At 40.9% G+C, this 60948-nt stretch overlaps 1 protein-coding gene across 1 annotated transcript; it reads right to left on the reverse strand.

Moving 5' to 3' along the window:
* Positions 1-13859: 13859 nt before the first annotated feature.
* LOC311496749 (neurexophilin-1-like) lies at positions 13860-60468 on the reverse strand. The gene is made up of 2 exons (XM_084556713.1): positions 60289-60468; positions 13860-14983 (listed from the first exon to the last, which is right to left on the reverse strand). The coding sequence occupies exons 1-2, from the start codon at positions 60340-60342 to the stop codon at positions 14216-14218; spliced, it is 822 nt and encodes a 273-aa protein (XP_084412839.1). The 5' UTR covers positions 60343-60468; the 3' UTR covers positions 13860-14215.
* Positions 60469-60948: the final 480 nt, after the last annotated feature.

A 60948-nucleotide genomic window follows, 5' to 3' on the forward strand; every position in this document is an offset into this window, starting at 1 on the left:
AATTTCTGGCTCAGTAAGATCAGAAAGCAGACAGACTGTTAAACTGCCAAAGCTGGTGATAGAAGTAAGCCAGTGGTAAGAATTCTGGTCCCAGTATGAAACGGCTATTCATGAGAATGACGCACTGTGTAAGAGAGAGAAGTTCACCTACCTGAGATCCTATCTGACTGGAACAGCAGCAAGAGCTGTAGCAGGATTAAGCATGACTGATAGGAATTATGATGCAGCAGTGGAATTACTTCAGAACAGAACGGAAGAAAAGACATTGTAATTAGTGCACATATGTCCCAACTGTTGAACCTTGCCCCTGTTAAAATATCATCAAATGTTGCAGTACTCAGACAACTGTATGATGAATGTGAAATTCAGATCCGCAGCCTAAAATCCATGGGGGTTCACAGTGACACATATGGCTGCCTGTTATGCCCAGTATTATTACAGCTGATACCAGAGGACATAGCACTAGCTTACACATGCAAGTCAGACCCAAATGGTGAATGGAAAGTGCCTGAGCTCATTCATTTCCTTCAGAATGAGGTCCAAAGTAGAGAAAGAGCACTTCAGCTGACCAGACCAGGTAACACACAAAGGGACATTCTGCCAAATAATAGACCTGTCTGTAAGCCTACAACCTCTTATGAAAGAAACACTAAAAGTTGGAGTATGCCCTCAGCTACTGCACTGCATACAGCAAGCATAGCACCACAGACCTGCCTATATTGTGATAGTCCCTACCACGAACCAGAACATTGCCCTGACAGTTCTGTGCCAGCTCGCAAAGAAAAATTAAGGAAGCTGGGAAGATGCTACGTGTGCCTTGATCCAAAACACAGCGAAATTCTGTAGAGTTAAAAGTGTTTGCTCTTTATGTGGACGCAGACATCACCAGTCAGTGTGTGACCAAAATAACCCCCAGACAAGTGTGAACAATGGTGGTACGGAGTCTGTTGTATGTTCTGCGTCCAGCACAGCAAAACCAAAGGCTAATACACAGAATACAGTGCTGCTCCAGACAGTGAAAGCATGGACAGAGGGCCCAGCAGGGAGAAAAATCGTACGCTGTCTGTTGGATGGAGGCAGCCAAAGAAGCTTCATTCATGAAAGTGTGGTGAAAGCCCTGGGATTACCAGTGCCAGGGAAAGAGACACTGCATCTGCACACCTTTGGATCTGCTGCTCCTGTGACAATACAGCGCAACATTGTGAAAGTATCACTGCAAAATGTGTGGAATACAGAACAGAAAATTGAGACTGAGGCAGTGGAAACACCTCAAGTGTGTTCAGCAGTGATAAAGGTCCCCAGCGAACCCATCCAAGAGGAGCTAAAGAGAAGGGGTCTGCAGCTGGCTGATTTTCCACTGGATGGTCCTGATGATCGAGAACTGTCACTGCTAATAGGAGCTGACTATTACTGGCAAGTGGTATCTGGCAAGGTCCAGAGAATCTCAGAATCACTTGTAGCCATAGAAAGCAGCTTTGGGTGAGCTCTGCAGGAGCCTATTCGTCATTCCATATATTCAAAGTTTCATTCAATATATTCAAAGGTTCATTCCATATATTCAAAGTTTCATTCAATATATTCAAAGGTTCATTCCATATATTCGAGTTTCATTCAATATATTCAAAGGTTCATTCCATATATTCGAGTTTCATTCAATGTATTCAAGTTTCATTCCATATATTCAGAGTTTCATTCAATGTATTCAAAGATTAATTGAACGGCATGCCATAATATGTGTGTGTGTTTCTGTGTATATATAAATATATATATATATATATATATATTGCATTAGTTTTGGAGACTGAAACAGGGACCAAAGGCCAAAGGTGGTTGTAGTGCTCAGGTGTAGTGCCCCCCCCCCCCCCCCCCCCCGCCCACACAAACACACACACACACACACACACACACACACACACACACACACACACACACTTTTAAAATTGCTGCTTCACCCCTGCAGGCTGCTGTCTCTGTCTTGCTCCATGGACAGGTTGAGGAGGTCATTTTTACCTCAGGTCATAAGACTATACAACGCTTCCGAACTGGACTTTGGTCATTGCTGCCAATACTGTATATTTTTTACACAGCATTATATAATCATATTATTTTTTACACAGCATTATATATTCATATTATTATAACTTAAATATCTTTACATCTCTTTCTAGGGCAACACAGTGGCGTGGTGGTTAGCACTGATGCCTCACAGCAAGAAGACCCCTCCCCCCCCGACCCCACACAAGACAAGAGGTTACAGAATATGAGTGAATGAATATCTGTTTCAATGTGATGAAGCTACTGGACACTGAATTTCCCACGGGATAAACAAAGTATCTGTCTAGTACTTGTACTTCAAGATTGTGCTGAAGTGCTTCAATTCAGTACATTAGTAGTTTGTATAGGAATGCAGGTTCCAAGGAAGATATTTTCTCCATAATGAATAAAAATTAAGAAAATGAAGGGACATGATCTTTCTGCACTTAGAGACTCTGAATATTAGAAACGTGTAATGTTGGCAGGTTTAATGGCTGCTAAGAAAATGATTGCAGTACGCTGGAAGCCCCCTCACACTTTGACTATCAGACAATGGGTCTTAACTTTTCTTGATATTATTTATATGGCGTTATCAACATCCTGTATAAATGGGGCTCATTAAAGCTGATACATTGAAAAGTGTATCTGACCTACCTCATTTGACATCTTTAATCAGTCAGTATGTCTATAATAGCTATCCCACAAGTCCCCTTTCTAGTTTTGTTTTTCTCTTTTGTTTATTGTTGTTTGTTTTAGCCGCCTTGTCTTGATTCTATTTTTTTTTTTTTTTTTTTTTGTTACAGGTGATTATTTTTCATCCTATGTATGGGGGAAAACAAATCAGTCCTGCATATGAATAAGAGCAAAATCACAGTGAAAGAAATCAAACTGTTATAAGATGTGCTTTATAAAATGTCTTGAAAGTGTTTAAAATAATTGCTAATGATCTAATATTGACATGTTGTGGGGTTTACAGTGTATGGCACATGAAATAAAAATGCTCCAGTGAAGTACTAGTACTTCAAAACTGTACTTATTTCAGTAAAATAGATAATATAGTGGGCAACTTTCAATGCAGATATGTTCTCCATAATTAACTTATGAATAACAGCAAAAACACAGTAAAAGAAATCAAACTGTTTTTACATATATGCCTTTGTCTTCAAAGAGCTGCTAATGATCAAATATTCACATTAATCATTTTAAATTTTAACCTGCCTCTCATGTCTCTCCTGTCTTGTCCAAACCACAGCCATAAAATATCTTCACATAAAATATCTTTGTTTAGACTTTTAGCTCTGTTTGCATCCAAGGGATGGCAATGTAGCCTAAAGGAAAGTCAATAGTCTCCTCTCTCTCTCCTGTTTGCAGACCATGAGCTTTCATCTGTTGGCTTCAAGTAATTACATCACCGTACACTGCAGCTGATCTAACAGCATGTACATTTTGTTATCAAATTTCTTGTCATTGCTCCAAATTGATGTACCTGTTTGTACCTTTGGACAGTATTTGTACTGCATGGTCGGTGTGAGCTGAATGCAAACTCAGAGGATTTTACTGATCAGGCACCGTGAGGTACATTTAAACATTGGGTTATGGCTTTATATTTGGAACGTTAATTCTTTATGTAGATCTGATTATCACAGCACGTCAAATCCTTTGATCCTTGAACATCCTGAGGTCACTTTCTCTGCAGTGTTTCATGCAAAAATGGAAACATACATGTTGTGTTTGTATGGGATGTTTTAGAATCAGAATACCTTTTGATTTCATCAAGTTAAATTCCTGAATACCTTTGCATCCTTCAAAGCTTGACCTCTGGCATAATGTAATTACTACAAAGACGCTATCTCTCTCCTCCTCCTCCTCTTCCTCTTCCAATTAGCATTATCTTCAGGTCCAAGATGATCTTAAAGCAGTATGAGTTCCCTTACGTAAAATCGGAAAATGATCAGACCGCTTAAATTAAGTGATACTGGAGGTCTAATTTAATTAATCAGGTTGCGGTTGGAGAAATTCCTTCGTGAAACTGATCAGCAATGTGCGTCACTGTATATTATTCTCAAACTTTTCCTAATTCCAATTCGTTCATGACATTTTTTTTCATTGTTAATGAGTGTTTTTTTTTTTTTTAATATTGTTCTATAATCAGCTGATAATTAGAATAGCCACAACACTAAGTCCATTTTTCATGGCATGGTTTAAAGGTTTGCAACCTGACCCCAAAAATTGCTCAATTTACTTTTTCTATCCTATTATGTGTGGCGATGGGAAACCATGACATTTATGTTTGTGCCGAGCCAATATGACCCCTTACTCGGCGCGAGTTTCCGACGCAGACTGCAGCTCAAATGGGTCACAGGATGAAAAGTGTCTGCTGCCTGAAGGAACCACCGAGTCGATCTTTTCCACTTCTGCTCCAAATGGTGTTTTTGCTCCCTCTTGCCAATAACTTGCTGGAACACATTTAGATCCTGAGTAGAACTCCTCAGTGCCCGTTCATCACTGCGTGCTGTTTGAAGATTACTAGGCTCAGAAACATCCTCACTGGGCATGCAGGCAGCTTAGAGGCCAAAATCCATAATCCCTTACCCTTCATGGGAATTTTCCATGCACTTCAACATGCTGAAATACAGCCCCACCATAGCAGCCACTCATGGCCAAGGAACTGCTGTCACCGAGGGCCGAGATAGATAGACAATGTGTCTCAATAAAGTAAATTCGATTTAAAAACAAGTTATATGCTGCATATAGCTTCTTCATACAGAAAGTAAAGGTTTGTTGCAAGCTTTTTACTCCTAATGTATGTGCACTCTACTAAAGTCAGTCTACATGCGTAATGCATATCAAAACTGCCTGGAAGACATTATTTATTGTGGGTGAGCTGCTGCTGTGAGCTTCCTACCCGTCGTCTCAATAAAGAATTTCCTCGGAGGCTTTGGTGCCTCATTTATAAGTGTAAATAAGTGTAGTTCTTCGATTTAGTAATCTGCATGAACATGTAATATGTAAAGTTCAGCTGTTGTAGCTGAAGCACCGGTGGGGTTTAGTTCCTTCCTCCTACAGGCTACAGTCTAATGCTTCATTAGTCTGCTGTGCTAAAACCCATTTATTTGCTCGGGGAGGTGGTCTTGCAGTAAACAAGAATAATATAAGCAATTGTACATTTGTGGTTGTTTTTCTTTTTCCCGTTATGACAGTGTTATTCTGACACGTAAGAATGAGAAGGTAAACAAAGAGAAAATATCTGAGCAGGTTTTAGTCGCCAGGGTTAGTATGTTGCTCTGGTTGTTTCTCGCCCTACACTGTCTGTGAACAACATTTTCTGAATAGCACTAAGTCCGAGTGATTAATTGCATATGATGAGAGCATGGATTCCTCACAGCTGTTGATTTTTTATATGGGGGTTGACCATAACTTACTTTGCATCACAGAAAAGTGGACTCAGAGCTAGAATGAACAATAGCAGTCTCTGTGATGTCCTTCGCATCTCAGCCACCAAACTACTCCTGGCCTATCAACCATCCTTTAGTGACTAAAGGATGGTTGATAGGGCATGCTGTGATGCTTTGGACTAAACTTTAGTCCAGGGCCTTGACTAAAGTTTAGTGCTGGTCGCGGCCAGGGGCGATTCTAAACCTAGAGCTTTGCTGGGGCACAGGCCCCCAACTCCCAATACATTAAAAAAAAATAATAATAATAATAATTAAATGTGTGCGCAATATGAAATAAATGGCTAGCCTAACAGTATAGGCTACTTTTACAGGGCTCTCTCTACAGTATACGTATAAATCATTATTAATTGTCCGCATGTGTGCATGCAGCCTACGCATGGTGTGAGTGTGTGTGTGAATGAGAGAGCACAAGCTGGTAAACTGTTGCTAAATTTAGGCTACAATGACGCTAAGCATTGAAAAACAGATGCTAATTATGTGGGCAACATTCTCTAACAGCGATCAACTTGTCATTTTTTCTGTCAAACAAGTTGTGAATTTGTGTAACATTAAAACAGGGGACGACTTACTCTGTGCTCAAAGTGATGTGACGAGCTCCAGCGGTTTCCACTGTGTACTGTATGTGTGTGTGTGTGTGTGTACAATGAAAAACTCGGAAGAATCATGTGAACGATTTTCATTGGTTGTTGCGTTCAATCTTACCCAGCTACAGAGGTGCTATTTCCTGATTGGTTATTATGGCCCCTTTCTTTTTTCCTTGTTTTTTTTTACTGGCTGGTAAGTGACAGGCTCGAGTCATGACTAAAGCAGGCACGGGGATGCGCTCATGAATGCCGTTTCCAGCGACAGCAGCGCTAGAATTTTACTGGGGCACTGGAGACTTTTACTAAGGCACGTGCCCCAGTGAATAAGGTCTAGTAACGCCCCTGGTCGCGGCAGTAATCCCTGAACCTCCTGGTGCACTCCGGAGGTGAGAGGAGCCATCAGGTTGACGAAGGAGGCCTATAGGGCTGGTCTGTGGGTCTACTGAAGCAGCTGACCAGTACTGGATAGCTAGGCGGTCTGCAGGGAGGGCAGTCACTAAAGCAAAAACCTGGGCATGGGAGGAGTTCAGTGAGGCTGTGAAAGAAGACTATCGATCGAGCTCCTGGCAAACCATCCGGCGCCTCAGGAGGGGTAGCTGGCAACTCGCTCATACTGTTTTCAGTGGGGGTGGGGAGCTGCTGACGTCAACTGGGGATATCATCAGGCGGTGGAAGGAATACTTTGAGGAGCTACTCAATCCCACCAACACGTATTCCATAAAGGAAACAGAGCAGGAGAGCCTGGGGTTGGATCGTTGAGTATCTCAAGGCTCTGGATGTTGTAGGGCTGTCCTGGCTGACACGCCTCTGCAACATTGTGTCGACATCGGGGGCAGTGCCTCTGGAGTGGCCGACCGGGGTGGTGGTCCCCATCTTTAAAGGGGACCAGAGGGTGTGTTCCAACTACAGGGGGATCACACTCCTCAGCCTCCCCGGCAAGGTCTATGTCAGGGTGCTGGAAAAGAGGGTCCGGTCGATGGTTGAACCTCAGATCGAGGAAGAACAATGCGGTTTTCATCCTGGACATGGAACCATGGACCAACTTTTTACCCTCGCTCGGGTGCTGGAGGGGAGATCGGAGATGGGAATTTGCCCAGCTTGGTCCATATGTGCTTTGTGGATTTGGAGAAGGCTTATGACCTTGTCCCCAGAGGCATCCAGGAGTATGGGGTGGATGGGCCCTTGCTAAGGGCCATTCAGTCCCTGTACAAAACGAGTGCGGGTTTGGTCCGTGTAGCCGGTAGTAAGTCGCACCTTTTCCCAGTGAGGGTTGGACTCCGCCATGGCTGCCCTTTGTCACTGGTTGCCTTCATAACTTTTACGGACAGAATTTCTAGGCGCAGCCGGCTGGGGGAGAGTGTCGGGTTCAGTGATTGGAAGATCTCGTCCCTGCTTTTTGTGGATGATGTGGTCCTCCTAGCTTTATCGTACAACGACCTCCAGCTCTTGCTGGCGCGGTTCGCAATCGAGTGTGAAGAGCAGCACCTCCAAGTCTGAGGCCATGGTCCTCAGTTGGAGAAGGGTGGATTGCCCACTCTAGGTTGGGTAGGATGTCCTGCCTCAAGTGAAGGAGTTCAAGTATCTTGGGGTCTTGTTCACGAGAGAGGGTAGGATGGCGGATCGATGCGTCGTCTGCAGTGATGGGGATGCTTAACTGGTCTGTCGTGGTAAAGAGAGAGCTAAGCCGAAAGGCAAAGCTCTACGTTCCAACCCTCACCTATGGTTATGAACTTTGGGTAATGACAGAAGAACGACATCGCGAATACAAATGGCCAAAATGAGTTTCCTTCGCAGGGTGGCCGGGCTTGGGTTAGGAGCTTGGACATACGGGAGGAGCTCAGAGTAGAACCGCTGCTCCTCCACATCGAGAGGAGTCAGTTGAGGTGGCTAGGGCATCTGGTAAGGATGCCTCCCTGAAGCCTCCCAGGGTAGGTGTTTCGGGCATGCCCCACCGGAAGGACACCTCAGGGTCTACCCAGGACATGATGGAGGGATTATATCTCTCGTCTGGCCTGGGAACGCCTGGGGGTTCCCCCGGAGGAGCTCGTGGAAGTGGCTGGGGAGAGGGCTGTCTGGACTTCCCTGCTGAAGCAGCTGCCCCCGTGACCCGGACCCGGATAAGCAGGAGAAGATGAAGACAAAGACAAAGACGAAGACGAAGAAAGTAGTTTCTAATGACCACTGTAAACTAGAAGCTAGCTCCAAAAGTGAGTCAATACCCAAAGACCTCCATGTTAAAGATTTCAGAGCAGAAATAATCACATTTACACCCTGATACCAAAAACTGGTCTCTATATGGTTCATTTCTAGATTCATTAACTATAAACCACTAAGGTCGTGGCTACTGCTTTCTTATGTCGATATAGGGACACAATTAGGCATTACTGAGTAGAAAACCATTGAAACCACAAAACCAATAAAAACCCAAACAATGGATTGTTTTTTTCAGTCTTAGCCTAACTTAAATTCTTGACTCATTGTTAGTGACAACTAGCTCAAGTTGTACCTTACAACTGTCACAAATCTTCTGTAACATATTTAAAAATAAAGTAAAATACGACAGATCATGACCAAGTGGAAAAGTGGTTGCAAAACGATGCTGCAGTTCCTCCAGTGGCCGCTAGATGCTGTGAGTCACTCCTGGTGAATCCCCATAGACATCCATGTTAAAAACTTTAAATAAACATGTTTATAGTCTATTAGTCTATAGTCAGTTTTAGTCTATAGGGAGGCAGTCACTGCCAAGATGGCAATGGTCACAGATGCCATGCTGAGCTTCAAAACAACTCAGGAATTCTCTGACTGATCTCTCAGAGAATTCATCCATCTTTACAGATGATCAGGCATGACATTATGATCACCTGCCTAATATTGGTATATAGGTCTCCTTTGTGCCTCCAAAACAGTTTTGACTTATCAGGGAATGTACATAGGCCTTCTGAGGGTTTCATGTGGTCCCAGCAACAGAATGTTGTGAGTGGGGACCTTTGGGTCCTATGGGTTGAGGGGTGGGCTTCTGTGGATCAGGCTTGTTCCAGTGACTCCCACAGATATTTGATCAGTTTTTGATCTACAGAATTTGGAGGAAGATGTCAACATCTTGTGCTTAAATTGTTCCTGAGCCGTTTTTTGTGTGTCATCATCTATGTGGTGGGGGTGCCTGGTCTGGTCTAGGGGTTGGTACATGTTTAAATAGCATCCACACGTGCTAGAGAGACATCTGGTGTTGAAAACCGACACTGAGCAGATTCATGATGAGCTGAGTCGCATTCAATCATAGACGTGCACAGCAAAATGGGAGAATAAGGTGGTCCCTGCTGTCAGCCATTATCCAGTGTAGTAAGAAACAGAACTGACATGATGCTAACATCCTTTAGAGCAATTAACTGGAACATTGGTGCATTTTAGTCTGTGAGATGTTGTATTAAAAGCCTTAAAATGTTCCTAATTTTTACGCCCTTCCAAAATGTGAAAGGTAATATAAGCAGTGGTATCGAATCAAATAGAGCGCAAAAACTTAATTTTATGTTGCAATTCATTCATATGGGCATAATATTATTTTTCATTTTCCTGCATCTTTAGGAGTGAAGTGCTCATACCTGGTTATGTCTGCGGGGCATTAGGCTGACTAATGAAATGTCTCTATCCTCCGTGGCATTTTTAATCTATTCACCAGGAAAGTAATTGACAAGCCCACGGTATGTGCATTAGGATAGCTCCAGCACCAAAGGACAGCTGTCACTGAAGCAATTAAAATGACAAAGGTTAATTAATTCTCTCCAGTTTTTTACCTGATACGAAACATTCACAATGAGTGAGTTTTTATTTTTAGAGAAGTAATAGTGTTTTGAGGAGAGTAATTTATTTGTAATAAAAAAAAAAAAACAACCCCAACAGCCATTGTCTGATCAAACCTTTAATATGACAATGCCTCAAACAAAACTGTGCCCCAGGGGACAGCTTCAGCCCCAGATTTAAAATTAATATTGCAGCAGGACAGGATGTGAAATGATAGTCAGTTGTTGTTGTTGAGTATTTCAGTAGAGTGTGATTTGTTTGAAAATGAGGTGCACTGAAGATGTTTTACACTTGAAAAAAAAAAAAAAAAACCTCAAAGCAGAAAAAACAAGATGCAAATAATTACTATGCCAACCATCTTTGACAGCACGAGAGCAGAACCCAAGAACTTTCTAATCCACCTAAATGTCAAAGCAGCGTTCGCAGCCCTCCTTCTGCGTGAATCTCCACAGGCTGCCAAAAGGCCAGTGGTTAGTCATCTGTTTACTCCTCCAGCTGCTGGGTGTCACTGGGACTCTGAAGGAGCAATCCCATGATTCTCTCTGCCATTTCTGACATCTCCCGCACAGACCACATTAATCAGGTAGTGTGGGTGAGCTAGGGGATAGATGGCAGGCATGGATGGCTCCGGCCCAGGACAACTGAGCCGATTGAGATGATCTGGGCCCAAAGATAACTTAGATGTCCAAACTTGCCACTGGCTTCATTCACCCACAGAGCTCATAAAAGAAGTGTTTTTTTTATTCTTGTAGTTGCCTGGTAAAAAAAAAATAATTGAGCCTTGAGATGAGCATATTAAGTCTGTGAAGGTTCTCAGTCATCCAGGTCATGGTATATCCAACAAAGGTTCAAAAAAGTTACTTTTTTCACCACTCATCCGAGTAGCTTCTTCAGAACTGAAGCCTTTTTTGAACCTTTGTTGGATATGAGCATATTAAGAAAAAGAGAAGTCCAACCTCTCCCAGCTGTTTAATATTGTCTCCAGGACTGAGAAATTTGCTGCTGCACATTGAGGTTTTTAAATGTTTGAGATTAATTTTAACAATACAACTTGAGTTCAACATTCCTTCTTTTTTTTCTTATATCAAAGGTACGATCAGTGTTCTGAAAGTTGACAAAAAGATTAGCCCCAACGCCTCCTCTCACCTCCAAAATGGCTCTTTTAATATTGGGAATATAACAAGACTTGACAACACATGTGGTTAATATTTCTACATGCTCAGCAATGTTCAACACAATAATTACACTCAGATAATCATACTCTAACACTCTTAAACTTACATTAATAAGTTTGACTTTGTGCCAGAAAAATAACCTGTGGGCAGAAAATCAATAAAAGTATTTGCTTACGAAGTTAATTGCTAATTATGTAAGTTTGTTTCTATTTGTATTGTTGATATTGTTGACGGTTGCTGTCTTGAGGTCCTGAACAAAACAAACCAACATTGAAGAACTAATGGCAATGAAGGCCAGTTAGTTGGCAGTGTCTGGACCAAGATTACAGCCAGTGACCAGCTGGCACATACACTTTACACCTACCTGAAAGGAAAAACTCCTTATACCTCCATGTGGCAGTAGTACTGTATTTGTCATTCAAATAGAAAACAGGAAGTGATGCTATTAGCTGAGAGGCTAAAAGGCTAAGAAGAACTACAAACCATTGTACAGAGATGGGTGCTGTGAAATATTTATGTGCCCTCTTAACATTGCCTACTTTTGTTACATCAGTTTTTCCTCTAAAATTAAGAGAGTGGCTGCTTTCTGTATCAGTTGGCTCCACCTCTTTGACTCCTTATGAATTAGCAGGCACCCTGACATTTTGATCTTTTGTTAATGATACAGTATTGACAAGTGCAGGCTTAAGTTATATTATTGGTACACAAAAGCAATTTGTGCAGTATAACACATAAAGTAAGTGATGCAAAATTTGAAACACGTGCTCTCACTTTTAAAATAACTTACAAGTGGCCCTTTAAACATAAAATATCTAAATACACCACTTTGTACAAGTGCCAGTTGCAAAGATGAGACCAGTGAGCATCAATTAAAAACTTGTTTCACATCACACATTTTGGCCTATTGTAAAGGATAAAATATTGAGCTTTAAGTTGTATTAACAAATATATTTGCAATTAAAGTGTCTGTCATTATCTGGCACGTGAACAGAAGCTAAGTATTTTCGTGTAGCCATCTGTGACAGGGAAACATCTCTCGTCTCCCAGCAGCTCTCGCATCCAATACTTTTGTGCCGTAGAGTTTACACTTGCAAGATCGTGTGCATAATGAGGCTGTTTTGTCTTGGAAAGGGCAGTTTTAACTCTGTTTGAACAAACTGTCCCTGACACATTTGGTAGGGGTGGAGTGATATCAAAGACACTTCATAGAGATAAAAGAACCCAACACGCAATCTAAGACATTAGTCATACTTTCTTCTCAGTGACAGAAACACACTCTCAATTTATGAGTCAGGTACTTCCAGTGGTTTCTGCCAGCCCTTTTCCCTCCACATCATAAATTCCTCTTTATACTTGCTTATCCCACAGGCAGACTCCTATTCTTCATCCCACCTTGTCAGAAAATTCACCCCATGTTGGCACACTGGATGTCGTCCAGGTTGCCATTAGCAGTTACTGTGCTGCGTATACTGTGAAAGAGCACAAAATTTAAATAGACAGCAGAGATTGTGCCCCTTGGGTGCACATTTAGACTTTTTTTTTTCTCAAACATTTTTTTCATCTGCACTTTAATTCATTCTTTCTGCAGAGCACCCACTTACTCCGTGTTCATTTTCTCTAAATACTTCATGTGGAGATACTGGCTCCCACTCCATGTAACAAAGGTTCAATAGCCAATTGGAACAACCAATATCATTAGCAGCAACAATTAGTCTCATCCCCCAATTTTTATTTATTTATTTATTTATTTGTGATAAGTTGTGAGTGTTTGATTGGTGTGATATGTCATTGTCACACCTATCAAGTAGGTGGAGCGGGTTGTCCACGAACCAGAGGGTTAATGGTTCGATCCCCGTAATGTGCCACGTGCCAAAGTGTCCTTGAGTAAGACACATGGTCTGTCTTCTCTAGAGCAGGAAATCACATTTTATCATTTCGCAGTGTTTGTTTTGATTCAGCATTGGTTAAAACTACTGAAGAGTTATCCTCTCTCCCTCTCTCTCTCTCTCTCTCTCTCTCTCTATTTTCTATTTACTTTAGAACTTCTGTCTTTTTAGTATAAATGATTATTTTTTTGGTTTCTGCTTGTCACATCTGTGATGCAGCAAATGTATTAACCTGGACTTGTTAAGTCACATAAATAAAAGCTGTGTTTAAGTGTCTAAACATGGAAAGAATTGGGGCACAGAGCAGCTCCGTAAATTATATTCTGAACCTCTGTCATCGTACTGCTTATGTGTGATCTGATGGGAGCCCTACACTGTTGTTGATGGTCTTAACCCCTTAACGCCTGAATTGATTTTTCAATTATATAAAGAAATTAATTACTTATGTTTTTGCTTACCACTTCGACCGGTCCTACGAGAAACTAGTGCTTGCCAAAGGTTCCTAGGAATGTTTTGAATGTGCACAAACCAACATTGGAGCATTACATGCGTTATTTCGGCTTCAGTCTGAGCGGAAACAGTGCGTCGCGAATTTGGACACTAACACATCAACACAGAGTTAAAATAGAAGCTCTTTTGTTTTTCTCCAATAACAATCGTGATGAAGATTACTTTTGACAGTTGCAATAACATGAAAATATAAGTAGTTTACCATGTTCGGTTAGCGCATGTACACGCATAGACGCACAGGCGCATAGACAACAGTATCAGGATGGTATACTCACTCTTACAACCACAGAGAGTAAACAACACCACTCAAAATATTTTCAGTTACGCACCTTAAAGCACACTGACAGGTTCTTCTTATTTGCATTGACATTTACGCAGTGATTACCAGGGACTGATTGGAGAAGACAGAAAACATGATTGAGACGGATGCTGCACTATCAACATATACAATTAAATTAGCAGGAGGAAGCATTAATAAAGTTGTTTCTGGTCTTTGTGTGGAATCTGCAGTATTTACATAAATACAATCAGCATATTCTTCCGGTTGGCTTGAGAGTTTCCTTTCAATGTAAGCAGCTATGCATATAATACTGTGTACTGCAAGCCTATAAATGCTCTCACAGTGACCTTAGGATCAGTCTGCTCATTAGAGCAACATGTTAGTTGTAATAAAGCCTCTCAAACTGGAAATGTCTTGATGTTTCTCAGGATATTAACGCCTGTCTTTTCTTTTTTTTCTTCATTTTTTTCAGTCCTGTCAGTCGGTCATGTGATCACCCGGTGGGAAGGTAAGGGGTGTCACTGTGGTAGTTGTAGTCAGGACACACCTTCTGCACAAGCTTGTAGTCGGTGCTGTAGAATGTGATGAAGATGCAGATGACTTTGAAAGGTTTGGAGCACAGCCAGGACACGTGGCTCTGGGTCTGCTCCTGTGGGCAGCTCTGTGTTGGGTCGTGGACACATAGCGAGTTCCTAGTACCCTTCTCCACTTTTTCGTACTCCACCCTGCAGTTGAAGAGCTTGATGTCTTTGGTCTCCAGGGCTGTCTGCTGCTGCTGTCGGTGGTGGTGGTAGTGGTGCTGCTGTTGGTGGACCTGGAACTCCACAGCTTTGGTTGGGGGAACAAGTCCCACGGAAACATTACCCTGGCCGGTAGAGTTGTGTCGGAAGTACACGCTGAAGGTGCCGTTACCGTGATCCACAATTTTACCAGTGATGAGAAGGTTCAGCTTCACTGTCTTGATGTTGGAATGGAAATCGCCCCAACCAAACATCTTCTTAAACTTCCCAGTCTTGACAATAGGCCTTCTTTTCATCCTCGACCGAGGTTCCCGGTAGTTTGAAATGTTGTAAAGCCAGTTCCACTGCTCCTGTTTGGAGTAAGAGTTCACCTCATCATAGTTCAGGTCCAGAGAGGTGAAGTTCTCTTTCCTGTAGAGGGTTTGTGACAGCAGGCGACTGATGGAAAAGGCCTTGTTGTTTTCAGTCCAGTAGGTCTTTACTTTGGATTTTGAGCTCTCCCTCAAGTCTGAACTAGTCACCTTGAAGAACAAACAAATATAATAAACATCAGTTAAAAGGTTCAACTGGAAAGAACTCAGATCCAGCTGCACAATCTAGAACTGCATCAGTGTAGCTGGTCTAAATCTTTGGAAGCATGCTACATTATGTCTTTGAATATCAAAGAATCCAAGCTGCCAGAAATTCCAGAACAAGAACATTCTAAACATGGTGGTAGATTAGAGGTGTAGTAGAGGTGGTAGTAGATTGTCATTCCATATTACCAACTTGATTCGTCACAAAAAGTACATAAAAACCATAAACACAATAAAACACTGGACACTGTGTTTAAAAGAAGGGAAATGTTTTACAAAGAGGGTGACAGAGTTTATGCCGTTGGATGACCAGCCCATTTTTGGAGTAGTGAACACAGGTTTTCTCGAGACAGTGTACGAGCTACCCTCTCCACACAACATTAATTTAACAGCCCTATTTACTACTTAACACAGCTGCACAGTGCATGATTTAGGAGAATACAAGTAATAAAAGAAAAGCTTATGAATCTCCAGGGCAGGACATTTTGTTCATACAAGATCAGATCTTTAAAAGACAGAAACATCCGATCAGAGGACACAATTGTTGATTTGAATCTGTAATTCAGATTCAGCACCATCCAAGGGTAAAATGCCAACAGATTTTGGCCGAATTGCCAAAAAGTCGATTTTTGTTGACATGTCATCAAAATCAAGGTGCAATCAGAAATAAAAAGAATTGGCAATACACAGAACACATTTTCAGGGTTTAGTTTTAGTAAAAAAAAATTCTGAGAGGAATTAAAAGATAAATGGGTTTTCAATATGTCAAAATACTTCTTTGTAATTAAAACATATTAACAGCATAAACTGTGCAGCCATATTGGACTGCTATCCCAAACTGTACCAACTACATCCATTAGTAACTTTCAGTTGGAATGCAGGACTCACATGTATTCTGAGTAATCACAGTAGTTGCTAAATCTTCCCCTTATGGTAGCAGCGGTGAACGTTTATTGTATAAAATATGAAATTTAAAAAGGTCTTTATAGAATAAAATCCAAGTTTTTGTACAAAGTCAACATGAGTAGACATGTCCATGATAATTGCTATGTGGTTGTTGACGTGTAAGGGTCAACAACCACTGTAACTAAGTCTCACACTGTGTGAAATGTCCTAATCAAGATTAAGGGCATTGGTGTCAAACAGGGAGACGAATGAAGCACTTCTTGGTTGCGTGATGCCACAGCAGACTACTGCCTGCTAAACGTGCCCTGAATAGATGATTGATGATTCATTCTGTGTCTCTCCTCCAACTATCACATAGACTTCCCATGCACCCCACAGAGGCTTGTGACAGTGATGTCCAAACCCTGGCCGAGGAATGTGACAGCACATTTATCTAGAGGAAGCGTTTACATCACCCCAGCAATCGATACTCTGAAAACAAGGTCTCCATTCATTCAGTAAGTTCACTGAATGACATTGTTTTACTACAGAGCAGTTTGCAAGGAGCCCTCTCACTAAGAGGAAACTGTCGCAGGGATCTATTCTCTGCAGTTCGTTTTCAGAGTGCAGGAGTTTGAAGGGATGGCCTCCAGTTGTTTTGAAGAGGCCTCAATGATGAATGACCTGATGCGAAGCGTTTGTGGCATCCCAATCTTTTTGCCTCTCCGAATAGAAAAACAACGTCTGAGTGCTTTTTAAATGCAACATGAAACATTCCACATCCAGTTTGGACATGACAGAGAATACAATATGTATGCATAAACTGGATAATCCACCAACCAATCAGTGACATTTTGGTGTAAGCATTAAACGTTGTGGCGCTAAGATGACATGTATGACTACATCACTGTTACTTTTTTGTCCATCACCACATAAAGCCTGCCTAAATTATTTGATTGGCAGATTTACAGGAGCATAATCAGTTCACAAAGAATTAGTCAATAAATGCATTATATTTTCAGGGTTATTCAACAACTTTCAATGTTTTCCTCTACAGAGCAGATTTTGTGCGGAGTCAGTTTTCATTTTTAAAATGTTCGCATCTTTTGTGGTTATTTGTTCTAGGTCTGCCATATACCAAAACCACATCGCTGTAGCATGAAAACTTTTTCTTCTTCTGCTTTATGAAGGTTGGCTAGTGTCAGTTCCCAACAAAGCAACTTCAGACAAACATGGCACCACTAAATAATTTGTGTGCAGGGAGAAGTTCATCTTGCTTCCATGATGCAGCCAGGATGAAATGGAAGTTGCTAGACCCTCAGAGTAACAATAAATGTACTGACAAGGGTGAATGTAACTTTTAAGCAGTTTCCCTGCACAGTGGGGAAGTTAAAGTGTATTAATGAAAACCTTTTGTCGTCTGATGAAAAGTGAAAAAGAAAAAATTTAGGATTTATTATAGTCCAACATTAAGCTCAAGATGTAAAAGTTCATCTTAGGACTTCCGGTTATGGAGCGCAGCTGACAAGTCACAGTACTCAGCTGACAGTACTCAGCTGACAAGTGACTCGGCTCGTCGCTAACTTTCTGAAAAAATACTCAAAACTCTACTGAGGCTCGGACAATATTCTCAATTTTGGGTGTGGGAAAGTGTGTTTGGTCACTATGCCACCGAAAAATCCTAAACCTGGACAACAACCAGCTAAGGTTGGGTGGGGCGGCTGTGGCTCAGCAGGTAGAGCGGGTTGTCCACGAACCAGAGGGTTAGCGGTTCGATCCCCGGAATGTGCCACATGCCGAAGTGTCCTTGAGCAAGACACTGAACCCCCAGTTGCTCCCAGTGCGTGGCACTGGTGTGTGAATGTGTGTGTGCTTGTGTGAGCGAATGGGTAGATGTGTCTATGACTGTAAAGCGCTTTGAGTACCAATAGGTAGAAAAGCGCTATATAAAAGCAAGGCCATTTACCATTACCATTTAAGGGCCCGCAAATTAACACGGCTAATATCGACATGGAGAAGACATGGCTAGCAATAATGCTAATGAGGGCGAAGCTAACGGCAGCGTGCCGTCCAACAGTGTTATACTGGATGCGATTCGCTCACTGAAGGAAGACTTCGCTAAACAATCCAACGAGATGCAATTAATGGGATTAAAGCAGATGTATTGTCGCATTCGAGGAGAATTGGAGAGACGGAGGAGAGAATCTCGCAGACAGAGGAAGATTTGACCACCCTCCAACAAAAAGTCGGGCAGCTAGAGGGGACATTGGAGATATTGAGGAATAAAATCCAAGAGCAAGAAGGCCGAGGGAGACGCTCGAACCTGAGACTAATTGGACTCCCTGAAAAAACCGAGGGCTCAGATATGTGCAGCTTTTCGGAAAACTGGCTTCCAAAAGTTTTGGGTGACGATCTCGCTCCCACCCCAGTCGTCGAACGAGCACATCGTGTAGGTCAAGTTAACTCAAGCCGGTCCTCAGCACCTAGACCGATCGTCATGAAGTTTCTGAACTATAAAGACCGTGAAAAGACACTGAGAGCAGCCAGGAAGCAGAAGGAAGTGCGGTACGGAAATCAACGAGTCAGCTTCTTCCCGGACCTATCAGCTGAAACCGGCCAGCGCCAGCGACAATTCAACGAGTTAAGGCCCGTTTTCGTGTTATGGATATCCGCTACGGGCTGCTGTACCCAGCCCACCTGGTGGTCACTCACAACGCGGAGCGTCTGGTTTTCAAGTCCGTCAAGGAGGCAGAAGACTTTCTCCGTAAAATGCAAACTTCTCCACGAGCCTCCCCACGACCTGAGACCTGAAATGGATATATACTGAACATTTTTTTTTCTTATCTTCTACACCTTCTCAGGTAAAAATGGGATAAGGAGGAGGGGGGGGGATTAACGATGTACCGTTAACGTGGCCGGTGTGTTTCTTTTTTCTTTTTCTTTTCCCAACTTTTGATTTTTTGACTTTTGACTGAAGATCGAGCTCAGTCTATTTGAATTCAATGTTAGTTAGCCTAAAACAATGTTTCAGTACGTGTATCACGTTGCTCCTCACAGTGTGGATCTAACGTTCTACATAACCAGAGTTTATTACTATTTGGGTTGCTTATGTGTGCTTCGTTTGGGGAAGTGCAGGAGGGGTTCTTGGGAGGGGTTAAGATCTCGGAGTGCTACTTTTACTCTTCATTTTTATTATGTCGGTCATACCATCCTTTTGTACATTTACAAAACAAAGCCCCATGATTAACACGTCAGATTTGAAAATCTCTAGCTGGAATACAAGAGGTTTGAATAAACTGGTAAAACTTAAAAAAGTACTGAGTAGGATTAAACAAATTAAATCCAATATCATTTTTTTCAGGAAACTCATTTGGTACAAAGTGATATTAGCAGAGTGGAAAAAAGGTGGCCAGGGCAAGTTTACTCAGCTTCCTTTACTTCCCATGCCAGGGGGGTCATGATATTAATTCATAAATCTATTCCCTTTCAGTTAAAAAACAAATATATAGACCCATCAGGGAGATATGTCATACTTAATGGTACTATAATATCTACCCAGATCAACTTGATAAGTGTATATGCTCCTAATAATTTACCGAAACCTCTTTCTTTCTCTATCATCCTACCCTGGCCAATACATAATAGGTGGTGATTTCAATTGTGTACTAGACCCGGCACAGGATCGATCTACTGATTGATATTTCCCATCAACAAACAAGAAAGATTATTAAAAAATTCATGGTAGATTTAAATCTAACTGATATTTGGAGATATCTTAATCCTAATAAGAAGGACTATTCATGTTTTTGTCTGTGAAGGTTCTCAGTCATCCAGGTCATGATATATCCAACAAAGGTTCAAAAAAGGCAACTGGACTTGTAGATTTTTAGAGAAGACGTTTCACCACTCATCCGAGTAGCTTCTTCAGTTCTAGGGGACTGGTGGGAAGTCTGAGGTTTAAATAGGAACTCCTCCTGAAAAAACTTGCTTGTTATGCTAATAACCAGAAACTGGTGCAGCTAATTTCCCTAAACGACTGGGTACTTACCTGTAGTGGAGGGGGGGACTGTTTTTGTCCCTGTCCTCTTCCCTATGAATGGTTCTCTAACGACTCTTGTCCGTCTGAGGCTCCAGTGTCAAGGTGTGAATGAGATTGAAACTTCTTGGGGACAGAAGTTAAAACTGTATTGCAAATAGATGGCAGATTAAATCTCAGTCCACCTCCTCTGTTTAGTGAAGGTTTTTCCAGTCTGACATAGATGGCTTCCTTTACTCCTCTTTCAAACCATCGGTCTTCACAGGAAACACCCCCACCCACTGGTTCAGGTACGTGGACGACACTTGGGTTAAAATCAAGACGCAGGAAGTGGAATCTTTCACACAGCACATCAATGCAGTGGACATCAACATCAAGTTCACTCGGGAGGACATCAGCGGAGGTAGTCTGGCTTTCCTGGACTGTCTGGTGCATTTGGAAGAAGACCGAAGCCTCAACATTGAAGTGTATAGAAAACCCACCCACACTGATCAGCACTTATTATTTGATTCCCACCACCCTCTGGAGCACAAACTAGGGGTCATCAGAACGCTCCAGCACAGAGCACAGACTGTACCCACAAGACCGGATGGCAAGGAGAAGGAGCAAAAGCACATTAAACGGGCACTTAAGACATGTAGATATCCCAACTGGGCCTTTGTAAAAGGCTCAAAAAGATACCTCAAAAATGACAGAGAGGAGGAGAGCAACAAAAGGAAAAACATCGTCATCCCCTACGTGGCTGGAGTGTCCGAGGAACTCAGGAGAATTTTCAGAAATCACCGTATTCCAGTTTATTTCAAAGCAGGAAACACACTTAGGCAAAGACTGGTCCACCCAAAAGACAAAACACCCAGGCAGAAACAGAGTAATGTGGTGTATGTTGTTCAGTGTAGTGAGGAGTGTACAGATTTATACATTGGGGAAACTAAACAACCCATCCATAAACGCATGTACCAGCACAGGAGAGCCTACGGGCGCATGCTCTGCTGTGACGACAGTGTCTGTCATGTCTGCCGGCGTCCTGTCGGCGTCTCGTTTGGTTTGTTTGTTTTGTTTTGGCTTTCGTACTGTCTTACGTCTGTTACTGTCCAGTCTGTTATTATTTAGTTCATCAGTCACGCACTCAGGATGCCAGATCTGTACAGGATTTTCTGGATTACATGCCCACTGCGCAAAGACACGTTCAAATAACGTCTTTTCCACGTCGTTTTTGCACGTCGAAGTTTGGTCCTCTGAAGGTGCATACTGTTACAACAGACGACGTCTTTTCCCGACGTCGAGTGAACGTCCGTCACTGACGTCCACAGTACCTCCGTATAGGAGCCAGTTGTAGTCCAAATGTGGTCTTCTAGACGTCGTTTCTACGTTAAATTTAAACTCATTTTAGACTACAGTCAGGTCTACAATAAATCACAATCCAATCCCGACAGTTTTTTCCCCAATCTTTATTGCAAACGTCAGTCTTAGGCAGCGTAAAATGCAGGACAATTTGTGAAAAAGTGGTAAAATACAATAAATAAAATTACCTTCGGTCTGTGAATAAAAATGTAACAATACAAATATAATACAAATAGAACAATAACATATAATAATAAAAATAAAAGTAAAAAAATGTGCCCTTATGAACTCTTCAGTTGCCCGATTATCAAACAGGATGACTCCATCTGCACAAGCAGAAAAAGACAAATGATTGGCGATCGAAACGGCAGTTAACACAGCCAGCTTTTTTAGAATGCGTCTGTATTGCCGGAAAAAAACAACAACAAGAACAGTTATCCCAACAATGGCGGCCAGCCAAAGTCTCACACAGGAATAACTACTATCGCTCTGATAACTGTTGTTTGCAGTGTTGTTCACGTTAAAGCGTCTGTAAACGTTAGCATGGTGGTTGTGTTCAAAAGCTAACGAGCTGATGGGAAAAGATGCAATGCTAATTGTAGCAACAACTGTTTAGATTAATACGACAAAGCTAAAACTGCAAACACTATAAATGAACATAAAGTTAACTAGGCAGTATGGGTTGACCGAACTTACCTGCAATTTAGTGAACAATGATTTAGAACAGCTGTAGTAGAGGTCGTAGCCTACGGTGCAGACTCGGCCATCGCTTCCACATAAGAGGAACACCAGGGCCAATCGGAGTGGCTCTTACGGTCTTCGTTGTGATGACACAATGCCTCAGCCAGTTAGAGTCGCGAATTCGCACATATTTCGCCCGATATGACTGTGGCGCAGAACTCAGTTAAATTTAGCCAGACTGGATTGGTTGCACAAACTACGGTCCAGAGACCCTTAAATAAACCAGTAGGAAAAATACGAAAATGTAAAATAACAAAATATCATGTACAACAAATAAATAATAAATATTTTTTTTAATCTCAAATCAACAATGAATATGAATAAAAAATTATTAATCATTCATATTGATTAATCATGTTGATAACAACAAGTTTGATATTTATCTTAAATAAAAAAAAAAAATACATTTGTCAATTTCCTGCACCTGTCTTAGACGTCTATATGACCTCCAGAAAAGTTATCTAGGCCAGTGTTTTTCAACCACTGTGCCGCGGCACACTAGTGTGCCGTGAGAGATCGTCAGGTGTGCCGTGGGAAATTATCCAATTTCACCTAATGGTCTAAAAAACATTTTTTGAAAACGAATTAATTATTACCTGCAAATAATATGCTATTGTCAACTGTCTGTGTATATATATATATCTGTCTGTGTATCAGAGGTTGCACCAGACTTTTTCGTTGTCTGTCATTTTGACTGACAGGGTCATAAAACTCCCGTCATAATCTATTTTTACCCGTTACTTTATTTTTTAAAAATGATAATAAAGACATATTCAATAGCATTTAATTTTCATTAAAGTTTAATTAACTTTAAGTACTTTTTTCAGAACAGTATTCACTATAAATGGTAACAAAAACAACAACAAAAGTTTCGGCTGCCGACACATCTTGTCTGTACTCGGAACAGGACTGCTAGCGTAAACAGCTCTTAGACGGTACCATAGGGTTTAAGTGCTTCAGTGGTATGCAAATTCCATTTTGGTAGCCGTTAGCTGCATAGACGTAGACCCTTGACCCTGTATATACTAGACGTAGATGGTTAGCACAGTCAATGATGGTAAGCCGACAGCCCATAGACATACATAGACGCCTCATTGAGCGCTGCCACCTACTGGAGCGGCGTGCATATATGTCTATGCGACAGCCGAGCTCTGACGTGTGCATCAGTATAATCGGTGTACCAGGAAATCGTTCACCGACAAAAGTTCCGCGATGTTTGGAACGCAAACTGTGATGAGACACAAGAGTGATGAATTTCAAGGCATATTTAAGGGGAGAGATAATCATACCTGCCAACACTCCCGATTTATGCGGGAGTCTCCCGATTTTTAACACTTTCTCCTGCCCTGCTCCCGATTTGTAATTTCTCCCGCTATCTCCCGATTTTAAAATGAAATGAGTCGATGGTGTTTCATGTGTCCTGATACCTGACAACCTGGCAACCCAACCCAAACACTCACTCTGCGTGCCTTGTGTCCCATACGTCACTGCCTACGTCAATTCCCGGGCTACACAAAATGAGCAAGATGGAGACAACAAACGAAAAATATGTTTCAAAGTTTCAATCTGCGTGGTGGGACACGTTCACCTTTGTCGTCGCGAGTCACGTAAGCGTCTCCCATGCGTCTTGTAATCTGCGTCGGGGCGACTTCCGCGTGGAACGCGGAGGGAAAAACAACGTTGTGCTAAACGCAAACAAGCAGTAGAGGCACAGAAAGAATACCAAGCATCGGGTCATTCTTGCTGAGGGGCGTGATGGCAATGCTGGTCGCGAAGAACAATATGCCTTTAGTTTTCTGTGATGACTTCAGTAAAAGTGAGTCTTTATTTTGACCCCATTATTAAGGGGGTAACTATATTAATTTAACGCTAACTATACTATATTAAGTGCTCTACAGACTGGAAATTGCTATTTTGAATTTTATTAATTCACAAACGAAATATGTTTGGTTTTCTTCAGTTACAATTAATAATGTACATTTATATTAGTACGTGTGTGGTTTAAAAACTGAAATTTTTGACAGCAAGGTTTTCTGTTATTATTGTATGTATAATTGTATATTGTATTTTATTGCGATTAAAATTACACATATTTGCTTCCAAGAAGGCTGTAGAGTCATTTCGGGACGTACGTTGTAGCACATTTCCGCTACCCCAGAAAATCTCCCTCATTTTCATAGCTCAATGTTGGCAGGTATGGATAATAAGTTATACAAAATACAAGTCCAAGGCACATTATGTACAATTAAACACCCTGGAACAAAAAGTAAAGGATTTAGAACAGGAACTTTATAACAGTGAAGCTCCAGAAAAACAGCAGGAACTTCTCCAATTGAAAGCCCAGTACAATGAGTTAACTACAGATAAAATAGCTTCAAATTTGTTGTGGTTAAAACAAGCATATTATGATCAGGGAGAAAAAGCTGGAAAGTTGTTAGCATGGAGAATTAGGAAAATACAAACAGATAGAGCTATTAATTCCATTATATTAGAGGATGGGAAAGAACTAGTAGATCCAATTGAAATAAATACTGCCCTTAAAAAATATTATGAAGATCTATATAAATCTGAATATCCAGGTGGCTCACAAAAAGAGAATGAATTTTTAGAACAGCTTCGATTCCCAACGCTAACTGAGGAGGCCAAGACAAATCTTGACAAAAATTTAAGTATTGTAGAACTATCGGATGCGTTAAAAAATATGAGCAGTGGAAAGGCTCCCGGGCCTGATGGCATACCCATAGAAATATATAAGAAGTTCTCAGGAAAATTGTTACCACATCTCCTTGAGATGTTTAATGAATCCTTTGAAAAAGGAATACTACCTCCATCCTTAAGATCTGCAGTAATTTCCCTTCTGTTAAAACCAGGCAAATCCCCTTCGGAAAGAACATCGTACCGTCCTGCATCGTTAATGTCATGTGATACCAAAATACCATGCAAGGCGCTGGCTAGGCGGATAGAAACTATCATTCCCAACCTGATTGCTAATGATCAAAATGGGTTTGTACAGGGCAGACAGGCATTTCATAATACACTGTTAAATATTTTATATGAAAAAAAAAAAAATGCCAGGGATCATGCAGTCCTGTCATTAGATGCTGATAAGGCGTTTGACAGGATTGAATGGAAGTACCTTTTTAATATACTTAGAAGATTTGGTTTAGGGGAAACATGTCTTAAATGGATTCAATTATTGTATACTGAACCATTAGCAGAAATTAAAATGAATAGCCAATTTTCAAAGCCCTTTAATCTTTATAGATCTACACGACAGGGCTGTCCCATGTCCCCTCTATTGTTTTTATTTGCCATCGAACCTTTGGCCATGTCTATCCGTCAATCAGCTGAAATCACAGGTATGACTATAGGTAAGACAGAGCATCGTTTGTCTCTATTCGCAGACGATATTGTTGTGTTTTTAACAAATCTGGGAACCTCAATTAGTGCGCTTAGCCAGCTTCTGAAGGAATTTGGCCAGTTTTCTGGCTATAAAGTCAACACCACCAAAAGTGCCTTATCATTACTGAATAGAGAAGAAAGGGTGTCCCCCCCGAGCCATGCACAGTTTGCTGCTGCCCCAGAAGGATTTACTTACTTAGGAATTAAAATAACCCCTGACATTAAAAATATTATATCAATCAATTATGACCCACTGTTGAAAGAAGTAGGAGAATCTCTGGAGAAATGGAATTCTATGCCTATTTCTACGATAGGACGTATTAATATTATTAAGATGTCTATCCTGCCCAAATTTTTATATCTTTTTCAGTCCCACTCCCTCTCCCTCTGCCCACCTCTTTTTTCTCCACGCTTAAGAAAAACTTCACCTGCTTTATATGGAATAGTAGACGTCCTAGGCTGCGACTCTCCCTTACTAATTAATAGATAAACATGACCTTCCCAGAAAGCACTTCTTTAAGTACTTGCAAATTAGAAGCTTTATATATTCCCAAATTAAAACTACCGTAGAACCTACACTGTCCACTCTCGAAAAATTCACAGTAAACCATTTATATGACAGAGGACAGTTATCAAAGTTCTATGATATACTATTAGCAGGCTCCAAAAATAAAAAACTCCCTTTTAACAGGAAGAAACCTCGAGCAGAACCCAGCTCATATGGAGGGACCCATCTGCCTAAGGCCAGCCGGGTACAGACAGAAGAAAGAGAGAAGAGAACAGCAAAGAGAGAAGAGAAGAGAACAGCAAGATAAACATACATCTGTCATAGATTTTAACCCTGAGATCCCTGATACATGTACTAAGTGCTCTGAAGAAATTGGCACTCTATATCATTGTATGTGGGAATGCCGAAAACTCCAGGTAATCATGAATAACTAATAATACATTAATTAGTATAAAAACTATATAGAATAGAATAAAACTATTTGAAATGGTATTCATCAGTCCATTGCAATAGTTTTTCCTTGTGGGCATTGATGGGTGGCCAAAATACAGCTTTATGCACATCAGCAAACTTCTGGAGGATCCTGCATCAAGAGGTTCTTGGAGCTCCAAATGCACCAGCAGCTTTAAATATCTTCAAATATATTTACCCGTGGCCTTTTCACAGCTGTTTTCTTAACACAATGAGTTTGCCTTTCCAGAAACTTTCCTTAAAACAACTTTATCTGAACAAACCTTTCTCTGCTCTGAAGGTATTCGGGAAAGAAATTCTGGAACTGACATCTAAATTGACGGATAGTGTTGTTCCCATTGCAGCTAAAATGTGTTTATTACACATATACCCTGAAGATTTTCCAGCAGATACGAAGAAACGCAAAGTAATCAATTTCTGTTTGTTGCAAGCCAAACGTGTAATTGCTTTGACCTGGAAGGATACTCAGAGACCTGATTCTAGACAGTGGGTTAAGGAGATGTCTTGCAGTCTGGCACTAGAAAAATTGACCTACATAGCAAGAGGGAAAGTTGAGGATTTTTATAAGATATGGACGCCTTTTCTTATTTTCATGAATAACATGAATATACAAATGCCTGGGAACAGATAAGCACTAGCACTGTTACCAATACCCCTGCAGATTGGCTTGAATCTTGTACCACAGCTGGAGTACTATGGTTATGAACTGGGGGAGAGAAATAGGATGGGGACCATGTTTTAAAATGCTGCCTTAAACTGTCTTTTTAATTTAATTTAATATTATATTATTTTATAACTTTTTTTTTTTAGGTATTTATTTTTAATTATGAGTGTTATTATTATTAATACATTTTAATAAAACGTTTTTTTTGTTTGTTTGTTTGTTTGTTTTTGACTTAATTATTTATTTTCATCTGAGAGGACTGTTGGTTTTGAGAGGGAGGGACGGGTTTTTACGTCTGTTGTTGTTTGTTGTGTTCATTGTGTATTGTTATTGAAAATGACCAAAACTCAATAAATAAAGTTTTGAAAAAAAAAAGAAAGTTCATCTTATACACTGTGCTCCAAATTGTTATACATATACGTTTTTTATTTTGTTTGTTTTTCCTAAATAGTCTATAATTGGCAGTCAAAAGGATATTTTTTTTCCTCAATAATTTTATCATAATCTGGATTTTATTAAACAAAATTACAAATGATGACAGTGGCATTTTATGCAAAATAACTCAAAATGCGGTGTTCCAAATTATTAATGCAAAACACTCAATAGTTTCTAAATGATTGAAAACAGAAATCTGTTGCATTCTTTTGTATTGGGGGGGTAATTCTTCTCAAATCAAAGATTTACAGATTAAGATACATATTAACACCAGCTTAACAACTCTCTCATCCATTAATTTTGTTATTCCATGTACAGCTTCTCCCTGTATTTCTGACGATGTCACCTCCAAGAGGTGCTTTCCACCCTCATAGAGCTTCTTTTTAAGGATGGTGCACAGGTTGAGTTCAGGGGATGATGATGGCTACACCATGATTTTTCCTCCCTTTATGGCCGTAGCAGCTGAGACCTCAGTGGTATTTTTTGCAGCATGGAATGGTGCATTGACTTGCATGAAAATTATTTTACTCCAGAAGACACAGTTCTTCTTTTTATACCATAGGAAAAAATGGGCCGTTAGGAACTCTACATATTTTGCACAGGTCATTATGATACCAAGGGGCCTAGTACTAACTCACTTCGCATGATTCCAGCCCAAAACATTACTCCACCACCTGCTAGCTGATGTTGTTGCCCTGCTGGGACATGGTGGCTATCCACCAACCAACCAGAACTTAGTGGCATTAATTAGTATAAAAATATATAGAATAGAATAAAACTATTTGAAATGGTATTCATCAGTCCACTGCAATAGTTTCTCCTTGTGGGCATTGATGGGTGGCCAAAATACAGCTTTATGCACATCAGCAAACTTCTGGAGGATCCTGCATCAAGAGGTTCTTGGAGCTCCAAATGCACCAGCAGCTTTAAATATCTTCAAATATATTTACCCGTGGCCTTTTCACAGCTGTTTTCTTAACACAATGAGTTTGCCTTTCCAGAAACTTTCCTTAAAACAACTTTATCTGAACAAACCTTTCTCTGCTCTGAATCACACACAAAATCTTTTCACTTAATTTTTTTGAAATATCCAGTGTCATACCTATTTCATGTTTTGCATCTGCAGCATAATCTTTCTTTTGCCCCATATTGCACATAACCTGTGACTTGCTTAATAACGTGGAACATACAACTGAAAATTGCCATTGGAAAACAAAAACATCTAACTTTGTTTAATTGAAATTTTATTTGCATAATAATTTGATACACAGTGTTGACTGTCAGCCATGGAGCAATACAGTTGATTATGACGTTGGAGTCCAGGTTGAATAGTTACTGAGAGTTACTGAATATACATATGGTAAATAGCAAGGTCAAATATTAGTATATTAGTATATAGCATATATAAGGAAAATTAAATGGCTCTGCTCAGACAACTTTGTTGTCTCAAGGAACGGTACAGAAAATCTTTTCGTTTTTTGTTATTATGTACTGTTATTATGGAATGCCTGTACATTGCCGCTGCAATGTGCCTGTCTAATAGTTTTTGGTTTAAACACAGACAATAAACAAATAAGTTGGCTGACCTTTGACATTTAATCTAAACTGAGGAGCCTGTTTATTTTTTATAAGAGACTGCGGTCTCCAATCATCAAATAAAATATATTTTTTTCCATAACACCGTAAATACTGATGCTTCTCAGTAACCGTGTCTCAAATGGAGTCCCCAAAAAACAGATATTAGGAGGCTGCTCTGAGCTGGTTTAAACGTATGTTAGGCTAATAACGGTAAGTGTGTGTGAAGACGTAAGTGTATCAAGGTTAAAGAATATTTTTTGAAGAAAATGCAGGAAATTAAATCGCTTTCTCAAAAATATTTTGTTAGGTTTTTCTGAATCTGCATGTCCAGTCATCATTGTCACACCTAATTCCTTGTTGTGAAATATTGTTGTCACCAGCATAACGCTGGTATGGCCCTCAAACTGTGACACGCAATTAGCTTTCATCTAAAGCACCTGACAGTCTCTGGATTAGAGCCCATTCACAGAGAGACACCACTTCACGGATTAGAAACCCAACCTGTAATCCAGCCCAGGGAGATTAGGACATCAGAGGCAGTCCTGGCTAAACGTTTATATCCTGAACACCCGGACTGACTGCACTAAAACTCGGAGGGCCAATATTTACCTTTGCTCAGCTTCAAAAAACACAAGTTTGATGCATGAATGTGCCTGTAAGTATGGTGGCCCCTAAGGTGCTTTGTGAAATGTCATTGTGTTTTCTGAAATGTCGTTGTGTTTTCTGTAATGTCGTTGTGTTTTGACCTTCAGGGCCACCATATGAAAGAGATCCTGCAGAGTCCTCTTTCCTAAACAGGAAGTGGGAGGATAGAAAAAACAACAAAACAAAGACAAACAGCGTAAAGGTCAACAGTCACACTTTGATCATTTTGGGTTTAACAGATATTGGTTTGTCAGCACTTTTATTAAATATTAAATAGGGACTCTACAACATCACCCATGGGTAAAGGTGGATTTTATTTTTAATTTACATGCACGCACATCTTCCTCTCTCACTCAACATTCATTGTTTTCAAATCAGATGTCTATATATATTATGTTTTCATTATCCTGTGAATAAATGTTTTGACTATATAAACTGTTACATGTTACATGTTGCATAGAAGTTAACCTTGCCAACCTCTACTATGTAGACTTCCACTCCTTCAACCTTACCATTGATCAGTAATTTTGATTATAGTTATCACATAATTATTAATGAGATTTCTAAATTAATAATCAAAAATAGACATTGGTCCCTGTAACCAGGGTGGTCCCCCGTAATTATTAAGGAATTAATATATTTACATACATAATTAATATCATATTAATAATAATAAATTATTGCCACTAACCATATTTGCTCTTGTAATGCACAACATGACTTTCACCCAAACTCCAACAGCCAATGGTGCAGAGGACTAAGATAAATCAGTCACTTGTTACTGGGATCAAGTGTTTACAAGAAGAAGAAATGATATTAATATTACTGTATGTAGAAATAAATGGAAGTCAATGGTTAGCTTATTAAAAACTTGAAACACATATATATTGTGTGTAGTTTCATTGAAAACTTATGTAAACATAATTATAACTTTTTCTTCAGTTTGTCTTGTAGGTTTTAATTTTAATTTTGTGATTTTTTTACTATATACTGCAAAACAAACTGGTCTTTGTGCCATGAAATAAAAGAAATTTACATACTCCTCTTAAGGCTTCAACAAGCTCTCTCCACTGCATTTGGTCCCTGCTGGGCCTCTCCCCATGACAGGTTCCGCGCCAGGTGGTTTTGGGTCTACCAGGTATTGAACAGAAAACAACGGTATTTTAAATTTTTTTTTTTTTTAATCAGATTTTCAAAATACAACTGCTACAAGGCTTGACAGTTACAGTTACAAGTTACACACTGGAAAAGGGGGAAAAGGGGGACTGTCTTCGTATAGAAGACATGATTGAGTTATGTTCTCCTCTGAACGTGTTTCAATCATGTATAATCCCTTAAATCTTGGTGGATGCAAAGTCTACAAGTCTCAGTCATGTTAACAAAACAGAAAATAGTTATGTTTCCTCTGAAAACTCCGCCCTCTCGGAAAACTTCTGCAGGAATATTGGCCGCCATCTTTTCACCCTCACTGGACAAATTGAAGTCGACTTGGAGAGTATGGACAAGGTAAGGACAATTAAAACTTTTCAAATGTTTGTCAGATTTCAAGGTAGTCACTTTAGACGTATCGTTTTCATAAAGCCGATGTTTTTATCAGCCAGGAACATTGAGCAACATGAATAAGACGATGTTAACTAACATTTACTGGAGTTTACGTTTAGTGGGCCCTGTTATCTTGCGGAGTCAAATCCGTTTACTGCAGATTTTTACAGTGATCCGCCACTCATGAATCCGCTGCGGATTCGCCACTCATGAGTAGTAGTGTAAAACCCGGATCTTTTGAGGGATTCGGATCGGTCTGAGTCACTCACTTGTATGAGCCGGGTTTTGCGAGTCACTTGAGTCACTTGACCCAAAATGGCCCGTTTGCGAAAGAAAGTGTTTCCAGTACATTCACTCGAGACATAATAAAGCATAGTAAACACCTAATAAAGGATTATTACAGTTACCTGTTATTGCCATTCAGTGGCGGTTCTACATTGAATTATGCCCTGGGCGAGACCCCCTCCGAGCCCCCCCCCCCCCGTGCACGAAAAGATTGTCCATGAATTGCAAATTTAAATAGACATGCCCTTACACGCTAAGTGTCTGTCATTAGACGCTATATTAATCTATCAGGGAGGAACAATTAGCTCCTTGGTTACTGCCTCGAATTCTATGCTTGGTACACTTTTAGTTATGACTGGTTAAACTATGTTTTGACACAAAATAGAGTTGTAGCAAATGGCAAATGCTCACCTTTGAAACTACCTACAGATATGAAAATTCGTTGGCTAATTACAGGACCCAACGTTATGGAAATAAATAACAACTGAACTTGTAACAGTTTTGTTGCAAAGCACAATCTTACGGTGAAATTAGATCTGGTGTTTGTTAAGACGAATTACTGTTTTATAAGCATTGCAAGCATCATAGCAAAAAGGATAACAAACGCATACCACCAATTAACATTAGCCCTTGATTCATGACATGGATACTGTAATCATACAGAGAGAACATAGCATACCTTTATCTTTTCTTTTTTCCCTAAATTGGTCACCTGATAGCTTTGACCTTTTTCTGTCCATCTCTGCGTTTGTTTGACACTCAACAATCAACAGATTTCCATCCTCCAACGCTGTCACTCACGACCAGAAGTCAAGACTAAACCAATTCACCTTGGTGACCACATAATCGTTTTGTATTACCTATTTTTATTTGGCCATTTCACACAATTCATAAATACAAAAACGTGCAGAAAGTATGCCTGTATTTACAATATGAATGAAATGTGCGTTACATATAAAGTCAAGGTGTGACTGACTTTAGCCCTTTTACACAGTGGATTCCCCCCCATCCGTTCAATTTGGGAGAGACCCAGAGGTGAACTGTCCCCCGCGCCCCCCTTCCGTTTCCCCTTTCTCTCACACACCTTCTGTGCACGGCACCTTCTCAGCAGCAGGGGTGCCTGCAGCTGCAGGGGGCGACAATTTGCGAATTCCCCACACAGATATGTAGCCTGGCCGTTACCATCCTACGTTTCCGCCCGAAATTTGATTTCGGTCTGGCACGGAGTCTGGCCAAATTGCACTTCCATGGTTCGCGTGTAACCGCGCCAATCAGCGAACAGTTGAGTGATGACGCGGAACTCGCATGCCGAGTTGCTTGTAGTCCAGCGAAGCTTGTATTTCAACAGCATAGCAACAATGGCGACGGAGGAAGAGACGCTAGAAGCCATCCGCGAAGTTGTCTCAACTCTCGAGAGCATCACGGAATTAAAACCAGAACAAGAGGCTTGTCTTGTCAATTTTATAAATGGCAAGGACGTCGTAGCTCTCCTTCCAACTGGCTTTGGGAAAAGTTTGATTTATTTAACTGGAAGCGGAAGTGGTAAGCGTAAGAGCCTGAACTCCGGCGCACAATATACGTCATTACCAAACATTGCTGATTGGTTAAGGGAACTCCAATGATTTTAAACCTCAAAATAAGCATCGGACTTCCGGTTTGGGTGAACATGTGAAAGCAGCGTTGTCTCAGCCTCCCGCAGCGATAACTTTGAAAACCCACATTTTTCGCAAAACCCCAATGAACTAAGAGTGGAAGAACTAACATTAGAATCTTTAAGACTTTAGACGAATGCCAAGAAAGAAAAAAGTGCCTGAAATGACCGACGCTAATGCGGCCCCCCCTCCGACGGACAACAGCGCGGTACTAGCTAGCATTGCCAGTATGCTAGAAGACCACACAGCTAGTATTGCAGCCGACTTCAAAACAACATTCGCGGCTTTGGAATTAAGACTCGACAAAATACAGACAACGATAACAGATCATGGTCAGCGTATGGACTCACTGGAATCCCATGCTGAGCTGCAAGCCCAACGAATTCAAGCACTGGAAGAGAGGTGTGTGGCAAATAGCAACGCCAAGCTGGTAGCTAAGACTATCGATCTTGAGAGCCGCAGCCGCAGAAACAACATCAGGATAATTGGCCTTCCAGAGTCAATAGAGGGACCCAGGCCCACGAGCTTCTTCGCCGATCTCCTGGCTGAAGTACTCGGCGACCAGATTCTTCTGTCTCCTCCTGAGTTGGACCGAGCCCATAGATCGCTCACTGCTAAACCACAACCTGGTTCGCGACCCAGACCGGTAATACTTCGCCTTCATCGTTATCAGACCAAGGAGCTGATCATTCGGGAGGCTCGTAAGAGACGAGGGAAACTCCAGTACCGAGGGTCACCAATCCAGATCTTCGAGGACTACACTCCAGAAGTCGCAGAGGAATGAGCTAAATACCGAAAGGTGATGGCCGACCTCTACAGCCTTGCTCTTCGGCCGGCGCTTCTTTTCCCGGCCCGTTTACAGATTACTCTGGAGAGTGGAGCGAGGAAGCGATTCTCCTCCCCCGAGGAAGCCACCATCTTCGCGGCCAAATATCAACAGGTCCCGAGGCCCAATTAACTTAATAACTATCTCACCCGCGGCCAATGTGAGTCATGCTAACCTAGCTTCTTCACAGGAGGAGCCGATTTCTTACTGGGACTTGAGGTCTAATGGTTACTTTAGAGCCCAGGCCTGATGTTCGCCTTTTAACTGCTGTGTAGTACTGGTCCTGGTGCTATCCCAGCTAGTTCAGAAGCTGGCATTGTATTACATTCCTCTTAGTTAGTTAATTAGTTAAAAATGTGTTCAGGGTTCATATTCACTACTATGTGGGGTCTCGACAGTTTTTTTCCTTTTAAAAAGCTGCAAGGCTGAGACAAGTAAAGGAGAAGAGGAAAGAAGATGCAGAAAGGGAAGTATGATTATTTGGGTTTAGTTTGGATGAATGGGACAGGGGAAAAAGGATGGGGAACGTTTTTACCTGATTTTGTTTATTTTGAGTTCCGTGCTATATGTGTATTCATTTTACATTGTGCTGTTTCTGTGCAGAGGATTCTGCTTACGTATTGCTGCTTGCTCCTCGAGACTGACCTGACAATCTTACTGCTGGACACCCATCCATGGCCAGTGTAACCAAGGGGGCTGCCGCTGCCGCTACGTAGTCTGGGAGACCTCTACATTGACGACATGTTTGCGAGTTTTAGCCAATTAATCTCTGCCTTTAATCTACATAAGTCTGACTTTTTCCGATACTTCCAGCTGCGGGACTTTGCAAAAACGCACACTACGTCATTCCCACAGATACCGACTCCTAGTGGGATGGACCTGGCTCTCAAGGCTAAAACCCTGTCAAAGGGCCATATCTCCTATTTTTATAATTTACTGTCCTCAACTGATGAACCTATTTTACACAACATTAAGATGAACTGGGAGTCAGAACTCCAACTGAACTTTTCCGAGACCTTCTGGGAGGGGGCTATAGGGGCCGTTAACTCGTCATCCAGCTGTGCTAGACTCTCGTTAATACAATTTAAAGTCTTCCACAGGTTGCACTATAGTAAGGAAAAACTTTCAAGGCTCTATCCTGACAAATTTGACGACAAGTGTAGGAGATGCTCACAGACTTCATGCAACCTTACCCACATGTTCTGGGCATGTCCTAGGCTGTCTGAATTTTGGCAACGATTTTTTAAGACAATTTCAGATATACTAGACTTAGATCTAACTTCAACTCCACATATCGCTATTTTTGGCAAGCCACCAGATGACCTCCGTCTCACAGCCATCCAAAACAACGTTATTGCCTTCGCTTCCCTTATTGCTCGTAAGAGAATTCTTTTACTATGGAAATCTCCTCAACCACCGTCAATCAAAGTCTGGTTACATGACATTTTAGGGCTTCTGAAATTGGAGAAGATAAAAATTCTCACTTAGAGGTTCATCTGACAGGTTCTATACCCATTGGAAACCACTACTTAAACACGTAGATGGGCTACCGGCTCAGGAGATCTCTCTGTAAGACTCACTGCATGGCCATGTAGGAACATGCCCCTCTGTGCCGGCCTGCCAGCGGCGAATAGCTGCCCCCCCCAAGATCCATTTACCCTAAGACACTCCAGCACGACAAATTTGCTTTGATGACTGAGGAGTAGGTAGCCATTGATTTACTTTGTTCATTTAATGACCAGCACTAGCACGTTATATCTATATTTGTATTTGGGGAGGGAGGGGGTGTTCATATAAGTTCATAAAATGTCATAAAAGAAAAGAAACTATATTTCTGTATGTACTCTATGACTGTGTCTGGCATTTGATAAATAAAAGTTATAAAAAAAATAAATAAATAAAAAATAAGCATCCATTTCGGAGACAGATTCCTATTACATTGGGCCAGACTAACGTGCCAGACCGAAATCAAATTTCGGGCGGAAACGTAGGATGGTAACGACCAGGCTAACAGATATGACAGATAATGGAAAACCATGTAGCGGTGCAGATTTATTTGTTTATTTTTTTCCAAGTCCTCGTGCCGCCCTCCTTGTGTCATGAAAAAATGCCGCCCAGTGCTCAAAATTAAACTGTGCAAAAAAAAAAAAAAAAAAGAAAAGAATGAGGACAGGGTCACTACTACGAAATAATATTTTATTTTCTTATGGTCTAAAATGTATGTGGAGTGGATGCAGAGGCTATTAATTCACTCACAACGTTAAGTTTCGTTTCTCTGCCAACCCAGTGAATGGCTGTTGACTCCCTGCTCTCGGTTAAGCAGAGACTCATTGTCATGAAGTTCACAGACTCTTTCGGTAACTTCACATACGTCTTTATTCGGAGCTATACAGCTAACAGTTTACACAACCTACGCGTGTCAGAACCAACATAACGATGTCTCAAGCTTTACCCGGAAGCCCCCCTTTTTCGTCACGCAATACGTACAGTGACATCTATTGGTGTAACACAAAATAGCAATCCATAACTGAATCACATCACATCTTCCCCTTTTAAAGTAGGTCTCTGAAAAAGGTACTTAATATTACTGTAACTGTAACTTTTTTTGAACAAATTACATATCATTTATCAACTGCAGTTCAACACAATACTGAAACTCAAACTCATGTCTCATACTTATTAATAACAAAAATAGCATTTCACATGCCCTCACATATCTCTTTTCCATGCTCTCTTGCTTGAATTCTCTTTTTTTTTTTTTTTTTACTTTAAACTTGTACCTGACATTGGAAATCAACATTTCTCTCCATTTTCCCTCTTTTTTTTTTTTTTTTACATAACATATCAACTCAACATTTTCCTTTTTTTTTCTTCACTTAGTAACATAGTCTTGGAACCTGATAGGTGGTTTGATTGCTCTCCCAGCCAAAGTCCTCCGTGGAGTAGACCTGGCAGTGAGAGGTACAGCAGGAGTTGCAGTGACAGGGGCACTGGGAGGAATCGAAGCCTGGCCCACGTCACAGGAATGGTCAATCCTTAAGTCACGAGTCTCTACTGCGGTAGATGGCACAGGCGACTCGGGCACCACCTGAATGTGTCGCCTGTTTCTGCGGGCAAGCATGCCCTGTTCTGTCTGCACATAATAAGACCTGGGCTCTGTCGCTTTAGCAATGACTTCTGCAGGAGTTTTCCAGGCTTTCTCTCCATCAAGCTTGATGTTGACACTCTGACCCGGCTGTAGTGCAGGTAACGGTTGTGTAGAGTGGCGTCTGTTATAGAAGAAGCGATATGCAGCTTTAGCCTGTTGGTCCTTAAGTCTGACAGTTTTGTAGTCTATTGGGCTTGAATTCAGCTGCTTAGGCAGAATGGGAACTGTAGTCCTCAACAGTCGACCAATCATAAGTTGAGCAGGACTCAAACCTGTGGCGGAGATGGGAGTGGCACGATAACTCATCAAGGCCAAGTGAGGATCTGGCTGACGCAGAATCCGTTTCGCTGTAGCAACACACCTTTCAGCAGCGCCAGGGTAGTGTGGACTGGATGTTGTGTGTCCAAAGTTGTACGTTTTGCTGAACTCTCTGAATTCTGCTGAGGTGAACTGAGTGCCATTATCTGTTATCAACTCAAATGGGATGCCCCACCTGACAAACATGCTTTTCAGGCGAGTGATAACTTGTCGACTGCTGATAGTCGGCAGATGTGCAATCTCAATATCATGTGAATAATAGTCCATAACAACAAGGTATTGTTTACCATCATGTTCACAAATGTCTGCTGCTATTTTCTGCCATGGACCTTCTGGCAGTGGTGTGGTTATCAGAGGCTCTCTCTTCTGGGTGGGTTTGTTTCTCAAGCAAAACTTGCATGTTTTAACCAGTTTGTTAATGTCTCTGCCAATCTCTGGCCACCACACCGACATATTAGCTCTCCTGCGGCACTTAGTCAGGCCCTGGTGACCTTCGTGAATCTGAGAGAGCACAGTCTTTCGCAGTGAGAGAGGAACAACAATCCAGTCATCATACAGGAGGAGTCCCTCGGCTTCTGATAGATGAGCTCTGGCGATATGAAACTTGTGCAATGAGTGTGGCATTTGTGTTACCTGTGCAGGCCAGCCCATGTTGATGTAGCGAGTCACCACTTGAAGGTCTGCATCCTGGCTAGTAGCCTCTCTGATAGCATCCAGTCGATCGGCTGTTATTGGTCTCGTAGATATCACTGCCTGCACATAGGCTTTGACGTCTTGCTCTGTATCAGACAAGCAGATGTCTCGCAGAGGGTTACGTGACAAAGTGTCAGCCACAACTAGCTGCTTTCCGGGGACATGCACAGCTTCAACATTGAACTTCATCAGTCTCATTAACAATCTCTGACATCTCACGGGTGCTTTGTCAAGATCATACGAGTTTATCAGTGGGACTAGTGGTTTATGGTCAGTTTGCAAGCAGAACTTTTCCATACCTTGTAGATACCTCACAAACCGCTCACATGCCCAGACACTAGCAAGGCATTCTTTTTCTATCTGTGAGTAATGTCGCTCAGTCTCTGTCAGCGTTCGAGAGCAGAAGGCGACCGGCCGGAGCCTCTCTCCCTGCTCCTGATACAAGGCTGCTCCCAGGCCATAACTACTAGCATCGGCACTCACCACAGTAGGTTTGTTTGGATCATAGTACGCCAAGACTGGTGCTGTGGTCAACATGGCTTTCACCTGTTTGTATCTCTCCTCTTGCATTTCGCCCCAACTCCACACAGCATCATTTCTCGGCAGGCTGTTGATCGGGTGCATGACAGATGAAAGGTCTGGGAGAAACCTTCCCAGATAGTTAATCTTCCCCTTCCTCTGGCGTAGCTCTGTCACATTAGTGGGACTGGGCAGCTCTGTAATAGCTCTGACTTTTTCTGGGTTAGGCTTGATGCCGTCTTTTCCAATGATGTGTCCGAAATACTGAATTTCGGTTTTCCCAAACTGACATTTGTCCTTGTTCAGTTTCAGTCCTGAAGCTCTAATAGTCTGCATGACTGTGCTGAGGTTTTGGTCATGTTCCTCTTTATTTTGACCAAAGACCAGGATATCATCCATCACCACCACTGTGCCTGGATGATTTCTCAGGAGAGTGCTCATCTTTTGCTGAAATATTTCCGGGGCGGACGTAATTCCAAACGGAAGCCTCCGGAAACAGAATCGTCCCACAGGTGTGATGAAAGTTGTGAGCTTTCTGCTTTCCGCATCAAGTGGTATTTGCCAAAACCCGCTTGAAGCGTCAACAGTAGAGAAAACCGTTGTGCCTGAGAGTTTTGGTGCGATGTCATCCAATGTGGGTAGAATAAACCTCTCACGTTTCACTGCTTTATTCAATTTTGTTAAGTCCACACAAATTCTTGGTTTCTTATTCTTTTTAATCACAGGCACCATAGGTGCACACCAGTCAGTAGCCTCCTTTACCTCCTCAATGATGCCAAGTGACTGCATTTGTTTCAGTTCCTCTTCTACGTGTGGGAGGATGGGAAAAGGAATGCGTCGGGGTGCGGCGATACTATAGGGCTGGGCATCAGGCCTGAGCACTTGCAGGATCACAGTTCAATAGTCCGATGTCCCCAAAAACATCCTCATATGCCTCAAGTCTTTCCACTCTGCGCACAAGCCCCATTTTAGTGGCAGTCTTCCGTCCGAGCAGGTTAGTGGTGAATGGGCCTTCCATCACGTATATCCAGAAAGTGTAATTCACTCCATTTTTCAAACAATCAGTCTTGAATTTGCCTTTGCAACTGAGCTCTCCACCAGGACTTGTAAAAACAGCTTTGGTAGCCTTTAAAGTAGGGTGTTGTGGCAGGCTTAGATATGTATTTTCTGATCAGCTCCTGTGTCAATTCTAAATTGCACAGTAGTCCCTTTAATACACAGATCTTGTAGCCATTTGTCATCATCAGGATCGTCCTCCTCTGTGACAGTCCCTAAAAACCAAGCACTGCCGTCATCACTGTCTGTATCTGCAGTTTTCACAGCTCCCACACTCTTTGTTTTGCACCTTATCTCGAAGTGACCAGTCTTGTTGCATTTACGGCAACGTTTTCCTGTTGCAGGACAGGCACCATAATCATGCATTCTGCCACACCTTGTACAGTCTTTTCCGTTAACTGTTTTTGTTGCAGGTTTAAACTGTGGATTCATTCTATTTCTAGCATGTCTCTTTCCAAATGGCTTGAACTTCTGGAATTTGCTTGTAACGGCACTTACTTCATTTTCCGCCGATCTGTCGCGGGCATTTTGCACTTTAATGAGTTCAGACTGTCAAGCAATGCCGATGGCTTTTTCCAGCGTTAAGTCTGGCTCTAGCTGTAGTTTCTCTGACACATCGCTGTCCGCAATCCCGATGACGATCCAATCCCTTATCTGTTCATCCTTTGTAGCTCCAAAATCACAATGTTCTGCCAGTTCATACAGATGCCTCACGAACGCCTCCACACTCTCTCCTTGTCGCTGAGAGCATCTGTGGAAACATGCGCGCTCATGTATCGTATTCCTCTTAGGCACAAAATGTTCATCAAACCTCTTGACCACTGTGTTGTAATAGTCAAAATCTTCCTCCTCCATCTCAGGGAATATGAACGTGCTGAATATGGGTTCTGCTTCCTTCCCCATGGCAACAAAGATTTCACTTGTACGTCGAAGTCTTCTTGGTCGAGCTTAGTAGCAATCCAATAGCGAGAGAAACGCTTTCTCCAGGTCGGCCACGCAGATGGCTGGGTGAAGTCGAACGACTCCGGCGCATGAAACTTTGCCATGATGTCGCTGCTCCAAACAATATGCGTTTCTTCTCACGTTCGGCCAGGAGAGTCACTTCTGACACCATGTCATGAAGTTCACAGACTCTTTCGGTAACTTCATGTACGTCTTTATTCGGAGCTATGCAGCTAACAGTTTACACAACCTACGCGTGTCAGAACCAACGTAATGATGTCTCAAGCTTTACCCGGAAGCCCCCCTTTTTCGTCACGCAATACGTACAGTGACATCTAGTGGTGTAACACAAAATAGCAATCCATAACTGAATCACGTCACACTCATGAGTGGCGGATCCGCAGCGGATTCATGAGTGATGGATCCACAGCGGACTCATAAGTGATGGATCGGACTCATGAGTGGCGAATCCGCAGCGGATTCATGAGTGGGGGCTCGGACTCATGAGTGGCGAATCCGCAGCGGATTCATGAGTGGCGGATCGGACTCATGAGTGGCGAATCAGCAGCGGACTCATGAGTGACGGATCAACAGCGGACTCATGAGTAGCGGATCCGCTACACATTCGCTACTTCCCTGCTGGCTGAGTGCAGGTGGCGCTGCTAGTGGTCAGGTCGAGTAGTACATTTTGTGATCTCACTCGGCAGAGAAGCAAAATGTATGTATGTTTGAATGGTGCTGTTTATTGATTGTTAATCAAATGTGGTAGGACTCAACTGATCCGATTCAATAGACGTCTAGATTCATGATTCATGAGTCTTCTTTGGTGGCCGCTTCAATGAAACGGATCCCGAATCTTTTTTCCACTGCTAGCATCCACTCCACATACATTTTAGACCATAAGAAAATAAAATATTATTTCGTAGTAGTGACCCTGTCCTCATTCTTTTTTTTTTTTTTTTTTTTTTTTGCACAGTTTAATTTTGAGCTTTAGGTTTAGGCTTATGATAGATAATTTATGTGATTTTCAGTGGCCATGTATCACAACTGATAAATGGCAATAACAGGTAACTGTAATAATCCTTTATTAGGTGTTTACTATGCTTTATTATGTCTCGAGTGAATGTACTGGAAACACTTTCTTTTGCAAACGGGCCATTTTGGATCAAGTGACTTGCAAAACCCGGCTCATACAACAGACCAATCCGAATCCCTCAAAAGATCCGGGTTTTACACTACTACTCAAGTTATTTACATTTAGTTATATTCATCACATGGATTCCTGTCTTCCACATCCAGTTAGTACGGTGGCCCTGAAGGTCAAAACACAACATTTCACAAGACACAACGACATTTGGAAATGGTTGGAACCATGTCTATGGTTGGAACAACCAACGCTTCTTGTTTCTGATTGGACAGAACCCGACAGTGTAACGTCATTTCCTGTTTATACTTCACTGTGTCCGTGCACGAGTTTTAAACTGCGTTGGAAAGAATGGAGGACGAAATGGCATTAATAGAGGAATATTTTGAAAGAGGACATACATATAATGTCATTCTTAACAGGGCCGGTTTTTGCTATGGGCAATGTGGGCGACCGCAATCTATGTGAGGGCGCACGAGCGCCTTCAAAAAAAAAAAAAAAAAAAAAAAAACTTGCCAGTTTTCTAGACTACTGCCAGTAGCGGTTTTAGGCACGGGCGAACATAATCATTTGTGTCATTTTTTCATGACACAAGGGGGGCGGCACGAGCACTTGGAAAATAAATAAATAAATCTGCACCGCTACATGGTTTTCTATCATCTGTCATATCTGTGTGGGGAACTGGCAAATTGGCGCCACCTGCAGGTGCAGGCGCCCTTGCTTGCTAAGAAGGTACCGTGCACAGAAGCTGTGTGTGAGAAGGGGGGGGGGCAGTTCTCCTCTGGGTCTCTCCCACATTGAACGGATGGGGGGGGGCAGTTCACCTCTGGGTCTCTCCCACATTGAACGGATGGGGGGTCTCGCAGGTGGTCTCGCCCGGGGCGCAATTCAATGTAGAACCGCCACTGATTCTCAATATGCTTTCAACCCATCATGACATTAACATGTCCCTCTGAACCCTGAAAGCACGTTTGAAGGAGTTAGGACTGAGGAGACGGGACAACTCCACTGAAAAAAAAAGGCTGTTGGATCTACATGAAAAAGGTATCTACATCGGTTGCACATATTAAAGTTATGTTTCCTTAAAATGATTTATTTATGTTAAATATACTGAATTACTTTTTGTTAAAGAAACATGACTTTTGTATGTTAATTCAACAATTTTCTTTAATGTTAAGTGTATTCAATTACTCTATGTTAAACCAACATAATTTTTTTAAATGTTACTTTAAAGCTTTTTTTATGCTTTAAAGTAATATATGTTATATTTAATTATCATCTGTTAAAGCAACATAAGCTTTTTACATAAATTACACACACTGTTGTTCTGTTAAATCTACCTGACCCGGACAAGTAAATCTTACACTATCAAGTTATAAATTTCTGTTACTTAAATAAATCCATTTTGTACATCCTTCTGTCTGATCCAACCTAAGCTCTTATTTACAGCATTTACCATGAAATTCCCAAAAACAAATAAGACATAAAGAAAAACTTTTACTTTTTACTAGTGATTTTATTTTGTCAAAGGACACTGCAACATACATTTTGGAAGAAAATGAAAACACAACATATATGCCACAGATAAAGAAAGTACAAATAAAAGGCAGTGCAAGTATTTGTCCAAACTCCAGTACAACAGCAACAAAGACCAACCATGGTCCATGGCAACAGCTCACTCACAGAGTCTGTTTTGGAGGACTTGGGCTTTCTTAGAGAGCGTGTTTTCGCCCAACTTCATCACAACTTTCTGAAGCACTTCAAAAAATACTTCAGTTCAGGAGGGTAGCTGAGGTTCAAAGCATACATTAGGCCAAATAACATGGCAGCATCTAATGCAGTGTTGTCCAGATCATGCAGTACAATCTGGCCTTCCAAGACAACCACAATGTCTTCTGGTTTACTGGTGGCATCATGTCTAACGACATGTATTCCTACCATGGTCTCCTCAATGGATCCTTGGAACGAGGGCTTCATCTTCTGCCTGCAGAGCACGCAGTCACAAAAGTAACAAAGTAAGATCAAACAAAACACATTCAATATATACACTTGAAACATTATACTGAATGTTGCTGCAAATAATATACAAATCTCTGAATCCCTCTGAATATTTTATAATAATCTATTAATGCCATTTCCACCTCCATTTATTCCAGCGTGGTTTAAAACTTGTGCACGGACACAGTGAAGTATAAACAGGAAATGACGTTACACTGTCGGGTTCTGTCCAATCAGAAACAAGAAGTGTTGATTGTTCCAACCATTTCCAAATGTTGTTGTGTCTTGTGAAATGTTGTGTTTTGACCTTCAGGGCCACCGTACTAACTGGATGTGGAAGACAGGAATCCATGTGATGAATATAACTAAATGTAAATAACTAGCGCCTGTTAGCTCCTCCTTATCTTACTATCGGTCAGTTATTAGAGCAGTGTACAGTTTCCTCATGTGCTGAATATGAAGTCTTTACTGTGAAAGTTTTTTTTTTTCTCCTTAAGGCTGACGATAACTCATAATGGTAACAATTTTCTCTCATTGGTTAATGTGGACGGACTTTGGTCGAGTAGGGGCGTCCACTGTAAAAATCTGCAGTAAAAGGCAGCCGTAGCTGTTTCCCCAAAACTTTACAGGGCGACTTTGACTTTCCACAGCTCGCGACCGCGGATATGACTCTGCAAGCTAACAGAGCGGTTATGACCCTCCCCTCTCCATTAAATGTAAACTCCAGTAAATGTTAGCTAACATCGTCTTATTCATGTTGCTCAATGTTCCTGGCTGATAAAAACACCGGCTTTATGAAAACTGTACGTCTAAAGTGACTACCTCTAAATCTGACAAACATTTGATAAGTTTTAATTGTCCTTACCTTGTCCATAACTCTCCAAGTCGACTTCAATTTGTCCAGTGAGGGTGAAAAGATGGCGGCCAAAATTCCTGCAGAAGTTTTCCAAGGGGCAGGGTTCCCGCGGAGTCTTAAAAAGTCTTAAATTTGATAATGCCAATTTAAGACCTTAAAAAGTCTTAAATATGAGCATATTTTGCATTGTAGGTCTTAAATTACATTTCGTCAAGTCTTAAATCCTTACGTGCATTTACTGCTTCATTTGCATTTCGTTCAATGCGTCGGTGGCATTCACAGTTAGTTCTGTGTGTTCTGTGTAGTTCTTTAAATAAAACTAAAATTAAATATAACTATTAGCAGTACGCCGAAATTAAACTACAAATGAGACCTGGAAGTGGAATCCGGTGTTCAGCCCGGTTTGTAATCTGTTGCTGCACCGGGTATGGTCCGGTCGTACTGCGCAGGTGGAGCGGGGAGATTTTATCGTCACGTAACGTTTGTTAGCGTTATGGATTTTTGTCTCCTTTTGGATTCGAGACTTCTTCTGTCACATGAACCTCGTTGTCAACTTGGGAAATGGGCAAAATGTAAGTTTAATGATTGCTGGCTTTGTAACATTGTTGGGATCTGAACCTGGGGGTGAGCTATGGAAGCTCACCATGCATAACCAAGTTAACCACGTGTCTTGGAAACAAAGGGAAGCACCAGAACTCCCACAATCCTCCAGGTGTGAAACTGACCAAGCAGGCTGACAATGGCATGTGACCTCTGAGGTCATCAGGTCATATAAAATGCGCTGTTTTGCCAGTGTTCTTTCTCTTATTCTCTTATCCTCTTACCCTCTACAACTCCACACCTCCACGTGGAGACCCCCCCAGCTGCTCGGCTGCAGCTGGGTGCCAGGCCTGTTCTCCTTACAGCAGCGAAGCGAGATCCTGCTGAGGAATCTACACCAGGTCTTTTAGCCAACAAACAGAAGGTTTGCAGGCTAAACTCCCAAACAACAGGAGCCACACGGCTAGTTAGCACCGAGCTGCTAACAAGCCACTTCAAAGGACTTCAAGGAGCGGCCAGTTTCCCTCCAACGTCTGCCATCAGGAAAACACAGCAAGGACTACAACTTTTCCCAGTTTGGCCTTCCATCAGGAACCGCCAGCTAAAGGAGCAACACACCAGAAATTGACTTTTCACCAAATCTGGTAATATGACCTGGGCCTAGTTAAGCTAAGCTAAGCTAGAGTTACAAATGTTGATTTGATGTGATATTTGTTTATATTGAGTTGTTTATAGTATAGTGGTTTGATGTTAGTTAGATTATGCAACACATAGACTCAGGGTCTTGCATGCTTAACTAACCACTCTTCCTCTAACCTGGCACCTCATAAAACGCTTATCACATTCCACACATCTACTGGCCAGCACATGGTCTGAGTGTACCCACTCAGCAGCCATTGTTTCCTTTGCGTTCAAGACATCAGGGCCCCGGCGGCCATCTTGGCACGCCCACAACCGGCGGCCATCTTGACACGCCCACAACCGGCGGCCATTTTGGCTCACACACACACACACACACACACACCCACACACACACACACACACACACACACACCTGTATTGAGTACACTGTAGTTAGCTTGTATGTTTACTTTTATTCTTGTTAATAAATGTCTCTTAAACATACCTGTCTGTTTAATGTTGCACAAGAGTGAATATTGCCAACCTCTACACTGCCAAGAACTCCAAATTCCTTTAACTTTAACTAGTTGTTAACATGGTAATTTTGGTTATAGTTATTAAGTTAATTATTAATCCGAACTCCAAATTGACAATTTAGTATAATTTATGAGACTGTTTTGATTAATTGGCTATCTTTTCCCTTCCTAGAAGGGTGGTGCCCCGAGGTGATCTAGTAATTCAGATCCAATTATTTAATAATAAATAATTATTTTTGATAATTATTAATTATTCATGATAGCCAAACCCCAATATTGAGAGCCTTCATACCCAGGCCCAACAACATGGAGTTGGAGAGAAGCTTAGCCACGTTTGCTAGTAGTATGCTTCAACATGAAGTAGCAGGCAGGAGACGAAGTGGAGGGATTTCAGCACAATACATTTATTAAACAGAACCATGTAAAGCCAGGTCTCACGGCGTATTACAGAACACTATAATAACCGATAATAAAACGTTCATGGCTTGTAGCCTTCACCAGCGTCCACATTACAGAGATGGAGGAAGTCAAAAAAAATAAAGAGACGGATTCAAGAGTGACACCTGCTGAACTAAGCGATGAAAACAAAGGAGGCGTAAACTGGTACTACTCCATGTAATACTCTGGCTGTTAACAGCTTGAACGAAATGATATCGTTGCTTGGCTGAAACGCGCTGAACAATCCTTATGAGGTGAACTGCAGACTCTACCGATTCTGCTGCTTCATCATCATAAAGTGACGTGACGTGTGGGGAACCCCCCCCCCCCCCCCCCCCCGGCTGTTTCATTGCTTGAAAAAAGCACACCTGGGGCATGATAAGGGTCTGTGACATATAATCTGTTTAAAGTGCGCAGTAAATTCTGACGGCCTGAAATCACCCCTGGCTCTATTAATTTTTCCTCAGTTTTCCTGCCAATATGGCGGTGTCAACAAAAAAAAAAAAAGTCACGTGATGCCCGGAGCTCTATCCAATCCAATCCAATCCACTTTATTTATATAGCACAATTTTAACAAACACAAGGTTTCCAAAGTGCTTTACAAGATAAAACACAATAAATAGATAACACGGTCCACAGCGATGTGTTTCAAAGCCGTTTAATTACATTGAAATGCATTACAAATCTATGCATGGCACATCGGATGGAGGAAGTTGGGACATGTCTCAATGCATGTTAAATCACATCTAGAGGATAGTTGATAGTTGAATGACAATACATTTGATTATTTTGAAAGTAATTCTGGGTCTCTGATTTTAATTATTTTTTGTACTTCGAGTAGGTCTTAAATTTAACCTATAATGGTCTTAAAAAGGTCTTAAAAAGTCTTAAATTTCACTTGCTCAAACCTGCAGGAACCCTGGAGGGGGCGGAGTTTCCAGAGGAAACATAACTATTTTCTGTTTTCTTAACATGACTGAGACTTGTAGACTTGGCATCCACCAAGATTTAAGGGATTATACATGATTGAAACACGTTCAGAGGAGAACATAACTCAATCATGTCTTCTATACGAAATGTAAATTGAACAATCCCCCTTTTCCCCTTTTTTCAGTGTATGTCCTCATTGTGCATCCCCTCGGCCTCTTTAAATAATGCCAATGTCTTTCCACAAGACATGCAGAAATCTGGCAACGACTGATACTTCTTTCCACAATGTGGACAGTACATGTTGTCTGCTTTCAAAGCACATCACAGTGTCTACACTTCCGCATAGCTGACCATTCACAAAGTGTCATTTCTTGACTGGCAGCAAAACAACCAATCACATTATCTTATATTTTAGCACGGCGGGTTCTGTCCAATAAGAAACAAGAAGTGTTGTCCCTATCCTTTCTGTAATCTGTAATGTTGTGTTTTCTGTAATGTTGTTGTGTTTTGTGAAATGTTGTTTTGTTTTGACCTTCAGGGCCACCGTAAGTAATTCCTTGATAGAGAGATTAACTGATGTACTGAGACGAGCTATTCTGCATGTATGGCTGTATCACCTCGACAGATTACAGGAACTGGCTGTATAAATCTGAATGGTAATAAAAACAATTGCTGTGAAGCTTCACCAAAGCTGTTTGTAAAATCGACTAAATCACATAGAAGTTTCATTTTGTCAAGGCAAATAATATTGTAAAGAAGGGCCATAATTAGAAAATGAAGTGATCAAATAAGTATTTTTCTGTCTGTGATAATTCCTGTTTTCAGGTAAATGCAGAATTTAAGCACATTACCACCATGCCCCTGCAATCGAGATTTCTTAAACAGCTGGATGTGCTATCTGACAAACTACTGAAGCTATTTGAAAAGAAAGGCGGGTATATTGGCAAGAGTCTGCAGAGCTTTTGGCACACCTGACTCAAGTAAGAATGCTTTTTTTTTCTTTTTTTTTTGAAAAACATACTGATTTGACATTGTACACACTTGATTGAAGAAAAAGGATTCTACACTAATGTCTTGCTGTACTTGTGCCCCTTGATGTTGAGCAGGAATGCATCCTCAAGGGGCTGTGTGTTTACCTCAATGAGGATCCAGCAAATCTTGTAAGAGTACATGGTGAGTATAATTGTACAAAACAAAATATGAAAACCTGTAATATTTTGTTGAGCACTAAAGTACCTAGTTATTGAAACAACATAGAACGGTTAGTCAGATATATGGTAGTGATCTTGAATTTAAAAAAGAGATCTCAAAATTCATTCATTCATCAGTATCCAATTTTACATGTACAAGAGCACTGGGTTAAAATTCCAGGTGACCAGTAACATAACTCCAAATGAATGATGACATTGAATTATGAGATATCAGGGTTGAAACACCTTAAAGATATTTTCTCTTCCAAATTTTGCTATACATTAGGTATACCTTCTGGTAGAGCTGAAACAATTAATCAATGAATCGACTAGTCAAAAATGTCTCTGCAGCTCCTTTGATAATAATTTAATTGTTTCATTTTTCAAACGTATTTCAAGTTCCAGCTTCTCGCGATCTCAAAAAATCATTGTTTCCTTTATTATATTAAGATAGAAAACTCAGCATTTTGGTCTTTTCAAATATAGTAGTACGACAGTAGCTACTGCCGTACCGCATGTAACATTGTATAACAATAAAAGTCATGGTCAATAAAAAACAACAGCAAATGAAGATCAATATAGTGTTCCCAATGAATCTGTAGATCCATTCCGTAATATAACAGACACATAAATCTGAGTTTGGTAATGTGCGTGAATTTGTTAAATTATTCGCCACGTGTGTTTGTTGACATTAGAACAGCTGTAGTGAGAACGGGAGGAGAAGCGGCCGCTACACAGCGGAAACTGGCACCGCGTTCAGCGGTAGTTTAGTAATCCACGGTAGTACTGTTGTGTACTAGCAGAGACAACCAAGTGGCTGCTAATCAGTGTGCTTGCAGCAGCAGGGCATTATAATTCATTACTTGTGGTGTTGTTGTTGTGAATGTACAGCAGGCTGTAGCCAACGATATATCGCAATTCATTACTTTTGGGAAACGTTTACCTCCAAGCAGCACAGCACAAGGGAGAAGTGGGTGTAATGTAATTCACTCTCTTTACATTGCTGTTTCAACTTTAATGTAACGTTACATGAATGCACCACTGGCATCAGACTACAAGCTAGCTGGCTAACTGTAGCTAACTGGTTTCTACCTAATGTTTCTAGGTCAACCATTCTCAGAGGTCTAATGAGACTGGGTCGTGGCTAAGGACAACGGAGAAGTTGTTACAGCACATTGCAATTGTATTGGTTGGGTAAGTCATAATAAATGAACACCAAATCAACATGTAATTCAAAACTAGGCCACCTTTACCCCTGCTTTAGTAATTTGTCCAGTTGTTTGAACATGACAATGTGACAGCAGAGCTATTGTGAGAATACTATAGTTTGTTTCCAGTGAGATACTAGCTTATATTGACTTTAGTTTCTGTGGTAAACTGGCAATGTGTGATATATCATATCATAGAGGACTGTCTGGTGTTTAAGACTAAGTTCAGAAAGCAGAAAAGCACACCTTACGTATGTAAAATTAGGTTCTCAGCGACATAAACAAAGCAGTCTGTCAGTTGTTTGTGTTACTTAATAGTATCACTGTGCTGTGAAAAACAGATCTTATCTGTAAATGCATAATTCCTTTTCTCTTTCCTTTTTACCAACAGATTGTCAGAATGTTGCTCACATGTTGGAGCAGTTCTGTTTGCCATTGAAGCTGGTGTTAAAATGAAAGAGTAAATGTTGTACTATGGAAAAGTGCAAATGGATATCTAACTATATCACCTCCAACATTGTCAAAATGAATCAAATGTTTATATGTTCTCATGTCTATACATGTATGTCCATAGGTTTTCATAGAATGTGACCACAACAGTTCAAAATCTTATCCATCACAAAAAAATAAATGAGTTTCTGAAATATGCCAAGGCCACTTTGTGATGTGAATTTAAATAACTGTTATGAATTAAGTATGGCAGAGTGATAACTCAATATTGTCTATCATCTTTCGCTGGAAGCATATCAGGATGATTTTGGGATATTATGACACAGTTTTTAAACACAGTATGAAATATTTTTAATACCTATCTGTAAGAAGACAAATATAAAAACACATGTACAATATACAGAGGTGCCAAAAGTACACATATTCTTTACTCAATTGGAAGAACAGATACTTGTGTAAAAACAGACTCACAAAAGTAACTCATTAATTCATTCATCTTCGGTACCTGCTTATTCCTGTTAAGGGTCGCGGGGAAAAGTAGCTCAATTGATTCAAATTCATTTACTCAAGTAATAGTATTAAAACATTTCGTATATAACAGTTTCGTATATAGAATATATTTGGCAAAGAGGACGAGAGGGAGAAAGATAGGTTAGTTGTATAATTTACAAATTGTATTCATCAAGGTGGTGGTAATTGTTTAGGATGAATTCTGAGGTAAACAAATACATGGGTATGATACATAGTTATCAAAACAGTTAATGTAACATGGCTACATTGCAACCTCCATGCATTATTCTGTATTTCAGCGAGGTGGAGCAATGCATCTACGGTGCCGGTGCAGGTCGCTACTGCATCAGTGTTGGTCTGATCAGCTTTTCTGGCCCTCAATCTTTCCTCACGTTGACGTGATGCCTCTGTCACTGGTTTACCTCTCTGGTAGCCAAGATGAACCGTACATCTGTGACAGCACTTGGGCAGCCTAGATAGAATAAATGTGATTAACACCCTGTACTGAGAGTAAGGAGGGATAACTGTAGTTTACATCATGTTATTAGTCTATGAAATAGTTCTCCACCGTTTTCATATTAAGTCTATAGGGCCATCTCAATCACAGATCTGACAATATTTTTTTTTGTTAGATGATTCTGTCCAGATTACCAAGACTGTATTGTACATAGATAGACAATGACATCAATATGAGAACCACTGGCTGTGATAGCTAACGTTAGCTAGCAATGCTAAAAACACTAAAGACACTGGAGATCGCCACATAGCTTAACGTTAGAGCTCCAAAGGGTAATCACAAATGTATAGCTATAGCTATATATATATATATGTATATATATATATATATATATATATACATATATATATATACATTTATACATAGCTATGTTTCTAATAATATTATAATACCCTGCTCTGTATTGTTGACAGTTTTAGCCAGCTCTGTAAGTAGCTTAATTACTGTAGCCTTACCTTTCACGAAGTGTTCACTGCAGACACGGGCGTTGTCGGACTCCGCTCTCCCTGACCGAAGACATGGGCCGAAGACGTTTTTCAGTCAAGTCCGTTTTTCAGTCAGTTTTTTAAATTGATGCCATTTGTGGGTTACCACTTTGGGAATTCTAAAGACACTTTTTTGTTTTCCCCGGTTTGACCGGTTAGTACAGCCATATACTACACATTTTATGACAGATGTATGTTTATCTTGCTGTTCTCTTCTCTCTTTCTTCTGTCTGTACCCGGCTGGCCTTAGGCAGATGGGTCCCTCCGTATGAGCTGGGTTCTGCTCAAGGTTTCTTCCTGTTAAAAGGGAGTTTTTCCTTGCCACCGTTGCCTTCAGGCTTGCTCTGGGGGTTTCAGTCCGGGTTTTTGTAAAGCGTCTTGAGACGATTTGTATTGTTATTGACGCTATATTTGGAACAAATACACATAATAAAGAAAGAACCCTCGATTATACAACAAATCAGACATACTAAACAGGAAATAAATAATAAAATATTGGGTGAGGAGGTGGAAAAAAATATAAGGTTCATGAAACAAAGATATTATGAGGCTGGCTGCAAAATTGTTGGCTTGGAGGCTCAAAAAACAACAGGCAGAAAACACTATTCACACGATTAGAGACCCTATTGCAAATAAAATTACTAACAATTTGGATGGCATACAAAAAGCATTTGAAAGATATTATAAATCTTTATACTCTCAATCTGAACAGGTTAATAACCACTCAGCTGCTGAATTTTTGAGCTCCTTAGACCTTCCCACACTAGGCAAAGAAGCTTACGATAAACTTATCTCACCAATAACAAAGGAGGAAATAAGCAAAGCTATCTCAATTTTGAATGCTAACAAATCACCTGGCACGGATGGCTTTCCTCCAGAATGGTATAAGTCAATGAAAGATCGCCTTCTCCTTTATTTGGAGTCCAGCTTTAATTATATTCTAAAAGGAGGCTCTCTCCCTGCCTCTTGGAAAGAGGCCTTCATATCTGTGGTCCCCAAAGAAGGTAAGGACAGAGTGGACTGTAAAGGGTACAGACCTATTAGTGTTTTAAATTTAGATTATAAATTGTATGCCACAATTTTAGCAAAAAGAATGGAGCCTGTGATGTCCTTGCTAATAGACGAGGACCAAACAGGATTCATAAAGAATAGACAAACGCAGGACAATATAAGAAGAGCCTTACATACCATCGAACAGATTAACAAAGTGCCATTATTGTTAGTTTAGATGCTGAAAAAGCTTTTGATTCAGTCGGGTGGGAATTTTTGTATTTAGTAATGAAGAGATTTGGCTTTAGTAAGGATTTTATATACTGTATCCAGGCACTTTACTCCTCCCCTACTGCGAGAATTAAAGTTAATGGCAGTCCATCTGATTCCATAACTCTACAACGTGGCTGCAGGCAGGGCTGTCCTCTCCGCCCCAGCCTATTTAATTTATTCATCAAACCTTTAGCCCAAGCAGTACGTCAGGATACGGGATTGGAAGGTGTTTCTATTGGAAGAGAGGAATATAAAATAAGTCTGTACGCGGACGATGTATTGATCTCAATAAAAAATCCTAATTCAGGCCTGCCTCTATTAATGAAAATGATGGAAACTTATGGGGAATATTCAGAATATGTCCTAAATATGCATAAAACACAGGTTTTGACATTTAATTTCACACCTATAGAAGAACTCAGCGCAATGTATAGTTTTAATTGGAACTCACCCTATATTTATCTGGGAGTGACTTTGCCTAAAGACATGACACAATTATTCAATATTAACTATAACTGTATTTCCTGGCCCTCAAGAGGGTGGTCCGTTCAGCGGAGCGGACCATCAGAACCCCCCTCCCCAACCTGCAGGACATTTACACCAAACATTGCAGGTTAAGGGCCACAAAGATCCTGAAACAGCCCAGTCACCCCGGACACTCTCTCTTCTCTCTACTGCTATCAGGCCGGCGTTTCCGTTGCCTGAGGACAAGACTGAGAGGCTGAAGAAGAGTTTTTATCCCCATGCCATCCGCCTGCTCAACTCTGAGCCTTAACTGGACTTAAAATATCACTGCACTTTATTCATGTAGCTGCTTAATATTTAATATTTAATACTGTAAATTATGTACATATACAACTACCCCCCCACCTCCCAAGTTTACCAGTCTATATTTTTATTCAGTCGATATTTTTATTTTTATTCTCATTTATTTTATTTTATTTTTTTTATACTCTATTTCTCTATCGGTGTACATTACACTTATATCGCTTACCTTGTGTGCAACTACTGTTTAGTGTAGTAACTACTGTTTACTGTAGTACTTATATATTTTCTTACTACTGGCTGCAGGTACAACAGTACATTTCACTGTGCATTGTACTATGTATAACTGTGCATGTGACAAATAAAACCTATCTATCTATCTATTAACAAAAGAATATATGATGACCTTGATGGGTGGAGCCTGCTGCCTCTTGACTTTGGTGGCAGAATAGAGAGGCGAAGTCCCGCCCCCCTACTTCCGGGTTATGGGACCTATCTTTCGAAAAAATATGAACGGCAGTCTATGGAGAGATCATAATTATTTTTTGGTCCCGATCGAATTGTGGCATGAATTTCACATATGATGTGTGTGAATTTAAAAGATAATTTTTCACGTCAAGAGATAAATTATTTGACGTAAATAAGCTGAACAACATTAGGTTTTGTATGAGATCGCTTAGTGAACTACAGCTCTCTAGAGATCCCTAGAGAACTATGGCTGTCTCCTTGTTGAGCTTTACCGTCTTCTTCCAGGATGAAGGCAGAAGCATCAAACGAGGTGAAAATCATTATAAATCGGGTCATGTCGAGAGCTGTAGTTACACGAAGGGAGTTTTGGTCGGTTCTGTACGCGCCAGCATGCGGTACTTGTAGTTCGTTTAATTACGTATTTTCCATAGCGTTTTACTTAACTATCTTGCGACAAACTGTGACATTCTTGACATATAAAATCATTTTTTATTCTGAAAAACAACATATGTATAATCCAAGGCACAAGTCGATCGGGACCAGAAAATAATTTATCTTTCGCCATAGACTGCCGTTCATATTTTTTCGAAAGATAGGTCCCATAACCCGGAAGTAGAGGGGGCGGGACTTCGGCTCTCTATTAGATCAATAAAAATGAATATCCTCCCTATGTTATTATATCTCTTTTTATCACTGCCAGTGGAAATCCCTCTGAAACAATTTAGAGAATGCAATAAACATATTTCACGATTCATCTGGAATAAACGGAGACCAAGGGTTAAATTTTCCACCCTTCATCTTCCAGAGGAGAGGGGCGGCAAGGCCCTCCCATCTTTAAGGGACTATTATTTGGCAGCCCAATTGAGACCTCTAGTATATTGGTGTAATTCTTCTTATGTAGCCAAATGGAAAACCATGGAGTTATCATTGATAGATGCACCAATACAATCACTACTTGGTTGTGTGGGAACGGAGAAAAAAATATTACACACGGAGAACCAATGGGTGAACTGCTCATTGAAGGGGGGAGGTAGTTAAAAACCTTGAACTCCAAAAACAAATAAAACTACTTAGATGGCCAGCATATGATCCTGAATTCACACCAGCATTACTAGATCATAGATATAAGCGATGGATCAATTATGGTGTTACTGCTGTATGCAAAGTTGTTAAGGGATGGGAGGTGAACAGCTTTAACAACTTGTGTCAAATGTATGGATTAGGTGGGAAAGACTTTTATAGGTACTTACAGTTTCGTGATTTTTTTTTGTAAAAAGCTGAAAGGTTGTAACCCAGCAGAGCCACCAGCGCTTATTTATATATTCATGGATGCATACAACTCTGGGAATATTAAAGGACTTATAAGTAAGTTATACCATGGCATCAACTCACTGAACAAGGACTCTACAGACTATGTGAAACATTGATGGGAAAAAGAGTTGAACATCGTGATAACAGAGGACATGTGGCGGAACACCTGGAAAACACAGTCAACTTCCACCAACTCCTGGGCTTGGAGAGACTTTTGTTGGAAAAGCTTAATTTGTTTTTTTATAACTCCCAAGCAGAAGTCCAAACAGATTGGCACACAACTAGCCTGTTGGAGAGAATGTGGAGAGGTCTCCGCTGATCAGGCCCATGTTTTTTGGTCTTGCCCCTCCATCCAGTATTTGTGGAGGGAAGTGGCAAAAATTATTTCAAAGGTTCTATGTTTTAATATGAATGTATTATTCACAACTCTATATCTTGGGAATATGCCAGATGGCTTGAGTAAAGATGATATGTACCTTCTTAGGGTCTTGCTGGCTGCGAGTAAAAAGGCCATCACAAAATGTTGGCTCCAGAAAAATGCCCCCACTCTAGACATTTTTGTTAATATTGTAAAACAACTACATGTACTAGAGCAAATGACTTATTCAATCCGACTCCAAAAAGATCTAGGTGAAAAACGATGGCAGAAATGGCAAGTTTATTTGGCCAATGAGTGAGACTGTAAGCACGTAGTGTGTATGATATTTTGTCTTTTGGATGTACTGATCGCCCACGGACCTTGACCATGTGTAACTGTTCTATGTTCTATTTATATTTATCTTTTGTTTTACCCTTCTGTAAAAGATAAAAAAATTATAAATAAAGAGTTAAAAAAAACCCCAAAACAAATGACACTTTGTCAGCTACACGGAAGTGTAGTGTACAGCCAGTCCCTGTAATCTGTCGAGGTGATACAGCCATACATGCAGAATAGCTCGTCTCAGTACATCAGTTAATCTCTCTATCAAGGAATTACTTACGGTGGCCCTGAAGGTCAAAACAAAACAACATTTCACAAAACACAACAACATTACAGAAAACACAACATTACAGATTACAGAAAGGATAGGGACAACACTTCTTGTTTCTTATTGGACAGAACCTGCCGTGCTAAAATATAAGATAATGTGATTGGTTGTTTTGCTGCCAGTCAAGAAATTACACTTTGTGAATGGTCAGCTATGCGGAAGTGTAGACACTGTGATGTGCTTTGAAAGCAGACAACATGTACTGTCCACATTGTGGAAAGAAGTATCAGTCGTCGCCAGATTTCTGCATGTCTTGTGGAAAGACATTGGCATTATTTAAAGAGGCCGAGGGGACGCACAATGAGGACATAGTTGCCCCGTCTCCTCAGTCCTAACTCCTTCAACCGTGCTTTCAGGGTTCAGAGGGTCATGCTAATGTCATGATGGGTTGAAAGCATATTAGGAGCATATATTATAATGACATTATATGTATGTCCTCTTTCAAAATATTCCTCTATTAATGCCATTTCGTCCTCCATTCTTTCCAACGCAGTTTAAAACTCGTGCACGGACACAGTGAAGTATAAACAGGACATAACGTTACACTGTCGGGTTCTGTCCAATCAGAAACAAGGAGTGTTAGTTGTTCCAACCATTTCCAAATGTTGTTGTGTCTTGTGAAATGTTGTGTTTTGACCTTCAGGGCCACCGTAGTACTAACTGGATGTGGAAGACAGCAATCCATGTGATGAATATAACTAAATGTAAATAACTAGCGCCTGTTAGCTCTTCCTTGTCCCACTATCGGTCAGTTATTAGAGCAGTGTACAGTTTACTCGTGTGCTGAATATGAAGCCTTTACTGTGAAAGTTTTCACAGGGCAGAGTTTCCAGAGGAAACATAACTATTTTCTGTTTTCTTAACATGACTGAGACTTGTAGACTTTGCATCCACCAAGATTTAAGGGATTATACATGATTGAAGCATGTTCAGAGGAGAACCTAACTTAATCATGTCTTCTGTACGAAATGTATACATGTAAAGTGAACAATCCCCCTTTCCCCCTTTTTTCACTTGCAGAATCCCTCGACAATCTAACACACACAGCATAGGTATGCAAAAGTCCTTTAGGAAATGACTCTCAGATTGCCAGATGTTACAAACAGCAGACTAAAATGCTATCTAACTCTTGGCGAGGCTGCGATAAGGTGCAGGCCTCCCCTCTTTGAAACTCGAAGATAAACAACCCTTCAACAGCCAACAAATTCCACCTTTAATAGACGCGGCGGACGAGCTGGATGACTTGGTGGTGGGCTGTACACAAAATCTTGTGAGAAGAATGAAAGTGTGTGTCAGTTTTCATTTACCTGAATGCTGCGGCGGCTGTGCAGGGTGGATTTATGAGTATGACAGCTCCAGTTTATAACAGAGTCCGAATGGATAGCACATTTCTAATCTGAAATGCCACTTTGCAGTCTTCTCCTGGATGCTGCGTGTTCACAACTCAGAAATAATTAATCCTTTAATAATAAAACACTGCAAAAGTTTTCTAAATAAACTACAGATATATTCCCCCTTTTTTAAATTCAACGTGTTAACTTCCACCCAGACAAGATGAGGAGCTGTTAGAGTTTGGCTTAATGACATGAGACTGCTAAGGGATCAAACCTGTGTGTCTTCCGGTGTAAGACATCCACTCCGGCCTTGTAGCAAAATTAAATCACATAAGACACTTTACCCTCCAGACAGGGAGGTTGTTTAAGCGTCATCAGCGTCTTTCAGAGTATTTTCTGACCGGGCACCTGGGATATAATTGTCGTCACAGTCATTTACTCGCCTTGTGAGGTCCCCCTGTAGTTGAACTGATGGATCATCTAAGAGCATTTGACGCCCACTAAGAGTTTAAGTCTATATTTCCGTAGTGATATCAAAGTGTTACCTGAAGGGGGTCAGAGATGATGACAAATCACAAAGTGTGTCAAGACTTCACAGGCAGCTGTGGATGAAGCCAAGCGCTATCATTGCAGCACCTCTTTTAGAGGCCAGGGCATAATTATTACCATGACTTCTGAGGAGGATAAATACTGTATGTGGACAAACTGCGGGATATTAGAGGGGGCAGTTTGAAAAAGAAGAATGAGTAAAAGAAAAAAAGGAAAAAGAAACCCAAAAGATAATCATATTATTTCACACGCGACTTGGTTCAAAGGTAGCCAAAATAAGTTTGTGAGGTCTGTCAATCTGTTAAAGAAGCTGCAGGCAAAGGCTTAGGATGCACCAACTACAAAACAATTATAATCATCCCATTAAAGCATAGCGAAGCAATTTGGCAGCCCGGTCTGGAAAAAAATAAAAACAAAACGCTGCTGTCAAGTGATGCCATTATGCAAATAACTTACCTAAAGATTACATTCTGAAAATAATATGAATTCATAAATAATGGGGGAATCCATGTTAAAGAGTTTAAATAGTTAATGTTATTGTTTCTGAAATCGAAGAATGTTCCTCCAGAGCAGGACAGACTCCTTAAAGGAAAAAAATAAAACTGGTGGTGACGGGGGTGAAATGATTAGTGTGCTTAGTCAACTGTGAAATTGAGTTTATCGTTTTCAAGATGGTGAATTCAATTCGATAATGGGTATTAAGTTGTAGAAAATAATTAACAGTAATTGACTTCTTTCCATCACTATGCAAATTAAACACAGATAACGCCTCAGGAGCTTTTTAAGGGTAGTGGGGGATTAAGTTTATGGAATTTCTGTTGGAGAGAGGAGTGGCTCCTGTTTTATTTTGAAAAAATGCTTTGTTACATTTTTTAAGTGGGTGAGGGGTTACTGTTTCTTGGAGGATTAAAGGAAATGGGTTGTCATAAACTGTCAAGGCGTTGAGTTAGGAGCATTCTGGTGCATTTGTAATAATGGGCTCAGGCTGTTCTCCGGTACCACTGTCAAAAATATATATTCTTATTGGAGTGCATCTGTAAATGCAAAAGAAAATGCAAAATGTGGATTGACGGATGGTGCAGGGGGAGAAATATAGATGGGTGGATTTGTCAAGATCAAGATTTGGATCTTGTGTTCACCTTCTCCATCAATTCATGGAGATATTAATGTAATCAAGAGACACGTTAGAAATCTGGTTTGTGGATGTTAAATTAATTCTGTCCTATAGGAGATCATCATACATCAGCCAGCAACATGATCTTAAAAGGATAAATTCCTGCTCCAGGTCATTGATTTACCTGAAACTCATTTGTCAAGATGTCTGTTTGTAAATATCCTTTCTAGCTAGTAGTGCAGACTTTAATCAATGAGACTGTATGTGAAAATAAGACAAAAGGTCAAATCAGGATGACATCTAACTCACCAGAGAGATGACTGACAGCAGCAGGGTGGCAGCCCACAGACATGTGGTCTTCATGGTTCTGTGTGGAGCGTCTCCCCTTGTGTCAAACCGTCCAGTGGATCTCCAAAAAAAGAAATCCGTCTGATTGAGCCCCTATCAACAGCCAAACTTGAGGAGAAATAAAGAGGGAAGAGGGTGGTCCAGAGGTGAGGAAGCAGAGATGATGGGTCAGATGTCTGCTGCTGAAACAAGTGACGGCTTTGTGTTTGGTTGATTATGAGCTGCGGCAAGGGGTTTGTACATGTTGTCTGAGGAAGGATGGTTTATACAGCGCGCTCTGAGGTTCCAAGGGAGGGAGGGAGTTGGGGGGAATAGAGGGAGAAATAGACTGAGTGGAGATGGGGGAGAGAGAGAGGGAGGTTCACACTGTGGACATTTGAGAAGGAGCTTTTATTTTAACATCATCAAGGGCTGACATCTAGTGGCCATCAGCTGCGGTGGCTTTTCCTCTTTTACAGTAACACAGAGTTTGGATGCCTTTACAACTGTACTATATTAAATGAATGAGCTTATTATCTCTATGTTTATGAACCTTTCATCACTAATAATGTAAAGTAATACAATTATTTAGTTGTTTATATACAGCTTTTATCGAAATTATTTTTAAAGAAATATTTATAT

This window comes from Chelon labrosus (genome assembly GCF_963514085.1).
Source record: "Chelon labrosus genome assembly, chromosome: 12".
Classification (NCBI taxonomy): Eukaryota; Metazoa; Chordata; class Actinopteri; order Mugiliformes; family Mugilidae; genus Chelon; species Chelon labrosus.

What these genes read in the sequence shown, in the direction of transcription:
- LOC311496749 (XM_084556713.1), bottom strand. Translation starts at nt 60,342, where the DNA reads ATGAAGACCACATGTCTGTGGGCTGCCACCCTGCTGCTGTCAGTCATC. An exon ending in TGCTGTCAGTCATCTCTCTG is followed by an intron (nt 14,984 to 60,288) that starts GTGAGTTAGATG and finishes TTGTTCTTCAAG; the next exon opens with GTGACTAGTTCAGACTTGAG.